The sequence below is a fragment of the Cyclopterus lumpus genome, chromosome 25, assembly GCF_009769545.1.
Source record: "Cyclopterus lumpus isolate fCycLum1 chromosome 25, fCycLum1.pri, whole genome shotgun sequence".
In the NCBI taxonomy this organism is placed as follows: domain Eukaryota; kingdom Metazoa; phylum Chordata; class Actinopteri; order Perciformes; family Cyclopteridae; genus Cyclopterus; species Cyclopterus lumpus.
Window position 1 is genome coordinate 10,094,147 of NC_046990.1, and position 71,263 is coordinate 10,165,409.

The 71,263-nt window shown below is 43.6% G+C and overlaps 3 protein-coding genes across 8 annotated transcripts in view; 2 read left to right on the forward strand and 1 right to left on the reverse strand.

Annotated features, from left to right (window-relative positions):
• The first annotated feature begins 1,357 nt into the window (after nt 1–1,357).
• On the forward strand, nt 1,358–28,699 carry LOC117728040 (myelin basic protein-like). 2 transcript variants are annotated; one of them, XM_034528718.1, is made up of 4 exons: nt 1,358–1,653; nt 9,266–9,322; nt 15,081–15,153; nt 28,376–28,699. In XM_034528718.1, the coding sequence occupies exons 1-4, from the start codon at nt 1,624–1,626 to the stop codon at nt 28,675–28,677; spliced, it is 462 nt and encodes a 153-aa protein (XP_034384609.1). In that variant the 5' UTR covers nt 1,358–1,623; the 3' UTR covers nt 28,678–28,699. The 2 variants fall into 2 exon arrangements, with proteins under 2 accessions (XP_034384609.1, XP_034384611.1); XM_034528720.1 differs by lacking the exon at nt 9,266–9,322.
• A 103-nt stretch (nt 28,700–28,802) lies between these two features.
• On the forward strand, nt 28,803–38,644 carry LOC117728041 (myelin basic protein-like). 2 transcript variants are annotated; one of them, XM_034528722.1, is made up of 6 exons: nt 28,803–28,944; nt 34,644–34,748; nt 34,898–34,924; nt 35,401–35,430; nt 36,439–36,522; nt 38,534–38,644. In XM_034528722.1, the coding sequence occupies exons 1-6, from the start codon at nt 28,825–28,827 to the stop codon at nt 38,564–38,566; spliced, it is 399 nt and encodes a 132-aa protein (XP_034384613.1). In that variant the 5' UTR covers nt 28,803–28,824; the 3' UTR covers nt 38,567–38,644. The 2 variants fall into 2 exon arrangements, with proteins under 2 accessions (XP_034384613.1, XP_034384612.1); XM_034528721.1 differs by lacking the exons at nt 34,898–34,924; nt 35,401–35,430.
• Nucleotides 38,645–45,335: 6,691 nt separating this feature from the next.
• The window catches only part of LOC117728003 (zinc finger protein 236-like), a 30,748-nt gene continuing 4,820 nt past the window's right edge, over nt 45,336–71,263 (reverse strand). For 3 of the 4 annotated variants that reach the window (XM_034528626.1, XM_034528624.1, XM_034528628.1), the window contains exons 6-32: nt 70,764–70,936; nt 68,149–68,271; nt 66,804–66,977; nt 65,593–65,764; nt 65,082–65,354; nt 64,179–64,382; nt 63,942–64,074; nt 62,834–63,094; nt 62,430–62,662; nt 61,413–61,514; nt 60,248–60,390; nt 59,567–59,670; nt 57,556–57,707; nt 56,791–56,967; nt 56,210–56,546; nt 55,548–55,651; nt 54,640–55,074; nt 53,751–53,896; nt 52,988–53,219; nt 52,710–52,901; nt 51,920–52,066; nt 49,054–49,211; nt 48,823–48,942; nt 48,228–48,422; nt 47,045–47,174; nt 45,838–46,011; nt 45,336–45,468 (exon numbers count right to left, since the gene is read on the reverse strand). In XM_034528626.1, the coding sequence (XP_034384517.1) occupies nt 45,359–45,468; nt 45,838–46,011; nt 47,045–47,174; nt 48,228–48,422; nt 48,823–48,942; nt 49,054–49,211; nt 51,920–52,066; nt 52,710–52,901; nt 52,988–53,219; nt 53,751–53,896; nt 54,640–55,074; nt 55,548–55,651; nt 56,210–56,546; nt 56,791–56,967; nt 57,556–57,707; nt 59,567–59,670; nt 60,248–60,390; nt 61,413–61,514; nt 62,430–62,662; nt 62,834–63,094; nt 63,942–64,074; nt 64,179–64,382; nt 65,082–65,354; nt 65,593–65,764; nt 66,804–66,977; nt 68,149–68,271; nt 70,764–70,936 (4,904 nt within the window). In that variant the 3' untranslated portion in view covers nt 45,336–45,358. The remainder of the gene's footprint in view (nt 45,469–45,837; nt 46,012–47,044; nt 47,175–48,227; nt 48,423–48,822; nt 48,943–49,053; nt 49,212–51,919; nt 52,067–52,709; nt 52,902–52,987; nt 53,220–53,750; nt 53,897–54,639; nt 55,075–55,547; nt 55,652–56,209; nt 56,547–56,790; nt 56,968–57,555; nt 57,708–59,566; nt 59,671–60,247; nt 60,391–61,412; nt 61,515–62,429; nt 62,663–62,833; nt 63,095–63,941; nt 64,075–64,178; nt 64,383–65,081; nt 65,355–65,592; nt 65,765–66,803; nt 66,978–68,148; nt 68,272–70,763; nt 70,937–71,263) is intronic. The other variant, XM_034528625.1, reaches the window with a different exon arrangement.

The window sequence follows — 71,263 nt, forward strand, 5'->3', positions numbered from 1 at the left end:
TTGATATAGCTGTCTAGGAATAATGGGAAGCTTCTCAATGTGTGATGCCTCTGAACACATCTGAAATGTGACATGAAGAACGTGACTTTTTGCCCATGTCTTTGTCAAAGCGCCTGAAAGCAGGACAATAATAGAAGGCCTTCGGAGTTTTGTCAGCGCTCTGATACAATCCTGTCTCTCACGCGCTTCAAGACGCTTCATCTGGAATCTGGTGTGTCACAAAAGCCCATGTGAGGAGCGACTTGGGCGTAGCCTGTCGTCCATGTTGATGTTGTCATCGGCAGTATTATTTCATCCGTAAACAGCACCAGAAAATGAGAAGGTGTGGAAATGATTTATGCATCACTTGAGGACATGTTTTCTCCGGAACAATAAAGCAAAGAAAAATGAAAGAATCAATACGTGAGATGTTTATTTGAAGTGTGAAAATCATAAAAGTACCTCTTGTTGTACAAAGTGCATTCCTTCTAGCACTTTTGTCCAATTGAATACAAAAATAATGCCTCAAGGACTAATACCAATTATTTATTTTTAAATAATCTTTTCCTAAATGTTCTCAAAAGGTAAAGTAAGATTCATATTTCAAAGCAGAGAATAGAGAATATTGATTTTGGTTGATTTTTTATTTTTCTAAATGAAAAGCAATAATGTTAAAACTTTGTATAGCGCAGGTGCAGTGCAGTGCATTCAGATCAGTCAACGATGTGAAAAAAAATAATAAAACACATATATATATATATATATATATATACATAAATATATATATAATATATACATATATATATATTTATTCATATATATATATTTATATATATATATATAATATATATATAATATATATTATAGATATATATATCTATATATCTATAATAGATATATTGTAGATATGTGGCTAAAGAAGCACGTTGGCGCACGTCTGTGCATGATTAGTGAGCTCGTGCTTCATGGCAGGGGAGGGTTAAATGACCGAGTCGTGATTTAGAAAAATAAAAATAAGATATCACATAGTCCGCCCATAAATATGTATATATATATATATATATTATATATATAATAAATATATTATATATATATAATATATAATATATATATATATATATATTATATATATCAATATATATATATATATATATATTATATATTAATACATATATATATGTATTAATATATATATTATATATATATATTAATAAATATATATATATATATTTATGGGCGGATGATGTGATATCTTATTTTTCTAAATCACGACTCGGTCATTTAACCCTCCCCTGCCATGAAGCACGAGCTCACTAATCATGCACAGACGTGCGCCAACGTGCTTCTTTAGCCACATATCTCTTGGCGGACTAAAGCGCTGCATTCCGCCCCACCCCTTACAAACATCACCACCGCCACAGTACCTAAATCAGGAAGCACCGTGACACGTTTGTTTTTTATTCCTTCTCCCTACTCCTTTTTCTTCTTCTTCTTTTTGTTGTTGTTGTATCCGATACGGAGACACTTGAGCGACTCCCACAACGCACAGGGGGGGAACGAGGCGTTATTGTTGACGTCGACGACCACCGCTTTCTGAAGGAAGACTGACAGTTGGTTGCATCCAGTCCGAGGCTCGAGCTGTGGATGCATTTGTCACAGAATAACCGGAGAAGGGTACGTGTGCACAGTCGACCTGGTATAACGTGAACAAATGAGTCCACGTAACGCGGACGTTACTATCGCCACAACGTTACTGCTTTTTGTTTCTTCTTCTCCCCCAAAAAGGCACCGCAATACGTGGCGTGACGAGCGTAACAACCGGCCATGGGGGGGGGTGGTGGGGGGGTAAATATGTTAGGAATGTCATTTAATCGACCTCGACGCGGCTGTTCGCAGTGAGTGTTTGTTTCGTGCGGACCACCGTCACCAGACGGTGCCCTCTTGCTTCGTCAGGTGCTTTTGACAGTGTCGCGCGCCCCCCCCCCCCCTCCCCCTCCCCCTCCCAAATACTACAGCCACCAGCACCCGCCCTGTTGCCTTCTCTCGCCGAACCAATCACAGCGAACACAGGCGGCGTACTTTCACCGCTTCTGTCGCCCGTAAACACGCCGCGCGCGCCGAGCGCATTTAAGCGCCTGACGTTTAAGCGGCCGACGGCGTTTCTTCAATCCGGCACGCATAACGCACGCGCGGCAGGACTTTAACCCAATGAAATCCTGACGTTTCTATTTTGCTGAGTGCTGTTTGCTACCCGGAAACCCGGTTTGCGGTGGGCCCTTGGACCAACATGTTATTTATTCATTTATTCTAGATTTAATTTAATTGCGGATATGCCGAATTGTAAACAATGCAAACTGTGTCTTGAATTTAAATGGAGTCTGACTGATTTCAACGAGAAGGGAACATGTCGGTGTTACTGGTTTCCATACATTGTTTTGGTCTTGGCCAGTGGATGGACAGGTCAACTGAAACATAGGCTATAATGTGACGCCTGGAGGAAATTAAGTATGACATCACTCTGCATCCTAAGCAAGGACTGGCCAACAAGCAAGCTGGACTTGTTGCTTGACTTTACATGCAAACAGGGAAGGCCTGTGTGGGGAAACTGGACATGTTGACTCCATGCACGGCCTATAAATAAAGTACATGAGTGGATCTGAACTGCATTGATTTATTAAAGCCTGCAGTCCTGGGTGTCCTCTAGCCAGGGAACAGTCTGCAAGGTAACCTCTGGCTCCATTTTTATACGAACTGCATGTAGGTTTAATCCTCACCTTGGCTTCTTTTTTCTCTCTTTTCTGCCCATCCTCCGTTTAATCTGATAAGGACGGAACACAAAGCAGATTGTGTTAGTTGTTCAAGATCGTGTTTGTTTATTTTTAAGGTGCAACACGTAGTTGGCCCAATCCCCACGTGGCGGATAACATTATTGAACGAGTGTTTCTCTTTCCACACAGACCGGCGCTGCGGTGATGGAAATCTCTTTCGTGGTGATCTTGTAGCTTTTCGTGGCATGTCAAGGATTACTAACTAAGCTTGTATCGACGTATACGTAGCGGGATGCCGGCACTTGTAGGTTAACCTTCGCGTAGCTTGAGGCGGAGCCTCTGTTGGCCTGCGACTACCTGAGGTGGGAAAGCAGCAGGAATGCATTCCTTTTGTGCGTTTCATTGGATTTGCCTCCGCTCAGCTGGGAAAGAACATGCCAAGAGGTTCGCTCAGCCGCCCCGCTGTGTCCCTCTGCATTGCTTTGCATACCAGCAGGCCGTGCGTAAGAAGTTAGGTGTTGTGTGAAAATCCCCCACACTGACTGATGTTTACCCACTCTGCCCAGTGTGTGCGTGTGCATGTGACTGCACTCTATAATGGTTACTTCCTAGAGGCGATACACTGATGTTAGTCAACTTCCGTCCTCCTCGCACACTCACAAACTTCCCCTCTTCTCTCACTTCCCCTCCTGTCTGCGCCTGTTCTTGGCAGACAGGTTGAGTCACATTACCTGCTATCGGATCACCTCCTCTGCACACAAAAAAACGCATTAGCTTTGCCTAAGGCGTGGTGCTGCCTGTCAACTCGGGGGGGGGGTGCTACACTGTCATCCGCAGTGGTGTCGCAGTGTGTCGGCTCCTCGCAGGGATCACAGCGGCAGATGGTTCGGCTGAATATTTTGCATATGGAACCAAATCAAGGGGTGGTAGCTCAGATTATTAGAAATCAAATCCCACCCCCTCCAGGTGGCAGCGGTTGTGAATCGCATTGAGCTTATGCTTCGGGGCCCGAGGCTTCATCTCGAGGACACCCCGGGGAGTGACGGGAGGTGCGTGTGCATAACAAATCAATGCTTGAATTAACAAGGCAATAGCTATACACCGCATTGGACCCCCAGGAGTGTTATAGTCCCCCTGAGCCATAAGCTTCTTCAAGAGGAAAGTCCCACGGCTGTTAGTCTGTGCAGAAGAACCGCCGTACATTTGTCTGTCCCATTGACTGTAAGATGTGGACAAAGTCATCGTGACGTCACCCGTTGGATTGTGGACTGCCGTTGTGAAGCCTCAAGTTCATTTTGACAGTCGCCACCTTGGTTTTTGGGGTTTTTTTTTGCAACCAGGGGTCTATTTCTCGTACGTGGCTCAACTAAGTTGATCAAATGTCCTGTTAAATTAAATTAACCCGATGATTGAAATCGGGCTATCTTGGTTTCTCAAAGGCTGATGCCCGTCCTACTTCAAAAGGGGGAAGCGTCGATCACAGAAACCATGATTTTCTAACAGCACATAGGCAAATAAACTCAAAGGAAGAGCCTCTTTTCCTCTTTAACTTTGTGACGTGAAGGCTGTATTTGTCTCAACCAAAGATAAATTAATTGCCACCGCGATGACTTGAACAAATTGTGATTGCAGTGTTTTGGCATCTGTCTTCACGTTACATTTCATTTAGCTGATGCTTTTATCCAAAGCGACTTCATACACCGTAGACACAGCTATGGAGAGCAATTCAGGGTTAAGTGTCTTGCTCAAGGGCACGTCAAGAGCTAGCAGAGGGGATTGAACCGCTGAACCTCTGATTGAAAGACGGACCTGCTAACCACTGACTCTTTTAAAAGCTAACAACAGCAAACTATGTTAGGGCAGGTAGATACACCATTTTATCCATTCCTTCCACTTTAAAAAAAAATGTTTTTGTTGTATTTGGCTTCGCTCGCTCTTTCACCTTCACCTTGTTTTTTTACAAACATGACATGTTTGTAAGGTTGCCCTGTTCTGGCAACCTGACAGAAAGAAAAGTAAATCGAGGCTGAAAGAGAGAGAGAGAGGAAGTAAGGCTTCCTGTAGCATGCACTCATCTCTATCTGCATAATAAAATGCAATCCCCGTCGGGGACAGATGTTGACCTTTGACCTCAAATATCTTAAGAGGGGAGTACTTTCACGGGTAGATGGGGCAGTGTGTAACCCTATCTTATCACTTGTTCCTGTGTTCCCTCTACACACACTCATAGGCTCGGCCTCATTACGTAATTGACTCTCAGTCGAGTGCAACACAGTGCAGTCACTGAACAAGAAGCTGTTCTCTTTCTTGCTTGCACAAGAGCAAACTTAAAGCGAAACAACGGAGCCAGGCAACGACAGACACACACACACACACACACAGATTTGTCAACATGTCGTGCGTGCCCGACCGGCTTCTTATCTATTCAAATATGCTGGCAGCGGTTACGGCAGAATGAATGCCCTGTAAGTGATTATTACATCTGTGCCTGTTATGGGAAAGTTGGACTGGAATGCTTGTATTGCATACTAGCGGGTGACATTTTGATTTACTAACAAGCTCCAAAGAGTGGCTTGAAGGAGTATCCTTCAGCCAGGGCAATCCCAGGTGGCGTGAAATCCATACGAGCAATGTTGCTTTGGCTTTGTTGGTGATTGTTTCTCCAAAATGGAACCACAAACATGCTTCCTGTAATAAAGCGCACCTCGATGTGCCGAACGTTATTGTTTCCAAACCTGAGAGTTTCCCTGCGGTGGTTATTGTAGAGTAATCCATTCTCCCTTTTGGACAATATTATAAACCGCTCATCTGATTTATGTTGCAGCAGGGTAATATCCCTCATCTTCACAGACCTACAGTCAGTGAAATATATAGCTGTATCCTCACTGAAAAACAGAAGGCGTGGCCTTTATTTATTGGTTGATTTAAGTGTTAAGCCAAAATTGCAGCAGCCGGCGGCCTCAAGAAGTTATTCATGACTGGTACTATTCCTTTAGCTGTTCTGCAATCTGTCTGTTGGACATTGCTGCTTTTGTACTCTTACTTTTTCTACAAAAATGGAAAAACACTTAAGAGCCTCTCTTTTTTTCCATTATCTCTGTTCCATTGTTAAGGTGGAAAACTGCAACCTTAAAGGGAACAGAAAATATGTCCAGTATGTGGGAGGTTTGTTTGAATGCCTACATGCAGGTTATTGTTGTTGTTTTATGTCTTCTTTTTTGTTGAAAAAGCCACATGTGACGGACAGCCGAGACAGATAATTGTGCTGCAGACCCTGCCGAGTGGTAATGGATTCGTCCAGGTGCTGGCCTGTATGCAGCCGCCCCATCGTAAGAGCTTTTCCCATCCTAATGGTGTATTTAAAGGACTCAAATACACCTGGCAATTAACAGCGAACGCCTGGGTTAATTTGTGAAGGAGCCATTACATTTATTTCGACCTATCTTTGGATTTCTGAAGAGAGAAGGTTGTTGCATGTAATTGCAGCCTTGTACCACACACTCCCCAACCACCGCCCCTCCTCTCTGCATCTCACACTCTATTATGCAACAGTCTTTTGCAAGTCCTTGCAGGATCTCTGCTCTGATTGTGTAACATTCGAGAGCGAAACTGTCTGCAAGGCCTCCTCCACGTTAAGGCGCGTACCACTAGAACGCTCTCCCCGTTTCCCCATGTGAACGCTCAGCCACTGACGATATAGTTGTGGCCCTTTTTTTTTTGTTTGATCAACAGGGAGTTTCAGCTTATTTTTTGTATCCTTAGTTTGTGCTTTCCAGGACTGTTACGGCTCAACCAGCAGCTGACAACCCATTCTCTTAGTTCACAAAGGCTTTTTCAAATTCATTTGTGAGGTTTTTCCACACCAATATTTCTCTATATTGTTCATAGAGCAACTCAATGTAAAGCCCTTATGTATTGGGAGAATGCTAAGTCGTTACTAAAAGTCACTATAATCTTCAAATGTTGTCTCATGGCTGTCTGTATCACGGAGGTCCAGTGGAGTGTCAGCTGTGTGCAGATGTGCACAAAAATAAGCCACAGTCCTTTTCTTCATTCGGCTGGCTAAGTGAGGTGTGTATCCACTAATCGGGAAGCTCCGTTTTCCTTTTGGAAGTTGTGCAATATTCTCTCAGGTTGTTTCTCTCCGTCCGTTTCATTCCTTTAAGCTGCTTAAAGCCTTACTAGAGCAATTGTTGGTGCAACGAGAACCTAAAGGAAAACTAGCTTAGGCCTATTCAAAGGGTCAGTATGCAACATTCAGAGCATTATTATAGCAGTAAAGCAAATATATACACCTCCCTGTGTGTTGTGTTATCCGAGCTACTCTTCGCTTTGTTGACGTGGCCGTGCCCTCACTGGCTAGCTTACGGTTGGCGCTCTGCACCGCTGTCGTATGGAGGTTACAGCCGATAGCGGCGTCCCGACGCACACCTGCTGTTCCCCCTTTCAGCTCCACACTGTTAGCAACACGGCTTGCCGTAGTCCGTACTGTTAGTGCTGTTGGCACCGTTAGCTTCAGGCGTCGACATGTTGAGAGCCGTTGAGAGGCAATCGAAATGCATCGTTTGCGTTGAACTGGACAGCTCTCACCCACCTTGTTTCCATCCCCCCAAAAATAGCTTGAGGGAAAAAAAACAAACCTTTTGTACGCTACCTGCCCAGCTCCATAGAGCTAACAACCCTCAGGGCTGTTAACTGTCCCCCCCAATAATGAGCTCATTTTCAGAGATGGCTGCTCCCCTCTCCGTAGAGAGGCATCAGGAGGCCACACTATAATCAGACCGCTTATCCAGAAGAGAAACTCGCTCTTGTTTCGCTCTTGTTTTCAGTTCCTGGGAGCCCTTTTTTTCTTTAATTGCTTCAGTGAATGTTGAAGCACTGCTAAAGCGGCTGCCAGTGGTAATCATTGCTCCCTGTTCAGAGGACAACGTGATGATGTAGCAGCATCTCTCACTGCTTTATGTTTATTCACTGTCATGATCAATACTCAGCACTGCAGTTTGATAAACAGAGTTTTACACTTTCAAGTATCTAAACGACAGTTCTTATTTGCTTCAGTTATTGCATTTTGAGAGTGAAAGCTCAGACACCTGAGATGATCTATCCAGAGCTCACGTACACTCATGTTCATGTTCACTTCCAGGACGTGTCGGTGCTTTTCACAGACTTGGCAGTGCACCTTTTTGTCATCGATTTGTTTTATTGGAGGTATTGCTGCAGCACTTTCGTTTGACATGCTGTTGTGTACTCTGGGAAAAAGTTGCAGTGACAGAGTAATCACCAACACAGCCTCACATGTGGCCCTCCCCTCTTAGTGCTGCTCAATTACCTATATTGTAATTAAAGTTGGCGATTATCATTAAATGCTGTAATTTAGCAGCATTTCTGTATGATTAAAATAGCAACAGTTTCCCTTTTTTTTGTCGTTTCCATGACCAACAAACATATATTCGGATGGCACAGCAGCAGATGATGGGGAGGATGAGACTAATGTTGCATCGTCGACTGTGAAGAACGGCATCAGATTCAAGGATGACGACCAGTGTTGAAGGAGCTGCATCACACACAGGTGGTGAAGGGAAAGTGAAGCCAAAGAGGAAGTGCCTTTTTTAAACCCGGTTGTTTCAAAAAGAAGGTTGAGAAAATGACCCTACTTTTTACTTTGATTTAACCCCCGTAAACATTGTGAGTTTATGCTCTCAATTTTCAGGTCCTTCTACATTACAATACAGCATGGTTTTCATTTCGTAAATCAGGGTCCCATTAAAGTTTGCAGTAAACTTAAACTTGCTTACGGGCATTGGCAACCTTGTGATCTTTGGCCAAAATGCAGAACCGGAGGCTTCAAAACGGCAGATCGAAACCACCGATGGGATCACGGTGAATGCAACCACTTGTCATGTACAGTCTATGGTTTCAAACTAGTGGTAGCTCCGCGGACCATCAGAAAAAGGAAAACAATTGTGCTTTTGCCCCTTTTACTTGGATTTGTTTGGGGCGACAGGACGGAGGCCGGTTTTGAAACATGTCGTGCATGTGTCCTACTCTGTGTAAGCGAAAGGCAGCGAAACCCTGTTATATTACAGTAGAAAGAGCAATTTCCAAAATGTCTTTCATCCAAAGCCCTTCGGCCCGTTTATCTTTCAGCCAGTTCAACGCGGTGACGGGAGGAGCTGGGGATTTGAACCGCTAACCTTGTGTGACTCTGTGATATGCGGACAACTGGCTCAATCTTCCCCTCGTGGCCGCCGCCTCACGGTTGGACCTGTTGATCGGACCTGGTGCAGCCTCGTGACATCGGCATAAATAAACATGCTTGGGAGCGGGCCCGAGAACCCTCCTTTTTTTTCTAGCCGTCGACGGCTTTCTCACCAGCCCAAAACGAAGCGGTGTTTGTTACAGTTTCACACTCGAGAGGCAGCCCTCCTCGCTTCGATAAGGAGGAGGACAGAATGGTCACATAATATGCTCTTCACAGTCTTCTCCTGGTGTAAACACAGTCTCTGTTTTGCTTCCAGCCTGACAGCAGCATGGGCCAGCATCTAGGAAAGAGGGAGTCCCCCACAGGCAGCCAGGTAAGAGTCCCCACGGCAGGTTATCTTTGTTTTTGTGCATGCGGAATAATAATATCTTGGAAGTGTGTGCAGAAGCTCTCTTTCAAAAAAACGACGGCCTGAGAGTGAAGCATGTGCTGGAGACTTTTTTTTCTTTCACCTTATCAGTGTGAACGCCGGCCTTTTAGCAGCAGGACTTTGGACTCCGTTCAGTCATTCTGATTTATCGCCTTCATCTCTTCAGCCCGGCCGTTAAACCGCTTCACAGTGCGCGAGTCCCGAATGTCTTTTTGAAAAAGAGCTTACGTAACACAGCACAATGGTTCAAACCTACTAAATTCTTCTTTTGTGTATTTATCTCAAAGGTCTCAGATATAGATCTGTCATTATTTTTTCTTTCTACAAGGTTTAAAAGAGATCTTACGTTCCTGAGCCGCCTACGTGTTATGTGGTTACAACTGACTCGCTCACCTGCGGCACTTGGATCATGAATCCATGAATTTTTACGGTGATCACGCTGCCATAGGCAACGCTTCGTACTCCTCTCTCAGATGTGTTGAGCTGTAGTGATAAATGGAATAATGCACCGGCTCATTGCTTCATCTGGAGGTTTTAGCTGTGCAGAGGAAAGGGATGAGGCGGAGACGACTTGTTGAGTGGATGTTTATCCATATCCATTCATGTCTCTGCATCATTTTTTTGTATGTTGGACTCCAAGGCCACTGCTCTGGAGTAAGCCCCTCCTGTAGTGCAGTGTCCGTCCGAGGGGTGCCTTTTTGGGAGCACGGTGGGTCTCCGTGGCTCTTGGGTGTCGCCCTATAATAACCCAAAACCACAAGCCTCGTCCCAACTGTGCTCCGCGAGGTAAACCCGTTTGAACTGGAGGAAATAAATAGGAGATTGTGTGCATCAAGGCTGACACTAAAACCTCTCCGGGTCCCCCAACCATTAGCTTTGGCCCGGTGGTCACCTGGGCAAAGTTCAGCTGTCTGACATTGATAATGTAGCACCAAATCATTTTTTCCCACAGCAGCAACAATTTCGCACCATCTAGAAACGACTGATTTTTATTTATTTATTTATTTCGTTCCAAACTGATAGGTGTGAGGTTGCTTCCTCTACGGTTGAGAAAACTAAAGCCTCTACATCCTTTGCCGAGGTTTAAACAGGAAGTATGAAATTAAGTGCGATTTTCTTCTTTAACAAAACAAAGTCGTAGGCATTTTCTAATTGGCCGGGAAGCTGTGCCCCAGGGTTAGCACTTGACAGAAAATGTTCGCCACTATTAGTGCTGTAATTAAATAGAGCAAATATGCTTGAGAGATTTGGGTTTGAATTTATTTTATTTTTTTTACTCTATGGATGGAGCATCCGGCTTAAATTGGGAAAGTAATTTTAATTTAATGGCATCGCGCAATTAACCCCAGCTTTGCTCAAGTCGTCTTTGTCACAGCTTTTTTTAAATTACAGCGGCCGTAATGGGTTCGGGACATTATGTCCGAGGCTGCGACGAGGTACGAATATAAGTTTTCTAGCTTGCTTTGAGCTTCCTCGCCGCACTGCGATCAACAGCATTAGCGGCGTAGCTCGCGGCCATCTACCTGCCTGGTGCCTGTAATGGGCGGAGTGATCGCGGCGGCGCACCTGGAGGGGAAAAGGGGAGCCACGAAACAGCGGGGAGGTTGATGGTTCAGCCCGCAGATGATTTGTTTCCTTAGTCTGCGGAGCACACTCTGGAGAGGAAGGAGCAGGAGCAAGAGAAGTGGATTAATTTGGCCCGTGGGAAGCCGCCGGGAGAGGCGTGCATGTCGCATCGTTTTATTCCGCTTTTATAATTGTATATCTCTCTCGTCTTTTTATTATTTGTTTTTCCCCCTCGCTTCGGACTTGATTATCATGACATCAAAGTCAATTTAAAGGTCTCGCAAAACAGCCAGTTGTCATAGTGACAGTTAAGCAGGAACAGGGCGTGACAGAGTAAAGCAGGCCGTGTTTAGGCACTTGTTGTCTGAGTCGTGATCCCTTTCCCAGTCAGGAAGGGTAAAATATACCCATGCCTCCTTTTTGTCACACCTCAATACCTCTGACTAAATAACTCACACATTTTCACACCGATGATATTTTAAGGCGGATAAATAACGCCGCGCTCGTTCTTGGCTGTTGAGAACAAAGGCACACAGGTTTGCTCCGACGTTCCGAAAACGCCAACATGGCTGCCCTGAATGGTGACACGAAAAAATAGACATTTATTTCATTTTGCATTGCATTCATCCCCATTGTGTTGTTTGTACAGATTACTGGCAGCACGAAACTATGTTACATATCATGTTGAGATATTTCCTGCCCAGCTACAGAGTGAGTGGAATAAATTTTTTTTCCCCCCCCGACACATCAGAATGTGGCTGCACGGTGGTGTAGTGGTTAGCACTGTCGCCTCACAGCAAGAGGGCCGTGGGTTCAATTCCCAGTCGGAGCGGTCCTTCTGTGTGGAGTTTGCATGTTCTCCCCGTGGCAGCGTGGGTTCTCTCCGGGCTCTCCGGCTTCCTCCCACAGTCCAAAGACATGCTGCAGGTTAATTGATCTCTAAATGTCCCATAGGTGTGAATGTGAGAGTGAATGGTTGTATGTCCCTACATGTGCCCTCGATGGACTGGCGGCCTGTCCAGGGTGTCCCCTGCCTTCGCCCTATGTCAGTTGGGATAGGCTCCAGCGCCCCCGCGACCCTAATGAGGATAAGCGGTATTGAAAATGGATGGATGGGATGGACATCAGAATGTGTCACGGCTGTAGAGTTGGAGTGAAAACATTGTTTTCTTCTCCTCCAGCCTCACCCGTTTTTACTGATGCTGAAAAGTCAGAGAGCAATCCATCGCAGGGAAGATGGACCCCCTCTTCTGCACTTTTCTCTCCTTGGAAAAAGAACATGGAAAAGTGGCTCTCGATACATGATTGCGCTTGCGATAACCATCACCAGTGCTCTCTCCGCCTGCAAGTGTAACCCACGAATTCGTATTCTCAGATGGTGCAAGTGATTTTTGGGAAATGTACGAAATCTCAAAACGGGTCAAGAATGAGGTTGTCGGGCTAATTATTGTGCACAATACAGAAACTACTTTTAAAAAAATCAATTCATGTTAGATCAGATAGAAAACCACTTTCCAATATGATGCTACTTGGTCTCTGTTGTGACACAGCCATCATACTGGGACTGCTGAGTTGAAGACTGCAGTCTCCAGATGAGGGAGCTTGAGGCTCAGCTAGCAGACCTCCCCGGCTTCAGCCTTACTCCTGTATCCAATTAGAGCGCTCTGCGTGTTGTTACCAGCCCAGCAGGCTTGTTCTGGTCTTCTGTGTGAGATCCGTCCTCATCTGAATCATAAGTACACTTTTCTCACCTCAAGTCTGTTCCGTACCCTGTTGTGTCTTTACCGAGGATACCCTTGCTTGGCTCAAAGTCTCATCTATTTGAACCACAACAAGTGAAGTGCTTATTTGGAGGAGATGGTATACGACTGGGCATTGTAAAAGTACAGACACAGTGTGTCCGGTGCTCTTTATATCTTAGTGATATCTAAACACTGAAGCCATCGCCGAACCTTCAGATGGTGAAGAGGATTCCTTGAAATTCTCAAATCGGCCGAGTCCCGAAAGGTGTTTTTTTTCGAATGGCCGCACTCCTCTTTCCCTCTACCTACTCAAACATAAGGAGTACTTAGGCACTTTGAACCCCGTGCACCACCCGTCATACCGCACGGAGATCAGAAGGCTGAGTGGAGCCGCGGCAGGAACCGCCACAGCTGAGTGTTCTCGTCGGAGACGCCCTTCAAAGAGCAAATATGCTCACAAACATTAGCGTTTATCTTTTAAGCAGAACAAACAGCCAAGACACTCGTGTGCGGTGATAAAAGTGGTCAATTTTCCACTCAAATTCACATTTATTTTTTAAACAAAGGGTCCTTGATTCGAGAAAAAGAAGAAGAAAAAAAACCTTTGAAATCATTAGGACCTAAAAGTAGCAAAATGCACTCCACACAATGCGGCATTATTATGGCGTTAATTTTGTAAACAAGACGTAAAGCAGCCATCTGTGGCTTGCTGGATACAGTGTGTACAGCTTAGAGAAATACACCAACAGTGTAGGCACTATTCCAACGGACTGGGCAAGGTGCACTTGACTGCAATCTGCTGGGTTCATGATGATAGAGACCTCAGTCTCTGCATGTAATAACCAGCAGGGATATAAATGAGGTGTTTTGAGGCAAGTGCCTGAAATAATCAGCAAATTCAAAATGCTGGGGCTAAAATCCAGTCTATATTTCATCAGTTTTACTTATGTCAAGATACAAATGGTTCTTTTCGTTTGACTACTTGTGGAATCAGTCCGATGAGTTGCCCCCCGCCTCCAACAATATCAGTTCAACAGCAGCTCAGCACCAGGAATGTGGATTTGTTATTTGCATTGCAAATATTTTTACACCTACAAAAGGTGCAAGGCCGACTTGAAATATAAGACAGCTGTATAATAATAATATGCTGCTATGCGTGTGGGTGTGCGTTGATAAAATCCAACAGAAGTTTAGTACTGAGTGTCTTTTTAATGATGGGAAGACACGTTGATGTGCTAGACAAACAGTGTTATGTGAGCTATAATAATGCACACAAAATTAAATATTGTGCGTCTCGCTCTTGTGTTGTCATTTATTGAGGGTATTTGGAATAACCCTGGACAATGTGTCTCATCTGTTAAAAGGAGAACATGTTGACATCCTGTAGATAAGATGGAGAAAAAGCACAAATGTAAAATAATTGAAATGCAAGTGTTGTTTACTGTTCTTTACATTAAAAAACTGTCTGTGGTTTGATCAGATTTGGTTTGAGTGGCGAAGCAACCTGCCTAACGTTTCCGGCTAAGCCCCGCCCACCTCAAAACGGGGAAAAGAGCACAAGGAATCCAGCATTGAGCCTGTTGATTAAATCTGAATGTCACTGTGTCAAAAACAAATTTGCATTATTTGTTTACATCATTGAGTGGACAAATACAATTTTCAAAAGCGTGGCACATTGTTGACCTTAACGTGATTTGCATCGGTAAGTGCTCGCTCACCACTCTCGTCTCGGCTCACAGGGATATGTCACAGTTGCGCTCCTGTCCACAGTTTTTGAACAGTGTTGATTCCCTATGTTGGCAAACCCACTCGGAGGAGGAGGAGGAGGAGGAGGAGGAGGAGGAGGAGGAGGAGGAGGAGGAGGAGGTGTTTAGTTCATATGGAACCACTCCAATAAGAACGAGTAACTTTACTCGTATAGCTCTGGAAAGAAATGAACATGTCATGGAGACTTAAATGATTTAATTTGTGCCCGTACAGCTAGGTCTAACAATCCAGCGTGCATCATCTTTAATTCATGATCAGCCCTCTTGCTTTACAGTGTGAATCCTGCCTTAACAATTCAAATGATGGACTACATTTGATTCAATTCAGTGTATTTTGTAAAGCCTAGAATCACAAATTACAAATTTGCCTCAAAGGGCTTTGATGAACTACAACGGATGAAATATTAGATATTCTAAAAATATTTTAAAAAGGAAGTGTAGAACCTTCTTTTGAATGTTATATGAATGGCTCTCCGAGCATAATTCTGCTGCAATTATAAAGCCCAACAGCCTAAATAGATGTAACGATCCCTGTTGTTCTCTCTCCGTCTGTTGGTTTCTTTTGCTCCGTTGCCATGGTACGTCAGTGCCTCACCTCTTCAATCTGTTTTTGTGTTCCTATTAAAGGCTCCGTCACCTGAACCTGAAGCCGTGCAGACGGCAGCGGCAGAAGAACCCGAATCACCGGATGAAGTCTTCGGTAAGGCGTCAAACCACATCTTGAAATTCAATTCACATGCATATTGACTTTAATGTTAAAGGACAACTACAATGAAGTGATATACATGTTTTTTATACTGGCAACCTCGGCATCTCCAGCACCATCAATAGAAAGTATTCAACATAAATGTGCCATAACACAAAGAGAGACTGAGAGATATTACAACTCAAGCTCATCATTCAATGAAATATAGATAATGTGGTAGTTTCCAGAAGCACAGTGGGAAACTTGTGTTATCAAGAAATCTGCAGAAGCTGGAACGACTTTAATGACCTTAAATCCACATTAACACGGTAGAACTCGGCTATCTTGACTCGATATCTCCACAATAATGAAAGGCGTCTGGCTCAGAGGCTGCTAATCCTGCAGCATGACATTTGTTTGGAGTGGGCAATCTGGCAGCTGAAAGGTTACCATGAGGTTGTGAAGACCTACTGGTCATCATAGTGAGAAACATCTGCTGCGTGCATCATAGATTAAGCTTTATCGAAAAAGAAAATGCAACAGAAAAGCCCAATCTACAGTTTTTAAGTGTACCTTTCCCATGAAACCGACATCCTCGATGTCTTTTTGTGCCACCTTGAATGAAACCATCAGTGTCACTGCGGCGTCCTGGAGCTCAGTGTGAAGCCTCCCAGGGTGAAGGAAATAAATAAAAAATAAAAATGTTTTCCTCCTTCTCCCTCACATAAAATGTGACGGCCAAAGCCAAACGTGTAACGACGAGAAGGCAAAGGTAGTTGTTCATTCTGCAAGACAATAAAACCCTCAAGACGGTGACCGCGTGTGTGTGTGTGTGTGTGTGTGTGTGTGTGTGTGTGTGTGTGTGTGTGTGTGTGTGTGTGTGTGTGTGTGTGTGTGTGTGTGTGTGTGTGTGTGTGTGTGTGTGTGTGTGTGTGTGTGTGTGTGTGTGTGTGTGTGTGTGTGTGTGTGTGTGTGTGTGTGTGTGTGTGTGTGTGTGTGTGTGTGTGTGTGTGTGTGTGTGTGTGTGTAGGAGGAGCATGGAGCGTTCAAGACATCGGGAAAGGAAAGACAAGCGCGGTCTGTTTTCACCCTTCTGTGTCAGCCTCGACTGTTTCCAGGGTGTGTGTGTGTGTGTGTGTTAAAGGTTTGGATATCCAATATCATTTGCCGTTATACACATTCTCTTTTAAGGAACCATTTTAAGGGTTAAAACGGTTCAAAACATTACGATTCCCTTCTTGTAGCTCTTCCACGGTGCAGAATCGCCTCGGGAACCATCGCCGGCGTGAATAAAATGTAATTGTAACCCCAGAGATCATACAAATATTAGATGGATTCATAGGCTGCGACTAGGATTAAATGATGGGGCTATAACTCCAAGAGAGATACTCTGACTTTCTTGCGTTCTCACTGATGCGTCATTATCAACAGGACAGTTACACCTGCCACACGGAGGCGTCGTCACGTTGATTTCCGAGCTATTCGTTAGCACTTAATTGACGCTCCTTGTGTTCAACACGTAATCAGCACGGAGCCGACTTGGAGGACGCGCCGCTGACACCATAGCGACACTTCAATGCTCCCGTGCAACACACAATTACTTTGAACCCTCGCGGGAACGACGCGGTTACCAGGCAGCGACATGGAGGCTTCTGACGCGTGCAGGCGTGCAGGCTTGCTCCTTGCTTCCGTTATTCAATGGCATGACCACATTGTTGTTGTTTTTTCTCACGCCAGTTGCCCCTGCGCACCTCCCCGTACTCACACAGGTGCTTTTTTTTTTTTTTTTTTTTTTTTTTTTTTTGCAGCTTGTCATGAGAACATGAATGATTTAGGATGCAGGTTCACGGTAAGCAGCTGACTAAAAAAAAAACAGGAACTGCCTCATTCAGGTTTTCAATGGCGTTTGAGCCAAAGGGAATATTAAACGCAGGTAAGGGGAAATCAGAGCTGTTTGATCGTTGCTGATCAAAAAGCCGCCCGCTTCAGAGTGGTGCAGTTTCCTTTTTGCTTAATGTTTAACTGGTTCTTTGCTCAGTCAGCACTGCTTTCTGATGGTGTGTAAAAATACCCTTTTCTTATCAGTTCCTAACTCCTACTGAGGGAACATTGCTGTTAGGAGGCATTTAAAGCCTTCCTCTTACCCGTGCATCAAGGCTGAAGTAATTTAGAGCGATTAGGTTGATTCAGGGCAAAATAAAATAAAAGGAATTGCCACCAAATTGGCACAATGTGAGTGGTTTATGACGGGCGGGTTAGCTGCGCTTTATTGGAGCCTGTTTTGGTGAAGTCGTCATCGGCAGGCGTCATGACTGGTCCGGGCCTGGTCCAGCGTCTGGGGATGTCTCCATGCGGCACTTCCTGTTTGCACTACTTTTCCACTGAAGGGCAAACACCACCATCAGCTGTGCGGCTGATAAAAGCCCATTACGGCCCCATTACCTGGGCCGGCCTGCAGCAGAACTGACCCCCTGTCTCTGTCGGCCTGTTCCGTCCTGACTCCGTCTGGGTCACTGTTCCTTCCTCGTCACAGGGTGAGGTGAGGAGAAATGATGGGGGGGGGGGTGTATATTTAAAGTTAAATGGACTGCACACATTTCCTACTTTAGCAAAAACATGAAAATAATTGTTAATGCTGGCCCAAGAGTGCACATATTGCCTGCGGAAGTGCTTAGATTGAAGTGCACCATATAATCTTCCGAGCTGCTCCTTTCATATAAACACAATATACATTTCAGTACCTGGAATATCATTTTATTTTCTCCGTTCAAATAACAGAAGGATGCAAGTGCAAAGAGGGTTTGGGCTCCTTCTTTTGATTAAAAAAAAAAAAAGATTGTCCTTTTTGTTGTTATGCTTCAGTCTCTCCCTCCTACACCCACGCTCATGAAAATGAGAAGAATCCATATGGGTTGTGCCTCCCTGAGCGCTAACATTACAAACATGCATCAGAGTTGGTTATAAGAAGAAGGAAATTTAATTCAAATATAGATTTCGGAGCACGAGGGCTCGTTTTCTTCTTTCTTCTTCTCCCTTTTATTGTTAAGCGTTGCGCGTTTCCATCTTGTTGAGCCTCATATCACGTGTGTGTGCAAAGAATCTGCACCTTGTCTGTGAAGCAATAACACCGTGTGTGTGTGTGTGTGTGTGTGTGTCTGAGAAAGCTGATACAGTAAGGCCCTCTGGCTGTAACAGCGGAATGAATGAATGAAGGGCTTATTATTCAAGCACAAAAGTAAATACGGTGTTCATACTGGACAGCAAAAGTGCAGAGATCGCATATTGACATCGACGTGCGAGTAGACCCCAGAGTTTTGTTTGAAAGGACTCGTCAGCTGTTGGATGCCGACGAGTCAGCAGCAGACGCACTTTGTGCAATTACTGAGGAAGAGGAACCGATGTTAAAACCTTTAAAATAATACGGTAGTACTAATCTTATATGATCCTCTGCAGTGAGTGAAACACACACACGCACACACACAGCTTTTGTCCTCTGCATCCCATTCAGTACACTATGAATATATCGTTCCCTGTGAGACCTCAATTCAGTCCTGCTTGGTATGGGCGGACAATGGAAAGTATCGTACAGAGAGAGACAATTACAGAATGCAAATGCATTGACTGGCTATTGCTGAACAACATCCATTCACAGATATTATTCAAAATGGACTTTTTAATTGTAACTCTTAATCCCCGTACTATCCAAATCTGATTTTGCCACCTTGCACAATTGATGCATTACATTGTAAAAATAATGGAAATTGCTAACGGAGCATTTTATAAACAATTGCATCACCCAATAGCACTAGCTGATTCTAATGTTTCATCAGAGTTCTTAAAACTGCACATGTATCTATCTATAATAATAATAATAATAGTGATTAGATTATCTTCCTGATCTTCTTGAATCAATATCAATATTTCAAAACATAACAGTATTTTGTGTACAAAGCAAGCGGCTATAGGGACTTCTAACATGTCCATGGCTTTCCTGTCCAAGTTTGTTTGTCCGATCGTTTTGTCGTCTCGGTTCGTCCTCAAAGCGTTCCTCGAGGGAACCGAACGGCGTCGTCGTCACTCGTTTCCCACAATACGGTTCCCCCTCCCGGCTCCCCTTGGAATCTTAAGGGAGGAACGGGCTGCTTCACCGGGCTCGGAAACAAATCCATGCACCGAGCCCGGTGGGGTTAGTCAGAGTGCTCCTCCCTACGGGGGCCGCTCGTTACTAACTCGGTACGGAAGCTTCTGAAAACGCAGATGAAGACGGAATCGGAGCGTTTGCCCCTTTTTTAGAAATGAGAGTTCTCCCTATGAAGTCTTGTGACTATGTATTACCTGGTTTAGTTTCTACGGATGAAGAGAGAGAGATGATGGATTTAATGCAGCATTGACTTTTTATGGATTGAGCTTTCATCAGACTCAAATATCCAAAGGCTCCAGGCGTGGCCTATAACCTCATTTCTTTTTTTTTAAACGGGTTGAATATACATTCATGCAACCCAAATAATGATTCTTTGGGAGGCTCATTCACACACTGTAGATTCTCCACAAGGAGGCGCCGTTCAGACAAGGCACGTTTATCTGTGGAACACATTTTGTACTCCAAGTGCTTTACATCCCGCATTGAAACATTGAGAAGGAAATAAAGCGTGGAACATAAAAATGTTCCAACATGAAACATTGTTACCAAGTGATCCTCAGTTTTTTTTTTTGGAGTCATTCTACAGAGATACAGAGCAACGTTAGCATTTATTTGTAGTCTCCCTTCCGCCGACCTGTTGAATGCACTGGTTGTGTGTTTTTGTCTCCACCAGCTCCTGAGGGAAACATCTGGCTCTTTAGCTGCTAAACGCTCCACCGTGTTCACCAGCTAGTCCCTCACTTTAAGGTTCTACTCTCATGTGATGGACAGGCGGTAGAACATTCTGGGCTTTTAACTGAAACCGGCTGCCTGCCGCTTTTGAACACCTGTGTGGAGAGTGGCTAGAACAATCAGCTGAAAGTCTAACGGCTCCGTGGAGCTGACGGTTGGTATATACAGGTGTATATGCATGTTTCAAATGCGCCCATTTTACAAAAGTTACAGTAATATAGAGAAGGCGTCTACAACCGATCGATTATAGAGATAGTTGGCAGTGAGCGGTGGATCAATACGCTTATTAGCTGAAATAAAGTAATAAAGTCAAAAGTCGTGAACCTTTTTTCACCACTTAAACGTTAACAATTCAAGTGTGTCCCACTTTATATGACCCGAGCTTTAAAAATAATAAACTTTTATTTATGGAGCACTTTTCATCCAGGAGATGAAGCTCAAAGTGCTTTGCAAAAAAAAAAAAAAACTCATTTAAACAAAGGCAAGGGAAATTGAAAATATGAGAATAAATAGAAATAGTTCAGAATAATAGAAAATTTATTTATTGATGTTACATAGCCCTTTTATTGTCAGTGCATGGCTGCATCCCCAATGTGTAGTAGAAGTGCATCCTACCAGAACACAAGAAATATGTGTTTATTCTTTTAATAATACACTAAAAAAAGAAATGCACCTTAATGAATGAGAATGACGTAATATTTGAAAGACATTATCGTAGAGTTGCAGCCCTATTATTGAGCATATAGTTCACACGTGTCCAAATCAGACGAGAAGTAATCACCTGCTTTCCACCCTCTTTTCCACCCTTTGTTTATCTTTCACAACACATTCAAAATCCATTAGTCATTACAGACCCTAGACACTGAAATGGCAACAATATGCATCAATGTGTATGCGCTGTATATTCTCCCGGAGATTATGTTGGCACTGCTGACTCACTGCATTACACATTATTGAGAATATGTATTGGCGTGTTCCTCTGCTGCTGTGCATATATATATATATATATATATAGCGCAGTGGCTCAGTCATTTGTCTCTGTGGCCGAGGGTGACACGAGCTGCTCCGGGCCCCTGGCACTGCCAACACGAACCCCCCCCCCCCCCCCCCCCCCTTCCCCCCTCTCCTTCCCCCTCAAAAGCTCTGATTGTTAAAAGGGCAGCATCCCATCAGTGGACCAGTGTTTGACACCATTGTTCATATTCTCCCTTTCTGTCCCCTCTCACCACGCTTACTCGCCTCTGATCTCTTTCCCTTTTCTTTCAGTTTAACCTCCAAGATGCAAAAGCTACAATGTGCACACGCGTGCACATGTTTCCCTTTGATCTGTCAAATGCATTGCTTATTACCCCCCCCCCCCCCTCCCCCTCCCGTCGGCAGCTTTTCCCGATCACGCACACCATGTATATCTGTGCGTTCTGCGCATGTTTGTTTGTGCGCCATGTCGGAGGAGATTGTGTGCGTCCATGAGTTCAGGAGGCCACGTCATCGGGCCTCGACCATCTGTGTGTGTGTGTGTGTGTGTGTGTGTGAGCAGCTGGTTCTGTGGCTACCAGAGTCCAAGGGGAGGGCATGATGGGTAACCAAGAGAGTACAAAAGTACTACCCTGGCTACTGAATCCCATATGTCGGACAAGATGAAGTGGAGTTTTAAATTAAATGGTTATCTTTGGCCGGTTAAGACATCTTATGTTTCTTTTAATCCGTGGGACCCCTCTGACAGATCAGAAAGAATCTGCATTCATGGTCACCTAGCACAGCTGGCGGAGACCACTGCGTCTCTTTGGTAACGCGCCTCGGGTCCAAACTAATATCCCTTGTCTGAGTTTTTTTTGGCATCAGAAAATCAACGGCACTTACATCTGTGGAAATGCATTTCATGCACCACCAAGTGGGCCTTCAGCGCAATTAAAGACGCATTGCCATTCAAACTTCGCTACACACGCCTTGCTGGCGTGCGGCCTCGCCAACTCCCAAATGTTTCGTTTGCAGTGAGATCTCAATTTCGTCTTTTTATTTTTTTGCCTTTACTTGCAAAAAAACAACAACAAAAAAACAAAGTGTGAAGGTGGGCTCTTCACGGTTCGCATTTTAGTGATTGGAAAAACCAATCAAATGTATGATCAGACACAAAAAGTGTACTTTTTTTTATCTGGGTATGTGATACCTGACAGGTGTTAATGGGATCAGTGCGCCCCGCAACTGTTTCGTCTGCTCGTGATCAGATCGCTCAAGATTAGAGACGACGCCAACGTGAACAGGTCTGCAGTATCAGAATCCAGCAGCAAATGAAGTGTGATATTAAACATAAATCTCCCGGTGGGTGAAAATACTGAATCGTTCCTATAACTAAGTGAGAGCACTGGTCACAGCTATGCATGCTTAATACCACCCTGTTTAAGCCCATGGCAGTGCCGGCCGGAGGCGTTATGTTTTAGGATGCCTGTCACTCTGTTCCTGCCCTTATCGTGAACACGGTATCTCGGAAAACGCCTCGAGCTTGTTGTTGTTGTTGTTTTTTCCCCACGTGGAAGCTAAAGGAGGAACGGATTAGTGTGTGTTGGCCTTTCATGTCATGCCAACTAAACCCTCATCTTCCACAGAGATATAGAGCTGTATCAACACACTAGGCTGAACTGAAATGAAGTTTCGTAAGTGAGCTTGTAGGATAATTAACCTTAGATCATTATATTACATTATCACAGTATAATGTATGACATCACTTAATCCAGAAGACACAGTGAAGTCCCAGCAAGTTGTAACCATATATATGTATATGTATGTATATATACATATATATATATATATATATATATATATATGTGTATGTGTGTATGTGTATATATATATATATATATATATATATATATATGTATATGTGTGTGTATATATATATGTATATGTGTGTGTATATATATATGTATATGTGTGTGTATATATATATGTATATGTGTGTGTATATATATATGTATATGTGTATATATATATATGTATGTATATGTGTATATATATATATGTATGTGTATGTGTATATATATATATGTATGTGTATGTGTATATATGTATGTGTGTATATATATATGTATGTGTATATATATATATATATATATATATATATATATATATGTATGTGTGTATATATATATATATGTATGTGTGTATATATATATATATATATGTATGTGTGTGTGTGTGTGTATATATATATATATATATATATGTATGTGTGTGTATATATATATATATATATATATGTATGTGTATATATGTATATGTCCATAACGAACAGATAATACATAATACAAGTAGGTACAAATAGTCTGGATATGTTCTATCATAGAGAATGTACAACAAAGCCAATTTGGCACATCAAATAGCGCACACACACACTTTATTGAGGGAGAACTTGCAAAATGTATAATCAACTATTCTCAAGAAAACAAGAGTGACACTGAGAGAGCTGTAAAAAACAAGCAGATTTAACAGCGATGGAAAATAGCTGTTTTGTTTGTCGGTAAACAAATTGATGCGAGGAGCTGCTGGTGATGATTCATTATATTCGGCCGCTTGGATGAATTCAGACGCTTGTGTACATCATGGAGCTCGCAACACTCACAGCACACAAGCCAAGCCCAATGGGGCGCGTACATTTACACGCAAAGGGTAGTTCGGTTTCAACTTGACATGCCAAAAACAGATAGATATCCATCCATCCATCCATCCATCCATTATCACCTCTTATCCGGGGTCGGGTCGCGGTGGCAGCAGGTTCAGCAGGCCGACCCAGGCTTCCCTCTCACCCGCAACACTTTCCAGCTCATTCTGGGGGATCCCGAGGCATTCCAAGGCACAGATAGATATATATATATATGAATATATATGAAGTTTAAAGGTCATGAACACAGCCTGTGTTATAAGAAAGGAGTGGTTCTGCTGAGGCTCTTATCTCGCCCAGAGAAATCTCCGAAGGACTAACGTCCCGAATGCCAAATGGGGTTTCAGAGACAGAGAGGGTCTTTTTTCCTCCAGGCTTGTGGGTGCTTCAGATCTACCATGAATGCAGCGGCAGAAGGATTCTCGCCCTTGTTGGTGGGAGGTTTGGTCCGGGGCCACATAGCGATGGATGTTTTTTTTCAGAGGAATGCTTCCCGTGCCGCGGTCCCACCACAGTCCTTGTTGTTGTCCCCGATGGCTCGGCTACACATCCTCTTCACACTGAGGAAGAGGAGGAAAAATGAGGCGATTGAGACCCACTCCCCGCATACCTCGTCCCTCTTCCCGAGATGCCAATCTGTCCCAACTGCTTGCGGGGATGCGGAATACCTCCGCTGGGCAGATCAGATCTTTTTGGTGCCTTCACTCTTTAAACTAGATCGTGGAGGAGACGGAGGTGGTCATGGAAAATGGAGTTCTGGGCACAATGATCTGAGGGTGCTAGATCACAATAATTATGAGGCCATCTTGCCCATTTAGTTGTCAAAAGGACATCTTGGAATGAATCACGATGAAGTAAAAGGCTATTTTCTGGCCACCTTAAGACTTGCTAAGGACCCCTCCGCTAAACCGATCAATGGATAGACTTTCTCCTGCGATTTCAACACGTGAATAAATCCAATATTCATGGCAGGAAGCTGAAAGAGAATATAACAGAGCCCTGCTTCTCTCTGCGGTGTTGTGAGTCAGACGGACACATAATTGGCCCTTTAGCGTTGTTTACACGTTGTGCGACTTTTGCATAACCTAATGTGGTGAAGGGGGGGTGGTGAAGAAACACGCTGCATCATATTTGGCTGTTTTTATTCCCCTTGGTCTCCTTCACTTGTCTCTAGCAGCATCTTGGCGAACGGTGGGGAAAAAGAAGAAAGAAATTGAAGTACGATATGAAAAGCATATCCCATTCTCTTATGAATATTCTCGGATGTTTCCAATTACTTCCAATCCCACTGAACACATTTACCAAATAGCAATTATTGAACCATGGGTTAGGTGTTCTGAAGGTGTTATTGGGCTCTGATGGGGGCTGATTGATTGGCTGACCCACGGCAGTTGTTATTAAACCAAAAAGGGAACATTTAGTCGGGGAGCAAACAAGTTATTGACTGTAATTTCAATCGGTAAGATGAATACAAGGTAATTGATTATTATTAACAGATGACATGTGATGATAAAGTCTTGACAGAGTCTTTGGCGCGTGGACTCGAGGGGCGTCAGCAAGACGGCGGAGATGTCGTGATTGACAGCCCCGAACCCGTGGCGACAAGGAAATCATGCGCGAGGAGTGAACGGCAGATGTACGAGAAATTCAAAGCCCAAAGCACGCGAGGGTATCGTCTCCCCGGGCTTCAGTTAGACGTTGAGGCTCGGCCCAATTAATAAGAATCAGCCGACTGAGGAGCGCCGGCTGTCGCACGGCTGTCAGTGACCCAGCCACTGAAACTAGGTGGCTTCAAAGGATCCACCTGAGATGTGTCGGGTTCGCCTGACAGTAAGCGCTCAGCTTAATATAATATGGACATATAGCAGGGGTTTTCATCCCATGTGTGGTTGCGGTGAGTGGTGCCGGCGTGTGGGATGATCCGGTCCTCCCAGCTTCACGATGCAGGGTGCCAGGCTTGTCGCGTTCCGTTGATTGCAGTTCAATTTGGCTGCCGTCCGATTGTCTGCCTCTCCCCCACATAACACAGACTGGATGGATGCACATTTGAGGGACTGTGAACTGCGAAACGTACACAATGGAATAGCTTCTTTTTTCTTTTCTTTTTTTCTGCTCACGTGGCTCAAACGCGTAACTAAAGCCACCTGAAAAAAGTCGGCAAGTCCCCGGAAACTACAATACCACCACGTAATGTAAGCGTGGGGCTTGAAAGCAGTTTGGTTTGAGTAACCTGGCGATTATGGAGGCAGTTAGAACGTGTGGGGGAGGAATTTAATTGTTCAACATTAGCCGGAAAGATAAGCACCTGGCTCTAATAACTGAGTCATAAGCGTCAACAGCGCTGTCCATCCCGCACATAGGTATTATGCGTTTGTACACTCTTTTAATAAGAGCGTGCAGGGAGTCAGATGATTAATAAGTCACTCATCAGCACATAACCTTTTTGTTTTATGGCCACACATGATGGTCTGTATTGTCTGCAGTGTTATGGACGGTGAAGGGCTGTTAAAGTTCAACCATGTCAGGGTGCTTTTTCTCTCCGATATTTTGTATTTTATTGCTTCTCCACTGGCAGATGGTAGCATGAGCTGAGAAACATGAGCAACAGTGGACGGATGCTGCAAATGATTTATGACGACTCACGGGGGCCGGCCTCTGAAGACCAGAGGAGCACACCAAAAAAAAAAAAAAAAAGGCAACAGTGGAATATAACAATAATACTAATAATTCATGAGTTATATTTACAATTATTTACCCTGTGCAGGTTTTACATGTAGCTATGCATTGACATGCTTTTAGGAGGCTGTGCTGCTGCAGGTGAGGACAAAGCTCCTTACACGAAATGTCGTGAAAACACAACAGTCAGGTTTTTTTTTTTTTTTAAACCACCATCAACATAAAATGCCTGCAACATGCTGACCGTGCACTCAAATATTGATAAACCACTGCATCCAGCTTATAAATATGGATCATACACCAATCTGACTTTTTCAGTCCCGATGCCAATACATCATGCTGAGGTTGTATACCAATATTTAAAGCTGTATGCCTCCATGTGTGGACGTGACTGTCGGGAAACATCCGGCTCGACTGAAACATTGCTTACCTTACTTTGTGAAACCGAATGTGACAAATAAATAAATAGATATGAATCGTTGCGTATTTCTTAAGATAATCCTTTTTTTTTTTTTTTTACACCAGCAACTGGTTAAAAATCTTCAAAATTAACAGGAATTACAATTAATTACATTAAAGTGTGACACAAATACCGGAAATAAAATGTCAGTATTTAATGTGTGTGTATATATATATATATATATATATAACTCAGAGGAGAGCATGTGGATCTTTTACTGCAGGAACAGGAAGAGTGACGTGCAATGCAGGGCGTAATAGTCCCTTTCTTCATATCTGACTCACATGGAGACAAATTGCCTGAAAGCGACGCATAAATTGCACCAATTTGTTCAGATTGTTTCATTTTTTCGTGAAAATATAATACGTGCATGTTTGTTTTTTCCCCCCCACAAAGTGGCTTCAATATAAGCTTCTTCATCTCTGACTAAAACCTGTCTTGACATCATATTTTTGCTCATTTTTTTAAAAGTCTTTGAATGGAATTGGGCATCAGCCTCAAAGCGGCTATAACTCTGCTTTTTGTGTCTCAAAATGTCCTATGAAATGGAATAATTTGAAAATGAAACCCACAGAGAGAGACAACTTTCACGTCGTACTTTTTTTACAGCCGTACGGCGTAGAGGCAGCAAGCACTTAGGTAGCAGGTGCAGCAGGTATCCAACTGGCGGGAGACGGTTACACATCATCACCCCCTCAGTCTCGCACATTCTTTTTTTTAATCCCATCTAAAATTGTGAGAAATCATAGTATAAAGTTGTGCCTGGCAGCTCCGCGGCCAGAGACGCCGGCCTCATTGCTTCTCGGGGCCCCGAATCAGATAAGTGTCAACGTGCTTAGGGTGGAAAATCCATACTTATAGGAGTTATTTTAGGGACACCGGGCCCATTGTTTTCCTGTAATAACTATGCGGCTCTGACAACAGGCCACTGTTTCAGACAATATTAGCATGCAGATTCTCTGGTGTAGCGCTACACCACTTCTTCCAGCACAGACGGCGTATTGTTCGGCAGACCGGAATGCACTCGACGTCCTCGTCTGTGGGAGCTGGCGAACCTAATGGATGGCTGTGGACGTGGACGTTGGAGAAGCCGGCTGTACTTCCACACGTCACTGGGAGTGATACGCCGGAGCGATGCTTTTATGCTTTTACACGGGCGAACTGACACACGAGCCGTGATAATGTAGGGAAGGGGTGGGGGGGGGGGAGACAAGATGTGCACTACACTGGGATGCGGCAAACAATTCGGGGAGACTTCTGTTTATTTCACTGTCATCTTGAAGAAACTTCTCCTTGTAAAGTTGAGTGAGCCCAGTGCCCCTGAGGACACAGGATGCGGTGGATGTGCCCTCAGAGGTCAACCGCCCTTGTCTTTAATCTCACATTTTGACTTTTATTTTCCTTTCGGCAGGTACGGTTTGTCCAATAAAAGAATGTAAGCTCTGCTAGCAGGAAGGTCACCCCCCCCCCCCCCCCCCCCCCCCCTACTGCCCGTCAAAAGGGCCCATTGTGCTGCTGTGGTTTTGTTGTGTGCCATGCAGGCCCATAGATGACCCTTGTTGTTTCTGCGCAGGCCTGGGTGAGGCAGATGCCAACCAGAACAATGGCTGCGTCTCGGAGAAGCCGGCGGTGACTGACTCCACGGGCGCTGAGGGCCCCCGCCAGCCCTGGCCCGCCGCCAGCACAGCTGACCCCGACCCTGACGAAGCCACGCCACGCCCCCACCTGGCCCGCCTCTTCTCCCGAGATGCCCCGGGCCGAGAGGACAACACCTTCAAAGAGCGACCCTCCGAATCGGACGAGCTACAGACCATCCAGGAACACAGCGGAGCTTCAGAGTGCGGGTCGGACAGCCCCGAACAGGAACTAGACTAGCTTTTTTTTTCCTGCTCCCTCCCTCTCTCTCTCTCTCTCTCTCTCTTCCCTCCTCTGTTTTTTTTTCGATCTCTCATTTAAGAGAGAGTCCAGAGCCTCAAATTCTAATTTTTACCAAACACAAACGTACCACCAACTACTCCAACCATGGCATCTGCAAGCAGCTCCGCACAGGCCGCCTTCGGGCTGGGCCGGAGGAAGAAGAGCCCCGGCCTCCTGGATCAGATTGGAACTTTCTTTGGAGGGGACAAGAAGAGGAAGAGCAAGGTGAGGAAGCGGGGAGAGTCGATGTGAACGCTCGACCCTCCTCATGTGTCCGTTCACACTCCCACAACCACGTTTTACTTCTGATTCTTTAACAGATCCTGCAACATATTTGTCATAATAGATTTGTGTTGCTTTTACTGTTGTTTTTATGGTGAACCGAAGTCAGACTTTGTCCTATGATTCACATTAACCGGCTAACGGGTTGATGGGGTCGACGCTGGATAATGACTTTGGGTGGGATTCGTTTTTTTTATTTTTTAAGAGCCGTGATTTTGAATCCTGATAATAGGATACCCTTTCTATAGTGTTCCGTTTCGCTTTTTGTTTGAATGGTACTGACATTGGTAGCATTTTTCTCCTCCAGTTGAATATAATATATCTGTTGAAGTGATTTGGTGGAATATTTTTTCTACCTTTTTTTTAATTTTATTTTTGCAGTGTGTTTATTGGAACATCAAACCAGAGTACTCTCCTTAATGATAATGATGAGAGTGTAAGAGAAAGGGGAAATTCATGTCCGCATTATTATGTGATAGTGGTACAATATATTAATATTTTGCAGAGGCATTGGGTACTCGGCACTGTGGAGGGTGTCTTTGATGTCTCTCTCTGGGGTCATTCTCAACATCTGTGATAACGCACGGTACAGCATTCAGCTTTCAAAGTTATTGATGATCGCATTATACTATAAAAGATCAAAGAGATACAATATGTGTATTAGCATATAACGATGTATTGGATTATGGGCATATTATAGACCGCCTGCCTTCTATAAAATAACAACAGGCATGTCTTATCTTGCAGGCAAGTGGTTATTATTATGAGGCGTTGGAGCCCACTTTTTTTATTACCTTTGTACTTTAGTGTTGTCGAGATACCATAATTTTGAACATTAGTAAATATGAAGAAAAAAAACACATTCTGATCAGATCTCCTTTTTGTAAAAAATAAAATGTGTACTCCTGGCACCAGTGAAGACAGACTGGGGTCCACTTCCAGACGTGATGGGCTGCTTGACCCATTCAGAACCAGACCCCCGTTTCAGCCCTCTGGAAGGTTTTAATCATTTTAATGGATAATCTTGATTATGTCGACAACACTACTGAAACACGCTAAACCCCCAAAGCCTCTCGTACGTCCCGCCGTCTTAAAGCACGGACATTGCTGATAACGTTTTTTTTTTTTAAATAACGAGCTGTAGCTCAGCGAACTGAAAACCCTGTGGACAAAAAATATACTCTTTTGATTTCAAGCTTTTCTTTCTGTCTATCCAGCGTTTTCTTGCCCTGCAGAGCGCTACTTAGCAGGTCTGGCCAGGTAATTGCAAAGATACCGCTCAGCAGCATGCACATATGCATTATGAGCCCCCCCCCACACACACACACACACACACGTCTTATGCCAGCTATGAATACGTGTTCATTGTAGGATTCAGGATAATACACAAATAAATGAATACATATTTTATATATACTGCATTATTATAGCCCGTTCTGCTGATATTGATTTGCGTTTTGTAAAATGTTACTCATGAAACGTTCAGGGAAAATGTCAACGGAACCAAATTCTGGATCTTTCATTCAACGTTATTCTCGATTTTTCCTTTATCTTTATGCCACATTTGCTTTCCACATCGATGACGGGTCGACGCAAACAAAGTTGTACAAATGAAATATTTATGTATTCACCAAGGGTTTGCCTTCAAATGACGAGCGTTCACGTGTCCAGTGAATGACAGACAGGTTCGCCGCGCCTCCGTTGCCTCTAGCTGAAGATCAACCCGCACTAACTTTCTGCTGCGAAAACAAATTAAGTCGTGAAGATAAATATTTTCCAGCTGTAATTTCTGATCCGCCTGATTCTCCCACAGACGTTCCTTAACGCGCGCTTTTGACATCAAGGCCGCAGTGTCTTTGGGAAAGTTTGTGTCGGTGTTTTCTGTCTGAACTTCAATAACATTGCATATTATGCGTGCTCGTTGGAGTTATGCTTGAGTAATTGTTACGGCGGGTGTGGAAATCTTTGCAAACTGATCCCTTGTGCTTTTCATGTCCTTTTTGTTTGCAGAGTCTGTTTTTTGGTTGTTTTTTTTTTTTAAATCGTTAGGAAGCTCAAACTTCAGTCTCAGGACATGAAAACAACTGCAGGAAAATCTGCGTTTGAATGATGAAACCGGGTGTTTGATCATTTGGAAATTACAGGGATAATGATTCGCTAATTGGAGGGGCAAATTACACTTTGCATGAGCATTAGCGATTCAAAGAGAAATGTAGACTCTTAAAGGACCGATAATATGTTCAATTTGCATATTAATTTGTTGAATGGCAGGCCGAATCCGCCGTATAATGCAACGCGGGAGTGATTACTGTGTATATATATATATATATATATATATATATATATATATATATATATATATATATATATATATATATATATATATGAATCAGGCTTCAGCAGAACAGCTCACAGACGAATACAGATACTGTTCCCTAACTCCAGTGTCTTGGATGAAGGGAGGGGGGCGTCGGCAATGCCCCGCCCCCCCATCCCCCCTCACAAAGCTCACCTCAGGTTCACGCGTCTCTGACCCAGTCCGACAGTTTGTTTGAAGCAGCAGTGGATCGGTGCCGATTCCGTTTTTTTTGGTAACGCCTCCGACTCTGCAGACGATGCTTGTGACCGTTTGTATCTGTGGTGAACTGTTCTTAACCCCATCCTGTTCTAAACTCTTTTTTTTGGATTTCCTGCTTGATTAAACTCGTTAACAAACACACCTCAGACACTCCTCGTTTTGTTTTAATGCTCGATGCTTCTCTCCATCGTACAAGTATAACAAATTCTACGTATAACAAATCAATGTGGGTTTTTTCTTCTTCTATTGCCTTTTCCAAAGTAAGTGAGGTACGACAGGAATTACTATAGGCTGAAAGGTCATTATAGAAATAATGAGTTGAAAATAAGTTTTCTTTTTAAGGCGAGGTCTTTTCGTCACCCCATTACTAAGAAACATGGCGACGGCCTCCAGACTTGAGGTGATGCAAGCCTTGGCCTAAGCCTTTTCTAAGCTCCATTCACCCCCTTTCTAAAAACATCTTTGCTCCTTTTTAATTGGCATTTGATCTTGCGAGGCATTAGACCCGATTGCCCTCCGAGGGGAGCAGCTGCCATGTTTGTGTATTTCCAGACCGACGGGCTGTATATGTCAGCCCGATCGATTGGCCCCGCGACTCCCAAGAGTTCAACCTAATTATGGTCGCTTATGTTCTGGTTGAGGAGGGATGCGCAGTCCGACATGCGCGGCAGGAAAATCCAAGTTCAGTGTGAAGTGAGTGGAGCTATAGTTGGAAATACAGTATATACTTTATTTTTCACCCCCACTCTGCTACCGATGAATTATTAAGCGTCATCCATATTGACGCAGATTACTGCCAGACTGTGACCTCTGACCTCAGAGGAGGCCGTTGTGAACATTAACCTGCCCTTTGTGATAAGCTACAAGGGCACAATTACCTTAAATCTTTGAATCCTGAATTCAAGATCCAAGGTCTTGAATCCTGGATTTCTCACTTGACTCATTTCACCCCGATAAAATAAAAGTTCAACATTTCGAGAAACAAGCTTTGGACTTCACTGCCAAGTAATAGTTGAGAACTATTAAAGCTCATCTGATGATTATGAAGCCGCAGCGAGGTGATCGCTATCTTTAGATTAGCACCAAGGCTGGAAATGGAGAAGCGGCAAGGCGGGCTCGCTAATTAATGAGTGATGGATGAATCAAACAAACGAGATATAACATATTAAAGCTACTTAGAGGGACCTTGTGTTGATTCCCCTCGGGACAAAAGCTGCCTTGTTCCCCCGTCACCATGAAGCCCTTCAGAAGCTCTCCACCTCCCACGGGAGCCGAGGCCGCGGTGAAGCCAGATCCGGGTGCGTCCATGGTTAGCGTCGTTATGAGCCTGTTGCCATGCTCGCATTAATATTGAGCTCAAAGAAGTAGTTAGTCTTTTGGAAAAGAGCGGGGTTGTCCTGGTTCAATAGCTTCATATTAAATGGAGTCACATTGATGTCAAACTACTCCGACAAAGACATTTTCATGTCATTTTATCCAGCGAGCGTCCTAAAATACATCTAATTTAATTCAACCTTTAGCCCCTTTTAGGAAATCAAGAATTTATGTTTCTTGTTGAAATGATAAAAGAGCTAGATTTTTACAGCATGAGCAGCGATTGTAGCGATTTTGTAGAAAAGGTGTCACTTAACTGGACCATATATATATATATATATATATATATATATATATATATATATATATATATATATATATATATATATATATATATATATAGGTCCTGTGTGCGTGGTACAGGCAGACGCTCTCTGATTCTGTCTCTCTTCTTTTTCACTCTCAAATGCTCCAGACATCAAAACAACTTTTAATAATTTAGCCAGCAGAAAGGTGCATCACCACTAACAGCAGACACGGAGGTCTTTTTTTTTTTTTGCCATTCCATACGGATAAAAGTGTTTTCAAGCAGGAGAGAAGACATGAGAAGAGAAAGGAAACAAATGCGGAGGAGACCTCGTTCACATCAAAGGGACGACGGGACGGAAAATTGAGACCGTATACCAGCAGGATGCAAACGGCATTATTTGCCCTCCTATTTCCTTCCACTTCTTCCTTTTCTTGCCTCCTTTCCCCAAACAAAGGCACGATAGCGGGACACAAAGGCCGACTCTATGCCCCCCCCCCCCTCTCATTTCTGATCATTTACATAAACAGACATGCAGTAACACACACACACACACACACACACACACACACACACGAGGACATCATTAATGCGTCACTCCAGCTACGTTACCTAACGCTTCTTTGATGTGAGATAATGGATGTGAATCACCAACGGCTCCCTCTCACAAAATAAAAGCGTGCACGTGGCCCTGTTGCATTAACGGGGTCAGGGAGAGGGATGAATGAGGAGGCATTCACTGAGAAGATACTGAGTGGGTGGATGAAGGGGTTTCTCACTCCCCACGAGCTGCAAGGCAGTCGATGGCGTTCGGTATTAGAGGAATTATACTTTTCACCTTTATTGTGTCGGGGCCATAATATCGGATTCTTGTAATGCACCGGTGTTTCTACCGGGGCCAGAAGAGGGCGGAGGATGACGACTTTAGTCTGACTTTAAAGGAAGTTGCTGATGGGATGGATCTCTACGGTTGGATGGAAGTCATCGGGAGGCTCGAATCGTGAAAACACATTCATATTCAGGGTTTCTGCATCTCAGCAATCTGATTCTAATAATAATAATAATAATAATAATATTCCAGGTAAGGAACTCTGGTTTTTGAATGCACTTTCTCCCATCAGCCATTACCTTTCGGTGTCACGGCAACATGGAAATGAACTGTGTTGTTATGACGTCGATTCTTCCAAGTTGAAACAGGACAACCTGCAGATTTCTCGTCATTGTTTTAGGTATTCATTTATATAACCCCCAGCGCTTTCACCGTTTTCATTTTCAAGTACATTTATTATTGAAACCTTTTGAGGAAATCCCCGTGGATTATGTATTTTAACATCGAAACTCTCGGGAGCTTAAGGTCAAGTCATCTTATGCACAGGCATCCAGTTATTTAACACGCAGGTCTATTGTTCCCTTCCTTTCCTTTCCTCTTTTTTTCCTCCCTAGGGATCTTTCCGAGGGGCTCTCTCTCCAGGCCCCCAGAAGGCCTCCACAACTTCCCCACGTAAGCGTGGCGCCGAGAACGCCGTGGTGCATTTCTTCCGCACGATCGTGAGTAAAGCTTTTCACGCGCTCGCAGTATTTTAGCGTCTCCGAGCTGCTTCCCCTCCCCCGTGTGTCACTATGCCCGCCTCTGTGTTACCTCACGTGCTCTCTCAAATGCCAAATGTCCTTACGTGCTGTGATTAACTCCTCCTCAGGTGTCCCCCGCCCCTCCCAAGTCGAGGGTGAGTCTGCTTCATGTTGCTTCTATTCGCTCACACGTGAAGAAGAAAAAAAGACCAATATGTTCAGTCGTGACCGTGAATAGATCAGGGATTGTACCCCGTAGTGTAATCTGTAGGATGTGATACGGAGACCAATTTAAACATTCTATGGAGCAACTTTCAGATCTCCAAAAAGCTCCCTTTTGTATCCCAGAGGACGTTAAACGTTGTCCACATTCTGTGAGTCTTTGCCGCTGCTGCATGTCACTAAACCTGTGCTCTTTCCAATGAGGGCCTTGCTCCTCTCTCCTCCCCCTCATCTCCTTGCCCCCTTGTGACCCTGTGACCCCCCCCCCCCCCCAACCCCCTGTGGACGGACCCTCCTATCTGCCTCCTCTCCTCCCCGTCCTGCCTCCGCTGAGTAAGACACACATTTCTTTATGCCCCCTCTCCCTTTCACCTCTTGTCCTTGTTTCTTTGTGTCTCTATGCGTCCAGTGGAGCGGACTAGCAGCCACCATGGGCCTGGTAGGTGGTTTAAAAAAAAATCAAAAAACACTTAATAAACGCAGAGGTATCATGCCTAATTAAACCGAGGGGGGGAAAGAGAGGTCGTCCTCTCAAACGGCCGTTAGTCTCCATCAACCACTTAAGCTGTTGTAATCTGTCCATACATCAGCGATAACGCCCTCATTTCCTCGCGACTTAAGTCCATTTCCAAATACATCATACCCATTCTGTAGCTTCTTGCTGCATTACTTATCCATATCATGTACGCACGTTGTATATTCAGCCATACTGCACCAGGCTGGCTTCTGCTTCATTTTGCGACGTTATCAGCACTTAGCTCGGGGGCCCTCGTGTGTGTGTGTGTGTGTGTGTGTGTGTGTGCGCGTGTGTGTGTGTGTGTGCTCAGAAGACTGAGACTGAGAGGGGACTGTATGTACATTATTTGGGCGGGTAGGGGGTCAAAAAAGGGGGCCAGATATTCATTTTTCTTCTCCGTCTCTCTACATCTGGGTTTCTGGTCACGTGTGCACTGGCTCATTATGATTTAAATTGGGGAACAAAAATGTCACACCAACTTCTATTATTTGTAGGGGAGAGAACAAAATAAATTTAATGATGTTGGGGAACCTTTGGGTGAAACATAAGGTTCAAACCCCCGTCACCACTCGTAATAATAATTGTAGGGAATGAACCTTAAATCCAGTTCATGCAGTATTTGTGTTCCATTCATTTCTGATGGGACAGCAGCATCTCCACTTAAAAAAAGGATGAAGCTTCACAGCCGTACAAGGTTTTTCATCCAAGAATCCAGCAGCAATCTTTTGGCATGTCTCCGAAACAAAACAAAACACCACAATCTGTTCCTCGCCACCTGCTGGAGGAGGGGAATAAATCAGTTTATTAATAAATCAATCGAGCTCACTCATCCATCACTCCTGAAACCTCAATCTGGAAGAAGGTCAACCAAAGGAAGTATTAATCCTCCTCTAACACTGACTCCTTCTCCTTTCCTCTCCTCCCTCGCAGGGCGACCAGAAGTCACAGTCTGCTAAAGCCAAGAAGGCCAGTGCAGGGGACGGCAAAGGCACCCTCACTAGGATCTTCAAAATGGTAAACAACAACAACAACAACAACTGCTTGTCAAACACTTTATTTCCCAGTGTCTTCTCTCTCTCTCTCCTCAAAGTGAGATTGCATAGAGAAATGAATATTTCCCTAATCACTTTCTTGCCCCTCTTTCCTTTTCCTTTCCGCCTCAGTGATGATATCAGCCGCATTGTGAGTAACCGATTGGTGATGGAGGGATACTTCCTTAGTTTGACTCACTCAACATTGATACGCTTAGAAGACATCCTAATCGCATCGCTACTGCAGCAGCGGAATAATGAGAGGCTTTTTATTATTTTTTATTAGAGGCAAGATTGATCATCATGCATGCTCCCAGCTTCATGCCCGCGCTGATATAATCATGCTGACGATGGCAGGTCCAGTTCTCATCAGTGCCCGGGGCTCTGGCGAACATACTGTAACGGCTCCACGGGGATGCAGAACCTATATCATGCTATTATTATTATGATGCAATATCTTCACTTACTTTCAGAAGCACGACGGGCTCCTTTATGTGTTATACGGAGGACACGGATGCAGGCAGAATATACAACTGATCATTAGTCACACAGTACCAGGACAACATAATAATAAAATAAACAGTTATGTATAATATCAAATATGAATATCTAAATAAATGGTATTGTTGTTATTGCTTCGCACAATTCTAGCGTTTAATACATCACTCGCTAAGTGTTTGTACACATATAAAAACAAAATAACTTGAAAGCAGAGTGTTATGGTATTTAAGGCTGCTGTAATCAATAGTTTTATAAGAAAAAACGTTATATGATGTCACCGATATGTTTCCTTTTATCCGGTACTTATAACCACATAGGGCTACACGTGTAAAGTGTGCTATGAAGCATGTATTAACTGTTTATAGACGACTTATAAGTGTCTGCTTCCTCATCTGCTCGTCCCCGGGGGTAAAAAGGAAAAGCTTTTGATATTATAGATTATCTTCCTAAGAAATCCATGAAGATTTATCTCATTTGTGTACTCTTCCTCTTTGGGGTTTTATCTGCATGGACGAGTCTCAGAGAGGCTTTGTGATACAGGAAGGAAGTCTTATCTGAAACTTTGGAGATAACAAAATGAATTGAAAACATTGTCAGCATCTGTGAAATAATATGTAAATACCTGTGAAAACCTGATGTCCTCTCCAAATGTCTTTTTCCTTCTCTTTGCTTTAAAGACGGGCCAAGTGAGAACTTCTTCTAACTGTAAAAAAAAAAAATTGTGAACAAAATAAATATTTAAGACCTGCGCAACATAAGCAATGCATGGAAGCACATTTTTGCCAAGAAAATGAAATGTGAATTAAAGTACTGACGGTAGATCAAAATGCAAAAAAAGATTATTATCATATTAAGTCAAAATTATGAAATACTGGGAAACTATTATTGGATCAAGTTTGACTCAATTTTGACATAATTTGACTATCATAAATAAATCCTATCATCTTTGTAGTTTCTCGTAAGTTTGACTTTCTTATTTCAACTTTATTTCCCATCATGTTCACTGTGATACGATTTGTATCCATTCCATATGGTAATCTAGACTTTTTTTTTGTTGCCTTTGTCATTCCTGATATTTCATTGATTTGTTTACTATCGGTTTCCATAACTACGCATCATTGCAGGCCTGACAAATGCCCACGGACATACTAACCTGCTGGTTTCTCCCATTGAAGGGCTGCTCTGACGTTTAAAGATCTAAAAAGATGGAACGTTAGTTCATTTAATGTCGCGTGGCTACAACTTTCAGGCTTGATGAAAATAACTATTAATGCCTCGTTCTTCGTTCTTGCCCAAAAGGCCTCATCGTTTATTTTTGTAACAATCTATGACAAGTTAACCCGACGGCTGTCACCCGATGACTCATAATGGCCGTTGTGGATGCTGAAGAACTTTTCCTCCAACCAAGAAACCAAACGCCGGGGTAGTCCTTCAATGTGGGACCAGATCATCTGCTCCTCATGCTCACCACAGATGTGTTGTGTGCTTCACAGGGAAGCAGGAGCTCTTCTCCGGGCAAACGCTGAAGTCCCTCGCTGCTCCGACCCCTTCCAACAGCACGAGGGGGCAGATGTTCAAGATCACAAATGAGGGGGGGGGATGAAAAGGAACCCCCCCCCCCCCCCCCCCCCCCCCCCCCCCCCCACAACCCACAACCCTCTAAAATGACCTTCCCCTCCTCCTCTGATAACACTCTAACTTATGCTAAATCCCTCATCCTCCCCTATTACCCCCCTCCCCTCCCCCCTCCCCTATTGGCTGGTAGATAGCGACACAATCTGTTGCAATGGCTCTCTGTACTTGTGCTTGGTTTTCTTTGGACGTCTTCGATGGTCCCGACTGACTTGCACCGCCATTGCCCCTCGCCACTTGCATGAAGAAGGGCCGGTGTGTTTCTGTTTTATGATTATATATATATATATATTTTTCAAACTGAGCGGTTTTTTTCTGTCTCGTCACACTGTCTTTGTCCACCCCCACGAACCTCGTCTGTGAACCCGACCATGAACCCCGTGTTTGATAACAGATTTTGCATTCTCACGAGAGCCATTTGGTCCCGGTGTGTGTTCATTAGTCTCTCCCCCCCCCCCCCCCCCCTCCCCCAACATGTCTTAGCTGTACAATAAGTGTCCCGTCGTGAATGTGGTCGTTGCTCTTTGTTTGTCATTAGGGCCTCCAGCCTGCTGTGGGGTTGTTGTTTTTTTGTGGTAAAAATGTAATTTCTAAACCTTCTAAGTTTCCCATTTTCTGCAATAGTCACTGAAAAAGCAACAAACCAATGGAGTCATTTCTAATGTCTCGTTTCTTTTTTTTGAGATAATGGTGTAAGCACTAATGATGCTAGATTCAGAGCTTCCCTCTTTGCTTTAGTGTCGTCTGGGTCTCTCTGTAAATTAAATTCACCAAAAAAAAAAACATGGCTCAACCACAAGTGCCTTTTTTCTGCAATTTTTCTGAGAAAAAAAATAAAAAAGGAGAAGAAAAGAGAAGCTCAGCACTCCCACTGTTCAGAACCTCCATCTTCTTGTCAAAAATCAGGCGTGTGCGCTCTGTAAGTGTTCATCTCTGACGTGTGTGTGTGTGTGTGTTTTTCTTTCTCTGAATGGAACCTGTGGATGAATGTAAAGATCCTCTTCATGACTGTATGTGTAATAAAACATGGCCAGCCACTTAACTGAGAATAAAACAAATAAAAACTATAAAACCAACTCTATTTCCTGCGTTGTGCAATATTTTTTAAATCAGAGGCAGGTGACTAATTTAAAAATGGAAGTGGTGTTACAGGTCGCAGCAGATGTACTTTGAGCAAGAATTCATGACAACTTCTGTGTGGTGACTATTCATACAGAGCTTTAGGAGCACCACTATCAGTGTAGTGATGGATAAGCCGTGATTCCGGGGGGGGGGGGGGGGGGGGGGGAGACACGTCAATGCTAAACAAAAATCATCACATTACATTAAAATCACGGCTGGTTTAAGTAAAAGGTTTTTTTTGTCTTGACGTTCAATGTGTCGCCTGAAAGTGATGCATTGCGATTTGATGTGCTGAATCTGTCTTTATGTTCATAACCTCCTTGACTGAAAGTGAGAGTTTACTACAAAAAAAAAAAGATAATTACAATTACTCACCAAACTAGTGTGGATCCATAAAAAGGCTGCTGGGGGATGTTTTAGGATACACTGAGCACCTATCTCCTCTTCTCTCTCTACTTATGGATGAATTTACATATCTCCATTGCACCTTACTACACTGAAAAAAATGAAACAACTGAGTCATTCATGTAAAGTGCATTTTTTTAATCAAACATCATGGTTTCCGGTTTAAACATGTTTTTTTTTAATTACTTTGCCTAAAAGCAAATAGCACTCCCCATAGCCAAATTAAAAGCCATACTTTCAGTAAAAGTCGTATTTTCACTTTAGACCAGAGGTTTACATGTCACGTGACCACCACGTGACCATATAACGTAGGGCTCCGTGTGGGTTCTGATGTCCGCCATGACCTCGCTTCGCCTGAACTTCTGAAGTGAAAACCGTCTGTTCTTCAAGACAACTCATTTAAACAAGGTAATAATTCTAAATGGTGTTGTTTTAAAGGGAACACGTGTTTACCATGCACATTCATTGTTAGTGGCAGAATGTACAACTGTCTGTATATGTGTTAGCTAATGTAAGTTAGCCAGCTTACGTTAGCTAACTTACATACTCTACGACAAAAGAAAAGCGAGCGACAGCTAAATATCATTTGCGAGAATGTTAACTTTTAAGGAGGAGGAAACAAAAGTAGCTAACGCTATGTTAGCCACGTTAGATACTTTTGTTTCCTGCACCGTATGTCATTACACGCGCTAACGCTGCGTTAGCTACTTTTGTTTCATGCACCGTATGTCATTACATGTGCTAACGCTACGTTAGCTACTTTTGTTTCATGCACCGTATGTCATTACACGCGCTAACGCTGCGTTAGCTACTTTTGTTTCATGCACCGTATGTCATTACATGTGCTAACGCTACGTTAGCTACTTTTGTTTCATGCACCGTATGTCATTACACGTGCTAACGCTACGTTAGCTAACTAACGCTGCGTTAGCTACTGTTGTTTCATGCACCGTATGTCATTACACGTGCTAACGCTGCGTTAGCTACTTTTGTTTCATGCACCGTATGTCATTACACGTGCTAACGCTACGTTAGCTAACTAACGCTGCGTTAGCTACTGTTGTTTCATGCACCGTATGTCACATTACACGTGCTAACGCTACGTTAGCTAGCTAACGCTGCGTTAGCTACTTTGGTTTCATGCACCGTATGTCATTACACGTGCTAACGCTACGTTAGCTACTTTTGATTCATGCACCGAATGTCATTACACACGCTAACGCTACGTTAGCTAGCCTGTTAACGTAATTACGCTGTTAACGCCTGTTAATGTATTGCGCTAACGTTAGCTAGCTAGCGTAGCGTTAGCGCGTGTAATGACATCCGGTGCAGGAAACAAAAGATACCGTCATTCTGCATACTAATTAGCCATGTGCTTTTCGCAGCTTACCGCAACTTAATTTCTTGAAATACCACACATTATACAACTACATGAAGCTTAGAGCCTGTGGTTTTTAGTTGATAATTAAAATAACGATGTTTTACCTTGGAACAAAATTATACTTAATTATTTCAGCTGTCAGTATTTAGCAGTCTAGTACAATACCTCCAGTATGTCTAAAAGCCTAATTAATAAATGTGTGACAATTATGGATAGTGCCGTCACAAAAAAGTTATTTATCTTTTTCCTTTGTTTTCAGGTTTGCTGCTGTTTCCTGTAACGGTCTGAAATTGGAGCCATATTGCTGAATTTGGTAAGTCCCAATATGACAACTGTGAACATTTTCATGTATTTTTAAACGGGAATGACAAACCCAAAATATAATTGCAGCACTTCAGAGAATACCTTGAATTTACCACAAATGTATACTCATGAATGTAGTCTGTAATTGCAATAACTTAAATTGTAATGTAGTGGACATTTTAATGGCAGGTTAATTTTACGTTTCTATTTTTGCAATATTTATTTATCATATTTGTAGAATTTTAAAACACATAACTTGCTTTTAAAACAAATATCAAGAAGTTACCCACCCAATGTAATGTGACTAGATTTTACCAAACGATAAACGAAATTCAATGTTAAGTTATTTTAGTTTTATATATCCTTCAAAAGATATTTAAAATACTAAAGTTAAAAGATAATCATTGCATGACTGAATTGTAGATACTCATGCCATAGAGGAAATCATTTTCTTTGTGTTTCAAACTGTATAAACCTCTTTGCCTATTCCAACTTTTGAATTATTGAAGAGTATGTGAAGATGTTCAGGATGGTGTGATCAGACTAATAACAATAACTCAAATTTACTCTATGAACTAAAAAAGGAAATGTATGTTTACTCGATTTAAAATCAACAAAGATAACTTTCTACAAATTAGGTGCAAATACCATGCTGCATTTTAAAAAATTGCATTAAACGGGTCCCTTTTTTTTCCCCCTAGTCTTCCGATGAATGTTGGTACTTCTGTTTCACGAAGATCAGAGCTTCTTAAACAATATAAGCTAGAACACAGACATTCCTATCTGTGCATCCATTTGAACTGTCAATGATTACTGTGAACTTTCTAATTTAAAAGACTATTTTCAACATATAGCACAGCGTCCAAAAAACAGTGAAACAGTTGTTTGTGTTTTTCAGGGGTGTTCATACAAAACAAATATTTATGGTTCATTTTGTACTCTCAGAAGCAGAAATCATGAGGAACAACTGTGCCACTTCAACCGCGCTTCCTTGGACAAGCACTACGGCAGACTGATGGAGATCATCAACCCGGAATATACTGGAAGTTCTGGATCACGTATGTTGCACTACGTTAATCTTTTTAGTTTCAACGGTCTTTAAAATGGTTTGCTCATAGCGTGTGTACATTAGGGCCTTGTCAAAAAAGTGCAATATTGCTATTGACCATTTGACCGAATCTCATGTTTTTTTTCATTATCGAAAAATTATCAAAGTCCGCATCTCATTTCCATTCTGTGTTCTGCATTTAACAATAATTAAGTATTTAATAACAAGTAAAACTCATCTTTGTCATTTCAAAGCCAACAGTATTGTACCTAATACTAGCCTTAGAAAATGGCTTATTTACTGGCACTTAAATCCGGTCATTTGAAACAAATAATAATAATTCTGCATTTTCATTAGGAGTCAATAATCAGGGGAAATTCCTTAATCACAACAGCCCTAAATCACTTACTGTAACTCCAAGTGTGCATTTGTGCATTGTATAGTGTTTGCAATTGGCAAAAATGGACAGCATCATTTTGCATTTGTATAATTTTGTGTGCGTTTGTGCTTTTACCTAGAGCCAAAAAAGAATGTCTGCTTAAGTGCCCGATTGTTCCTTGGGGAAGATGTGGACAGCCTTATCAAGGACTATGTGGTAAGTCGTTTTGCTTTAATTACATATGCTTTAGACAAAAGAAAACATTAAATAAGGGCCGGGCGGTATACCGTTTTTAAAAATTTCCCGTAACTGCTGTCACTCTTTAACAGGCAGCAAAATATATTGTATGCCACTGAGGACAGAGCGGTCTTCAGTGTATTGCGAGGGAACTCTAGTCATGTTTATAACTTTTTGCATTACTAGAGCTCCAATTGATTTGTTTGAGATTTGATTTAGAGAATTGTTTTTTTTTAAAATATATATATTGGTACATTAGAATAACCTTTTTTTAATAAGTGTCTTGTCTTTTATCAGGTCGTTCAAAAGGATGATGCTTGGTCCGAGCTCGAGAGGTACAACATGGCAGTTGTCGTCTTCAGGTAGGAGGAGGATCGCCCCCAATTATCGATGGTGTGTAGCGATGCATGTGCTACACACGTATCGTATATGTAACATACCGATACGTAACAATGTTATTTGGGCTCATTTATGTTCTAAACTTGAGCTACCCAAGTGACCTCAAATACACTTTTGATGCTCTGCAAAAAAATATGACATGTTCATGTTAAGATATTTTTGTTAGTGTAAACTAAATTACAGTGATGTAACATGTTACTCTAGCAAATAAGTTTCAATGTAAAAACAAACATGGTTTATGGTCTTTATAATTACTAATTTTACTTTGTAATTTGTTGATTTATTTAATCAAAATGTTAGGTTTCAACCAAATCAAAAATATAATTTGAGAAAAACATTTACTTGTAACAAATTAGTGTGTGTTTATATAACTCTGTTCATCTGTACACATGACATCTATTGCTTCTGTTGCTCTCCTGAAGGTTTCTTCCCTTTTTCCCCAGATCCGATGTGAGGTCAAAGGTCGTAAGCCCTGAAGCCAATTTGTGATATTGAGCTATACGAAATAAACTGAATTATCTAAATCTAAAGAAAGTGATCCGGTTTTCCTTTCATGAGGGGAAAATCAAAGACACAGTAAAAACAAATGTTTTTTTTTAAAAAAAGTTTAAATTTGTACAAAAATGACTTTAATCTTAAATTATTGACAATAGAAAATACAACAGCAAAAAAAAAAAAGAAGCTCTTCTGTACATTGTCTTTGCTTCATTACAAATAGAACATTATGTTCAAATTACATATTTCCAACCAAGTGGCGGCGATTCATCAGACAATAGATGCAATCTAACTCCACCATTTACAGAATGAACTCAGTAATACATGTCGGTGCTTTGAGGTCTTAATATGAAAGAAAACGTAACTGTCAAAAACCTCGTACGGCATAAAATCCAGGGAACCATTGACCTCAACAGTTCATTAACATGTTTGGAACACCACTTTGGCCAGTTTTCTAATACAAAAAAAGCATGTAACTAACTTAATTATATATAAAGGAGACATATTTCCTGTAGGCCCATGAACAAAAACGTTCTGGTATTGAAGTGTTGCCAGCAGAACAGCTGATTGCAGCACGCTCGTCTCCGAGGAGCCTTTTTCGCAGAGTGCAATTTCCTCTCTTTCCAACAGGGTCAGCATGAGAGGGACCCTGCATCTCCGAGACAATTCCCTGGGAATGCCTGTGTTTATTGAGCCAAACCTCTCCGGAGGTTATCCAAATTGATGGCAAGCAAAACAGATTAATCACAAAGCCAATCACAGGGAAGCAGACTCTGCTTACGTCACCGTTGATTTGGATAAACGGCTCCTGGAAGAGCAGCGGACCGTCGTTCGAACCCATTAAGCCTTTTGGGAGCAGGAGGCGTGTTCGGCAAAGCGTCGCTGTTTAGTTGTAGAGCTCAGCCGGTACAACGGGGTCAGGGGAAGACGTTGTGCCAGTCTCCGGATGGTTCAGGGACCAGGTCCAGTTCGGCAGGGACCTGGTGCCCTGATTCTTCTTGGCTCAGGCACACGTCTTGGATCTGACCTGGAAAGAGGAATGAGAAGGACTTTGCATGAGTACGAGTGCAGTTAAACGCTCCTTTGGGATCAGTAACAACTGCTTTTGTAACCCAGAGGGGAAAAAACATTTACAGAGCTGCACCAGCAATACCTCACATTCTGTTTTGCTCTTTTGAAACACTTTTTTTTACATTCAATAAGTAATTAGTAATGAGTAATTTAATTATCTCCCTCTGTTATCAATATCTCAAACACACACATTCATTAAGCTGCAAGCGCAGCAGTGTGCACCTTGAATCTCAGTGTACACCTTGAATCCTTCAAGGGGGGGGTGAGGTGCTATGGGACACATTTTAATGTTGCTGTGTGTGTGTGTGTGTGTGCAGCTGCTTACCGTAGCCGTGGGATCTCTTCATGTGGTGCTTCATGTTGCTCTTCTGGGTGAACCTGATGCTGCACACCTCGCACTTGAAGGGCTTCTTCCCTGTGTGTTTGACCATGTGGACCTGCAGAGCACTCTTCTGGTTGAAGGCCTTGTCGCACTGGCTGCACTTGAAGGGCCGCTCGCCTGCAACGAAACACAGAGCCAACGGGGTCATTCAGAGGTCAGATCAACTGTCACGCTGGAGTTGAGAGTATTGGACTCAATGATGCAATGTGGCAGAAGAAATTAACAGCAATCTCTGTTCAAGCATAACGAACCCCCAAAACTGCTCCAAGGAATATCTTACTTTTTATTTATTCCATTGAGCAAATACAAGTACCTCCGTGGTACCATTTAAATATCCATATAAAATAATAATCTGTATGGGTCATAAATGAACCGACCTTTTTAAGCTTCTTTGTGTGTACTTGCTTACTTAATTAAAACGATGAAGGCCAAATCATCCATGGCGACATCAGGAGATTAATATATTATCCATAAAGAGAGAAAAAGGCAGCAAGGACAACAAGCCGCAGTGGTTTCTCTTCAATATTTTCATTATAAAATCTATAGAACTAGGGTTACAATGTCGTAACCGTCACAATCCAACATGCTTACATGGAAGACAGACATATTTTTTTAAGCTGAAACCATCCTTGTAGATAAATATTCAGTCCGATTTCAGACTTCTCCATTAATTTCAGCTTTTCTTCAAAAGCTGTCCACCTTTTATTGTTGTTGTTGTTTTTAATACTATTATGTTTTATTCATAAACGTATCTGGAAAAGCATTCCGATGCCTCGTGTTTTCTTTCACCCCATGGCTAAACATTATTATGAGTATTATTCATTGATATCCAAGGGTTAGATTTCCTGGTTTTATGAAGAATATCAATTTGATGCCCTCAGCAATTTACTGAGAATTATTTTAGGAGTCACTGATGTATATCTTGGTCATTTCAGGCCTGTTAAGCAGTTGGATGTTATTGTGACATATTGTTGATATACTCTCATAGAAATGAAAGCTTAAATCCTTAAGTACTCCTCCTCGAGGGTACTGAGGTTTGAAATGATTCTGGAACTCGCCAAGGCAACACTTTATCGTGAGTTAAAGTAGTAATTCACGGTGTCCTTTTGGACACACAGGTGACGGATGGGTAACAAAAGGCCTCGTGTACCTGTGTGTGTCCGGTTGTGTCTCTCCAGCTGGCTGCGCTTGGCGAAGGCCTTCACACAGGAGGAGCAGTTGAAGACTCGAGGTTTCTGGGAGCTGGGCGACGGGCCCGGCTGGTGCACTCGTTCGTGTTCCTGTAGACGGATCCACAAAAAAAAAAACAATATGCATTCGTCGTCAAGAGTCCAGGGTGATGGAGCATGTACACGTGACAGTTGACGCGTTGCAGGGTGATCGAAAGACAAAAGCTGCATGTGCACCCACAGTCCACGCTGTTCAATAGAGGGCTGGAAGCCCCAAATCCCCTTCACTCATCTTGCTGTCAAGCAACATCATCATCCTTAACTGCTTTCCCGATGATCCCTAATTAGAAATCCATGTTTTTTTGGTTGTCTAGCTACGATCGGATGTCATAAATACATCAGGAAAGAAACAACAGCACCACCGATTCGTCTCTCGAAACCACTGAGGCTTTTTAAAGTAAAATCCAAAAAAAAAAAACAGCATCCGAGTTGCTTAATGAACCTGGACAGGATGAAGCTCGGTCACTCTCACTGTGACACCCGCCTAATCTCTCCGTCATTACTTTTGTGAAAGACAATAATTACTGCTCAGGATAGTGGGACACATTTACAGAAATGAAAAGCTCTGGCACAATGGTCTTAAAAAAAAACACCACATGGTGGGGAAAGCGTTCGTGTATAATAAAGCGAAGTCCTCCCCTCTCGTCTCCCGAGCTCGAGTGTCTCAACAACATGAAGAGGCTAGTCACAAAACCGAAGCAAACATGCTCCTCTTCCTAATTTGGCTCTCGGTTTAAGTGTTTTGTTGTCGAGCGACCGTTTAGAGGTCCGTCCGAAAGGCTGCTTGATGAAATACTCGTATTTTTCGCTTCAATTAGTCAGACGGCACTGGTTTTCCCAGCCTGGGGTGGAGGCACCGATCAACTAAAAACAAGAGGCGTGTCGTGAGAGCAGATTTATTGGATTCATAACAGCGTGTTGGATTTTTTTGGGGGGGGGCTAATCGTTACCTTAGTATAAGCCGTTTATACTGCCATGTTTCTACGGTAGCCCAGAATGGACAAACCAAACCCCAGCGATGGATGCCACAACAATCCTTAAATATGAGCCACCAGAAGCATAAATCTAAAAGTTGTTTATGATCCACGTCGACCGGGCTCTTACCTTCAGGTGTGTTGCCCTCTTGAAGGCCTTGTTACAGAGGCTGCAGACGTGGCAGCGGTCCTTGCCGTGCGCTTGCCGACAGTGGCGCCGCAGAGTGTTGGCGTTCTGGCACACCAGGTTACAGTAGTAGCACTGGTTACGGTTGTCGGCCTCCGTCTGGCCATCTTTTCCCCCTTTATGGACAACGTCAGCGATCTGGATCAAACACAATGACGAGCGACGATTAATTATACAAGTGCTCACCGGCACAAGATTTGTAATCGTAGAGTACGTGTGCTTAAACTCACGTTTCAGTTCATAAACCTGGCCTAGTCGCAAAAATGTGTTAAACTCTGCATATTACCATAAAATCCAGCCGTGTCTTTTTTCGAATTTGATGAATGTGTTTTTACATCTTCCAGGCAGTTCATGGTAATAATAACAATCAACTGGGGGATACTTATTGAGACAGGTAATCCATCACAGTGGATTATCGCGTGGCTGCTATTTTAGGCAGTTGCTCAATTCATCACTTTCTTTCACATTTGGTCGACAGTTCCTCCCCCGAACGTCTTAAAAAGCACACTGCACATTCAATACACACACACACGCTCACATTGTATCCATTGTCAGACGCTCCGTTTGTGGATTGCGAATGGTGGCTGACCAGTATGACCTGCTGGCCTGAGCTGGCTGGCTGTCCTGGGTCATTCAGCACTGCGGGGAACGTCTGACCCTGAAGATGCAAAAGATTGTTGTTTTATGTATTTGACGGTGTTGACAAATACCAAATGATGACCTCATTTAAACGTGTCTCTGTGTGCATTGCTGTCTTTTCTTTTTCTACCTGCGTGTTGAGGCTGAGAGTGACACCGTCCAGCATCCCCTGGGCATCTGCCAGCGTCAGAGTGACGCTGTCCTCGCCGGCCACACCCCCCGGTGACATCACCAGGCTCTGGGACACAGCGGTGTGCGATAGGGTGGTGCTGGGGGGCAGGCTGGAGACTGACAGGGGGGAGACACAGACCACGAGTTTAGAGTTCCATCACTTTTTAACGCAGCAGGTCCTAAACTGCTTTAAGACTCCATTTCCAACAGCAGTCATAATCCCTTTGAGGCATGGCCATGCTTATTTGTATGGCACATTTCAACAACAAGTACTTTGCATAAAACCATTAAAACACAATACAAAAGAAAACAAGATTTAAAAACAATTAAGAACATTTAAAACGGTCAGAAAGCAAGAAATAGAATAAAAGAAATTGATTGTTATCCTTGAATGTGGTTCAATTCAAAAGGCAACAGCAGATTTAAAAGGAGCTGAGGGTCTCTGAGGGTCTCAGCAGACCTGCAGCTTTCAGGGACTTTGTTCCAGACCTGAACAGTTTAGTTCTGACTCTTGGACCAGGAAGTAGACCAGTCCCAGACGACCTGAGGGGTCGGGACGGTTCATAAGGTCGCAGCAGATCGCACATGTATTTAGGCCCTATACCATTCTGTGCTTTATAAACCAGCAGCAGGATTTTAAAGTCTTTGTTGGACAGGAAGCGGGTGCAAAGACCTCAGACCTGGAGTGATGTGATCCACTTTCCTGGTCTTAGTGAGTAGAATGTTTACAAGCTGTATTTGAATGGGGACTTTTATGGTCTTTTGCCACGATATATCATTCAGAGACATTCATATCGGCCTCACCGTCTATCGGAGCCACATCAGAGCGACACTAAGTTACACAACACTTTATACTGCAGCTGCTTCGCATTAAAAGCATTCAACTGGCAAGAAGCCACAGTTGTTTTCATTTCCGACGGCCCATTCAGCTGTAAATATCGCAGCGGGTTATGAAAGAAGCAGGAGCAGCCACAGTCAGGTGAACAGTTATCCATCCCATATCAGATCACAACTGATCACATGGTCTTTCTACCTCAATTTAGACAGTTGTTTCACACTTTGATGCTTCCCCCTCCCGCAGAAGTGAAAAAAAAAGGGGTTGATATGGGCCCTGAGCAGTTTATCAGTCAAAGTGCACGTTGAGGCCACATTAACATACAGAGTGACGGGAATGCTTCAGTCTAACAGAAGCAGAGACGCTCTCGTGTCTCCGTGAGGCAGAAGGAACGTTTTCCACTCGAGTTGAGACGGGAGGGTAATGAAGGGAGTGGTGGACATTCGATTAAGCTTCTGGGTGAAAAGCAAACACGGTAAACAGCGAGCCCATCTGACAAAAACAAATCACCTTTGCTCACTTCCCAGTTTACTTTCTCACCCCGGTCAGATCAAAACCGACCGATTAAAACCAAGGGAGTCATTTCCAGGCTTCTGCTCAGTGCTGTGAATGTATCGGTATAAAAGAAAACAACAGACTTTGTAAAGGTCATCTATATCTCAAAAGTAAACGGCAGCAAACTGTAAGGAAAAGATAAACAGTGCATTTGGCTTCTCTAAAGTCCACTGCAGGCCGGACAGTTCAGAGTAATAACCGAGAGTCTCTTCCAAAGACGTGGAGCTTCACCCTCGGACTGTATTTATGTCATGGAGGCCGATGGAGCCAGCGCATGTCCAGTATATTTGAGACACTATGACAAGGTCGTTAGAGAAAATGAAACCCTAGTAAATCGTCAGCGAGAGACGCAAGTTGTACCTTACTCACATTTATCTAGCCAGAACTGTATGGGGAGTAACTTCAGGCAGATGGTCGCCGGCTAGAAAAAAACCCCATTCTTTAAAAAAAATGATTATAGCTTTCAAGAGGATCACCATGTGATTGGACATTCTGTAAGAAGCGTGAACCGGGACACGCCTTAATCGACTTTAAAAGTCTACCTGGCAGCTATTTCAGTCTCCCAAATATCCTTTGAGGACTCCATAGGTGAGGGAGGGGGTGGGGTGGGGGGGGGGCTGTTTGAGCCTCTCCGTCAGTGCTTTAGTTTCATCCTGGCGATACATCACTGGTGGTGGAGGCAAACGGCAGCTCTCCCTTTGAACCATTACAAGTTTGGAACCATTCAAAAGAAAAGAAACGGTGTTCAAGCTGAAGTTTCTCTCATGTGGCGAGTCATGCTCCTCTTGGGAACTACAAACACGCCTTCCTTTGTCATAATAACCCCGTGCATTGGAGGACCTCCCACGTGGCGTGCGTATGCCATTCAATCAGTTCCGCTCGAGTGGGTGGCTACAGCCGGCTGGGTATCTGCTACTTTGTTGCCGTGCTGTTGGCCTAAAGTGGTGTCCCCCCCCCCCCACACCCCCCTAGAGTCAAGTGGTGTCATGAGTGAGTGGAGCGGGTCACTAATGACGGCTTGATGCAGGTCAAAGATCCGGCTTTTATAAAACTCAGAGTGAAGTCGCGTGGAACTGAAAGAGAGGGGCTGGTCTCCGTGTGACCACGAATGTCTGGGAGGAAAAGGCCTGCAGACAGATTAATTTCAATAAATCACCAACTGATCCCCTCTCATTCACTCATCATTGAGTCCGATCTAATCGAAGACTAACTGACGTCTGGCGAACTTGAGAGACAAGGCGGGGACAGCTTCTCCTCGAGGAAGTCGGCATTGCATCCTCGTGTGTATGCAAGCGCCTCGTGAAAGACGGACCGTACCAGACGGGAGCCACGCTGCGTTGAATTGAACATGTTGTGAATACTCTGGGCGACTCTGGGCGAAGGTGAACTCGTCGTAACCTGGATAGAAAACACAGACACCCATACGAGTCCTCACCTGACATTCCCGTGTTTGCGGGGCAATGAGGTAGAAGGTGATCGTTGGTGATGGTCAGGGTCGCGCTGGTGGGCTGCGACGCCAGCCTGATGCTGCCAGTCATCTCGGCCCCATTATGGTGGCCGTGCTGGGGGAGCAGATCCTGACCTGCAAAAAGTGTGGAGAAAAGCAATTTACAGTCTGGAATGGAAGAAAGTTTTCACATTTCAAGTTATTTTAGTTGTTTTCTTATATTTATATTGGATAGGATGTAGAATATTGTGGTCCACTTGCTGTACATCTCCAGGGGAGGCAAGAGATACAATAACATGTTGGATGAACTGAGAGAGACTGAAAGTGTCCAAAAAGGATCCTTCATTGGACTGTGATCCATCTTCGCTTCTTTTCCACTGCCTGTAGTTTTTAAAAAAAGTATCTGGATGTCTTGCTCCGGCTTCCAAAGAAAGATAACGAAAGATATATATACACACACACACACACACATATCTTTGTGTGAATAGGGCATATCAATCATAACCTCTAATACTGCGGCTTTTAATCTTTATTTGTGAAGCGGCTTCAAAATGAATCTACGGGCTCCGACTTAATATTGCATCGGTGTTTCTCCTCTGCTTGCAAACACGCTCCTGAGGGAGGAAATCAATAACGGTGTTACCGATCCTTGAGGGGTTTTTCATGTCTTCGGTTGTTTGGTTTATTGTTAGTTCGCTTCTGCACTTGAGAAGAGACAAGGCAACGGTATACAGTCAACAGCAATGCATTTGGACCTGCATTATCGAGTGCTCCATACCTGATATGGTGAGGGTGATCTCCTGAGGGTTTCCTGCTGCGCTGTTGACACCGGCAGCTGAGGCGTGGGCCTGAACCTGGGCAAGGGCTTGAGTCAGGCTGGAATTGTTGATGGTCAAGGTGATCTCTTGTCCACTGGGGCCTCCAGTGACCAGTCCAGAGCTGCCTATGACATGGCTTAGGTCCTGAGAACCTGCAGAATCCACGGAACAGCATAGATCAGTTATTCAGCTCACACCAGAGTTCTTCCTCGCTCCCACTGAGGCCACCACACATTACCTGCCACGTCCTGCTCAGAGAGGCCGGCCATTGTGACCTGAGTGGGCGTGATGGCGGAGGGCTGCAGGGCCAGGCTGCTCAGCGGGTGGATAACGACGTTGGCGGACACTGAGGGGTCAGTGGCGGACAAGAGCTGGTTGCTAGAGTGGGCGATGAGGCCGGCGTCGACGGTCAGGGGCTGAGAGAGGAGACCGCCCTGTTGTAAGGTCTGCTGGAGGAGGGCATGGTCGATCTGGAAGAGAAAGAGGAAGGGCGACGTTGAGAAGGAAACGGGGGGGGAGAGAGAGACTCATTGAAATGTACGACCACGGCCTGGGGATACGTGATTGCCTTTGGAAAAAACATCAGGGTCAGTGGCGGGACATTCGTGCTCTCACATTTGAAGGTTTGACTGAGACTTCAGTCATTTAGGAAATAAAACACATAACAAACGGCATTTCTTCTCCTAATTGCTCCTCTAAGTGCTGCTTAAAGGTATTTGATTACCCACAATAAAAAGGAAACCCTACAGAGCACAGGCTCATTTTCTCATAAAACACAGCAATAAAAGGCAATCACTGTTCACTAAAAACGTGATTCATGACCAACACAAGAGGCACATAATTCCAATTTTTCTGAAGTGGCGTTATATGAGCTACTTATTGTTTAGTGTGTTGGCTCTGGTAGACGGCGGTCGTCGCACCACAGTTTGGAGTAACAGACAGGAGGGGTAACAGACAGGGGTAACAGACAGGAACAATGGCCAGTAGTCGGTGTGCGTCACCTGTAGCGTGATGTTGTTGATGTTGCTGGTATCGATGCCAGAGATCTGGACGTTGGGGCAAACCAGACTGGCAGGCGTCAGCTGCAGGTGGATGCCATCCAGCGTGGTCAGGCCCTCTGGGAGAGACACCGTCAGGTCTCCTGCAGCTGCACACACACACACATTTAGATATTTCACATTTTATCTATTAATGCTCAACTTGTGCGACTGTTGAACCTTAATTAACCTTCCAGGCAGCAGAGGGACAGAAAGTACCTTAGAATACAACTCACTGCGGTGGATAGGAGGGTTATGAGAATGAGGTTTTATCAATAAAGTGCAATGCCTGAAAATGTTGATTTACACGGACAAATAAGGAGGTACTTTAAATGGTACCTGACGAGAATTACACTGGAGGCACGAACATTAAATCAGCTCATGTTCAGATGTGACATAAAGTCCATTATATGCACTGAGCTATGAAAATGACCTGGTGGTTTTCTCCCTGAAGTGAGGGTACCGAATGTCTCGTGACTAAGCAGCAAAACAAAAGATGGAGAGACAACAAACACATTCATTCTGTCGTTTCCCCAGATGATGAAAGGATGGAGGTTTTTGGGGAGAGGTGTTCGTGCAGTGCACACTAAGCACTTCCACTTCTCTCAAAACAATGCAGAGGAATTCGATGCTCCGGTTGCAAACCGCCTTCAGTAAAGACATTTTTACTTTCCGCCATTTCAATTATGCGTCCACACAATTGCAACTCGTTACAAAAGCATCCCGTTAAAGGGTTAGTCGTGAATAGGGACCATAATCTAGAATTCCGCCAAATTCCCGTGAGAGCCTAAAATAATGTTCTTCTAATTACAAGCTATCGTTTTCCCCGTGTGACCTCATCCATGATCCCTACCTGACATGGAGGCGGGCAGGATGGCTTGGCCCACCAGTCCGGGCGGCAGCAGATTCTGGTCAAACTGCCCCGTCAGGACCTGGTTGGCTGGGAGGTAAATGTTGGGGTCGGAGTTGGACGTTTGCAGCAGACCCACAGGTTGAAGAACCTCTGAAGGTGCTTGCTGCTGCCCCTGGCCCAGTCCCATGGCCTGCCCGGCCTCTGGGTCTTGACCGTGACCTGTAGACAAGGCGAGCCGCTTGGACCTGCGGCTGTCGAGGCTCGGCCGGAAGTGGCACTGGATGTGGGTCTTGCGGTGGCCGGAGGTTCTGAAGCGAAGCTCACAAAAGGGACATTTGAAGGGCTTGGAGCCGGTGTGGAGGCGCATGTGCACCTTTAAGCTGCCCTTTGTGGAGAAGGAGGTGTTGCACATGTGACAGCTGAAGAGTTTCTGACCTGCAACGATAGAGGAAGGAGAGTGAATAAGACTTGTGGCTCACAACTCCAGGCTTTACTTTGTCCTCTCCGTTCTTTGTGCAATATGGATCTGGCAAGAAAACTGTGATGTAACCGACACGAGAGTTAAAAAGTCTGCAATCAGGTCAGGAGGCTTTTATTTTCTCTCTCTCTGCAGTATTTAACAAGGTTTCAATACAGTTGGGCTGGAAACCATGGAAACTGTTGTGGAGCACATTCAGATGAAGACATAGTTTTTTTTTGGGGGGGGGGGGGGGCTTTGCGTTCTTTGCTGAGAGTTTGTTGAGAAGATCGCTACCACAAATATGACTATTCCCAAATTGTGAAACTCTTCTACTTCCAAATACCACAATGTTCCACAGAAATGCCGCAACCAGGAGGAACCCAAACAAGTAAAACAACGTCAACCTCAATTTGAATAAAGCAACCAAATCTAGTGATAAAACTCCAACCTGTATGCGTCTTCACGTGGCAGTCCAGGGTAGATTTCACTGTAAAACTCTTCCCACATTCATCACACTTGTACGGTCTTTCTCCTGTATGGATGCGAATGTGCCTAGACAGTAAAGCAGATCGTCAACATTGTTAGATGAGCGTGCGAGAACATTGCAAAAACATGGGAAACTTCAATAAGAAATGTGGCTCACTGGTGAGCATCTGGCTTGTTAGGGAGTCAAGAGTTCACTTCAAAAGATGATAGGCCCAATAGCATGGATTTCAAATATATATTGTTTAAATTATGTACTTATTTAAAAAAAGATATTCTACTATTCTGCTATTTTCTGAATTTCAGGAAATGACAGCGTACTGTCATTTTCCCACTTTTCATCTTTAATAACAGCCTCTGTAAATTGCATGGGGAGTTTGGGTTACCGACTAACATTTACTTTAATAGGTTCATTATTTCATCTATAAGGGTACAGTATTGTAATAATTCTAGCCATGTTGGTGTTGGGAAAAGCTTAACCGAGATAAATGAAATGTGAATTTTCTTTACGTAAAGTTTGGAAACCATGCAGTGTCATGACCCATATCAACTGCAATTGTGAGAATAAGCTCGAATGTAAATACTATAATGTCCTTAAAGTGATCGTAGAGCAGACGGGATATTCACCTGACGAGGTCGCTGGGCTTCTTGAAGCTCTTGGGGCAGTAGTTGCAGCAGTTGGCAAACTTGGGCTCCGTTTCCAGCTCCACGGCCTTGTCTTTGATCTCGCTGATCCGATCCCTCTCCGCCGCCGACTGGGCGAGGATCCGCTCCGACACCGAGGCCTCCTCGCCGGGATCCTTCGCCAGCTCTGCCGTCTGCTCCTCTGTGAACGTGATGATTTCCAAACCCCTCCTCTTTGACTTCTGCTCCCCGTCCTCGTCCTCGTCGTCTTCCTCTTCCTCCTCCTCCTCATCATCATCATCCTCCTCCTCCTCAACGTCTTGACTATCCAGACCTATAACTGTGACAATCGGGAGTCTATTATCAGTTTGAGAGTAAACAATGTACACTTATACCAACATCAGGAAATCATTTTCACACACATACGTTAGTTGAAACATGCGATTATTTTTAAACTGTAGTGTAAATCAATCTGTTGCATGCTGATGGAACGTAGCATTTCCTCGTTCTCTTCCTAACTGCGGAGAATGAACCGGTGTATCCGGATGTGATGAAACGTCCAAATATTGTCTCGGCACCCTTACTTTGATCCTCCACCGCATGCTCCTTTTTCATATGCTTTTTACACAGCAGGCTGGTCCTGAAGCTCTCGTCGCACACGGAGCATTTGAAGGACTTGATGTGGATAATCATGTGGCGGTTCAGGCTGCCGTTGGTGGTGAATGAGGCGTCGCAGACGTTACACTTAAAAGGCTTCACTCCTGTCGGCGAGAGACGAGAGAGGGGTTTCACACAGTGTCTGCAGGTTTCAGGGAGTTCGATTTAAACGCTTTTTAGGGCGATTTACTGGAAAGAAAATGGAGTTATGAACCACTTAAAAAAGCCAAATTATAAAACTTATCTCTTTAATGTTAATGGAGCATCGTCTGTATCTCCCTTTAGTTCTGTTAGGTGCGCACATGAATTGCATTTTGTACAAATTCTAATCCCTTTCTCATTTTATCTATAAAACTAACGCCGACAACTGATTTTTAGACATTTAGGCACTTTGTAAAACCTTCTTTTCATGACCTTAATATTATTGTTGGACCATGGGTATTTTCCTTTTTCCAATTGATCACATATCTTGGATTTATACAAAACACAGTAGCAATTGTGGGTAGAAATAGTCATATTCATATAATTCAAAACGTTTCCGTTTGTGATCGTGGTGCGAATGAAAAGCACGGCCAGGCTTTGAGACGTTGAATCAGTGTGCCACTTGGATTTTAATCAAAATTAAATAAAACAATTTTAAACGTGTAAAAACTCATTCATTTAGGGAGAGGTTTGGAGAGTTCCCAGCTCACCTGTATGCGTGTTGAGGTGGGACTTCAGCACTCCAGCTGATACAAAGGCTCGTCCACAGAGATGACATCTGTATGGTTTCTCCCCGGTGTGAGAGCGCACATGCTGCTTCAGATGGCTGGACTTTTTGAAGCCCTTATTACACCAATTGCACCTGAAAAAAGGGGAAAAAAGCCATTGTTGCTATTATTTGATGATAATCTGACAGACTCAGGTTTCTGTCTTTCACAAAGTTGTGGAAAAGTTCCTGCTAGGTCTGATATAGATGGAACAGTGATTACAACATGTTGAGGCTATGCCTTCGTTACCTGGGCAACCATGAAAGTATGTCTCTAAATGCTATTGCTTTATGGGAGATTGTGCCTATCGTGAATCCGCTTCAAAAGATATGATTGGCAATGTAACACATACACTGGGCTTAGATGACAGAGTTTCTACAGGTAGTATCTGGTATTGAATAATCAAAACGATGTGAAAACATCAGCAAAAGGTTCTTGAAGTACTTATTATACCGGCCCAACTCTCAGTATTTATATGTAATTGACCTTGAACAAGGATCACAGAGTCACTCTCACTAGCCTTTTGTATGCCAATCATCTGGCAAAAGGGGTTGTTTGGTCAAGTAGGAGACTAAGACAAAAGACAACGAGGAGGTTCATGCCCGGAGATTGGCAATCCCGTCGGATAGAAACACGTCTCTGCAGCACCGCGGCTCAACGAGCTGCGATGCAATCAGGCATAAAAAGGTTGAATGGACGCCACTCCCGGGGAACCTGGAGTTTGCCAAATGGCCCTGGAAACACTCGGAGAGCGGGGTTGAACAAAATATGCCCCTCGTTTGATTTGACACAATTGAACTCTTTTGGCCTGGATGCCAATTGCTTTGGTGAAAACCAGTTACTTTCCATGGAACGGTTAACGCCGTGTCTGGTGTGAAAAGTGTGTATGGCGGCAGCATCAAGTTAGAAGAGGCTTAAACCTGAAAAAAGGGGAAAAAAGCCATTGTTGCTATTATTTGATGATAATCTGACAGACTCAGGTTTCTGTCTTTCACAAAGTTGTGGAAAAGTTCCTGCTAGGTCTGATATAGATGGAACAGTGATTACAACATGTTGAGGCTATGCCTTCGTTACCTGGGCAACCATGAAAGTATGTCTCTAAATGCTATTGCTTTATGGGAGATTGTGCCTATCGTGAATCCGCTTCAAAAGATATGATTGGCAATGTAACACATACACTGGGCTTAGATGACAGAGTTTCTACAGGTAGTATCTGGTATTGAATAATCAAAACGATGTGAAAACATCAGCAAAAGGTTCTTGAAGTACTTATTATACCGGCCCAACTCTCAGTATTTATATGTAATTGACCTTGAACAAGGATCACAGAGTCACTCTCACTAGCCTTTTGTATGCCAATCATCTGGCAAAAGGGGTTGTTTGGTCAAGTAGGAGACTAAGACAAAAGACAACGAGGAGGTTCATGCCCGGAGATTGGCAATCCCGTCGGATAGAAACACGTCTCTGCAGCACCGCGGCTCAACGAGCTGCGATGCAATCAGGCATAAAAAGGTTGAATGGACGCCACTCCCGGGGAACCTGGAGTTTGCCAAATGGCCCTGGAAACACTCGGAGAGCGGGGTTGAACAAAATATGCCCCTCGTTTGATTTGACACAATTGAACTCTTTTGGCCTGGATGCCAATTGCTTTGGTGAAAACCAGTTACTTTCCATGGAACGGTTAACGCCGTGTCTGGTGTGAAAAGTGTGTATGGCGGCAGCATCAAGTTAGAAGAGGCTTAAACATTGGTGAGATTTGAGGGGACAATGATCAGCTTGAACCACATCAGAATGGGCTGAGTTTCACTTTTCTATACAACTGAACGAGAGGACTAATTACAACTATTGTTGCTTTTACAAAGAGTTGGAATTTGAAAGCTGAAGAGGTGGACGTACTTTCTAAACACACACACACACACACACACACACACACACAACTGATTTAGCAGTCAACCTGTAGGCTCTCTTGCTGTTGTCCTCGCTGTCATCCTGGTAGTCTTGTGTTTCAGAGGCCAGCTGAAGCTCATCCTGACTGCTCTGCTGAAGAAGCCCATTTGTCTAGATTATAAAAGACAAATCAACAAACGTAAACACACTTTAATGAAGAATGACATCCATTTACAAAAGACATTATTGCTTTCAAGATTCAGATGAGTCTTCAAAAAAGGATAAGTTCAACATTTTGAGAAATAGTTAATAGTCATTAATCTTAACAGTTTTATTTTCCCCTTCACATTAATGTTTTTTTGTGTATATATTTTTGTATCTTTCTCGCAATTTGTATTAGTGGAGTTACAAGTTAATGTTCTCGTTCAATGATGTTCAAAAATCTATGTACCAACATTCAGACTACATCAAACCCATAATTAATGGGGTGGACTGTTGCCGTGTCCATGTAAAGCACTCACACACACACACACACACACACACACCTTAGCTTTTACCCTCATTTTAACCACACGCATGTCAACATGTGGATGTTCACTTGGTAAAATATACTGAGTATACAGTTTTTGTTGAAACTGTTTTTAGAGAGGAGTTGATTACATTTTCTGGACATTTTTGTACTTGTTCCAATAAAATAAAAATAAAAATGAATTATAGCTAATGGCACATGTGGAGGCCCAGGACTCACCACCTCGGCACTGGCAACGTGGAGCAGATTCGGGGGGTGGTAGCTGGAGGACAGGGCCTGAGACTCCAGGGTGCTGGAATCCTGCAGCTGCTGGACGGTGGAGAACTGGGACTGGCTGTAGCTCGAATCGGTGATGGTGAAGCCTGAAGGAAGCGAAAGGAGAATCATCAGCCTCTTTAAATATTGATTAGACGTCCACTTCTTTAGGTACAGAGAAGCACTGCCAAAGACCTGACGGCTGCAAAGGATCCACAACTCGGCACAAATGCGGTTGATGGGTCAATAAAGCACAAACATTTCTCTCAGCATAAATAATAATAGCAGACTATGAAATCTCGGGGCCAACGTATACAACTTGTATACAACAGGCAGAAACGTGTCCCGTCAGCAGGGAGAATGGCTTCCATTGATTTGAAATGATCTGACTGCAGCAGAAGAATGCTCCATGTTGTACAGCCTGGAGTTATGTCTGCTAATCAGTGTGTTATTGAAGAAAAGAAATTAATTTAATGTGGCCAAAATAGCTATTGAAGTTTCATTTATAAATGGATGAAAAGAGAGCGTTTAACTCCTGTTCCTGGAACCGAACATTGTGTTCATATTTCCCCACCAATATGTTAATACATATTCAATTATGATCGCTACAAGTAGAAGTAGATCTGCCTGACAGATGTTTGCTCTCAGTGCACGCCGTTCCGATTCCACGGATCCCAGATCTGCCAGAAACAGACAGTTATGCCAACTGGCTGGGACGTGCGGTCGGAGCCGAGCGAATCAGCTGGTTGGAATAAGGCAGCAACATTAAGAGCGTTGGGATGCCGAATGTACCGTCTGAAAAAGTGTTTCGTGTCTCACCAAACGCACGGTATCGAGTGAGACTTTTAACCAATCGAGTGAAAAGATTTATTCTATCATTAATGTTTGATTTCGGTTTAATGAAAGATGTCATTACTATGGTGATTTCTTGAGGCCAACATTTGCAATGAATTGCTGCAGCTCGAGATCTATTCACTTTTCACATCAAAGAACAATATGTTTTGCACAATAAGAGATGACAGTAAACATGTCATACATAAACAGGAGGGGGTGGGGCGGGGACAGAATGGAAAGGCCTGCATGGGTGAAATTGGTGAGACAGAATCTGTGTGTGTGTGTGTGTGTGTACCTTGTGTTAGAGCCTGCTGGTCGAAGGCGGGCTGGTTAAGTGTTTGCGTCTCAAACTGACCGATATTCTCAGGCAAAGAATGCTGAGTGGTCACATACGAGTCTGTGGACACAAAGAAAGAGACGCAGCAGGTCAGTCGGGTAGAGAGAACATCCCCACGGTTCTACGTCGGTGGACTTAAGGCGTGCTATTGTTCTGATCTCTGTGTTTATTTAAGTCTCCATCCTTGGTGGTGTTCCCCCCACTGCACTTGCACAGCCATGGAAACTATGCAAACTAACAAGAGATTCATAATAAAAAAACATAACAACAAGTATCGTGGGGAAAGAAGGGTTAGAGTAGGTCGAGCTAATAACAGTAGGTTCTACTTTGGAGAACAATATGAAGATACTATATTCTAGAGGTGTTTCTTCTTAGCATGAAGGGTAGATATACACTATTAAAATGCCATCAAATATAGATAGCTGAGGTCAAGAGTTCTGAACCCGACCACAAAAACTTAGGGAATTTTTGAATAGCCAATTCTAAACTCGCAACTTTTTAGAGATCCAAGGTTGACCTGCCGAATGTTATTTATATTTATATATATATATATATATATATATATATATATACACATACATACATACATACATACACACACACACTGATCAAACAGTTAATGGATGAGTTGATCATGCTATAGGAGTAGCCAACCAATTTCTTGTCTTAACAAGATAATTTCTTAAAGTTCAGTCTTAAACACTCTTTAAAAATGTCAAAAAGGTCAAATTTCAAGATATGCATATCTCTTAATTGTCACGTTGCATCTCTCTGTGCTCCTTTTGCATTTGTTTGTGGCTCTTTGTAGTCGAGCTGCGTCACATAACAGTCACTTTGCACCCTTTCGTGTCTCTTTGTAGACATTCGGTTGACTTTACAACAACAAATGTTACCAATGACGTCACATGTGCCCAGTAGGCCTGTTCAGTAATCCATCTACGATGTGCCACATCTGGCCGCGCCACTCCTGCTTACCTTCTCCCTGCACAAGGGCTTGGTCAGCCAGTGGTGCCTCCATTGTCACTTGTTGACCTCCATTCACATCCTCTGTCTGTCCCAGTCCCAGCATGCCTTGCTGCTCTGCTGAGGTAGCAGGTGGCTGCTGGAGGGAATCTCCCTCTATTTCCACCTGCATATCATGGTCTACTGTGCCCCCTCCTAAGGGGTCATCCGTTGACTGGGGCTGCAGCTGTTGGGCCAGTTCATACCTGGTTAACAACAAAAGCACACCTTTAGAGTTTATATACTAGTGTTTTATGACATTTTTACCGGTTCGTTTATGACTTTATTGTCTCTGCATATCGGATGCTCCTTAACTATTCGGCAAAACAAGAATACAAAGAACACAACGACTCGCAAACACACGGCGAAGCCCAAACCTGTGTGTCTTCATGTGCTTCCTGCAGTTGGGGGATGACTTGAAGGTCTTCTGGCAATAGGGGCACATGTAAGGTCGTAGGTCACTGTGGGTGGTCATGTGGCGCCGCAAGCTGCCGCTGGTGGTGAACGTGGTGTCGCACATCAGGCACTTGTACGCCTTTAGGCCCGAGTGGGTCCTGATGTGAGCCTTGAGGACTCCCGAGGAGGCAAAACCCCGACTGCACTGCACACACGTGTAGGGCCTTTCTCCTGTATGAGACCTGGGAGAGTAAAAGGAAGGAGGCGCCAAGCTAATCAGGCAAGAAACTACAGTTTCAGAATTTAGTTTGCATTGGGACATAATGTATTCAGCAGTAGCGTGTCATAACAAAATGTTCTCGCTTATGCTGATATTTTCAATTGCAGTGATATACAATTATAGTAATATTATGTACGCCCAACATTGATGGCACTTTATCACTTGGCCAGAGTAAATTTAAATTCCATGGCGTTTAATTAAAGTGGCCATCAGTGAATCATGGGAGATGTCACTTAAAAACACTGCGAGGTGCCATTATTTAGAACAAGCTCTCAATATCATGAAACAAAAGGCTGGACGGTTATTAGGCAATTCATCATTCTTTCACGATTTTTGTTTTATGCATGAATGCCAGGGGTATTTTAGAAAAAGTCATTGAAGTGTTCATTTATGTCAGGTATATTACAAGAGCCAGTGATGGAAAGGTAGATGTCTCAAAAAGGAGTCACTGCTGCTTCTCCCGGCATAAATATGATCCAATTTCTGGAATAGAAGCTGACAGGAGGGTCTACAATATGCATTTGAAGGTTATACGTCAACACGGATTCACCGGGTGGGACTTCATTCGCAGTTACAATCAATACACAGCAAGGTCAGCATGGGTATATACTGTATCTAGAAGATAGTCTGGAACGATTGCATGAGAGTCTATGGAGCGGAGCCATATAGGTGGAGCTGGTCACTCTGAACCCGCCGAGCTCAACACTATTCTCTGTAGTTCTCTGACTATTATCTGATCTCTCCCAAGACCTTCCACAAAGTCTCATCATACAACGACACATGCAGTACCACCGGACATGCAACGTTACCTCACGTGCTGTTTCAGGTGGCTCGACTTCTTGTAGGCCTTACTACAGAACTGGCACTTGTACGGCCGGTCACTGCCCACCACCTCAAGGTATTGCTGGAAAGCCAGACGGTGGTTCTGGGATGGGATGAGGCCTGTTAAGCAGCACATGCGTTCCGTTAGAAAAGACAGTTTGTTTCGTGCGGCGCCACAAAGCACCCCGCGAAAAAAGAAAAAGAAAGCAGCTACTACTTCTTACCGAAGTCAGTGATGAGGATGGGTTCCTGCAGGGGGATATCGGGCAGAGACAGGTTACTCTTGGACACTTTGGCTTTGTTGGTTTTGCGGGGAAACTTGTGCTTCTTCTGCTGCAAGCTTTTGAAGTGAGACGCAACGTGGGTTTTCCTGTGGCCCGATGTACGGAAGATCTTGTCACAGTGAGGGCAGGGGAAAGGACGCACACCTAGGGGAAAGGACGGGGGGGAACGGCACTTTTTAAAAAAAATCTGTATTTAGAGAATTTGACTGATTCTGACATCAGATTTACAACAATAAGCCACCAAATATCCAAATTCCCTATCCCCAAGCCAATCTAAATAAACTCACACATAAACCAAAAAGGCAAGCAAGCTCATATGATTTTTATTTAATCTTTGTCTACAAAAGTTGTCAGGAGACAATATGTATTTATAAGAAAGAAAGTACAGCACAAGGAAAAGTGACAAAGACATGAAACTGCATTTGCACAAAGCCTTCGTGAGAAATACAGCTGAAAGCCTTTAGCTCAGCTAACAACCAAAGCTAAAGTAAACAACCTACCATTGACCGTGCCTTTAAATACGCACATGATAATTAAACTGTTACAGTTGTGTTTATTCACACTAGTGCTGACATTTCATGTCCAGGGGATGATTCTTTAAAGGTAATCCCTCTAAAAAAAGAAAATACAGAAATGATTGCAAACACTGGAGTGGCACAAAAGGTCATCGCTTTTGTCATTTATATTAAATAAAATATGAAATACCAGGCTGCCGGGAAACCGAAAACATTATGCCGAGAGCTCGCTCGTCGGCGAGGGATGAGCCAATAAAGTGCATTCAAAATGTGGATCTCAGTTTGGCTTTAACCATGACCCTTTGCATGAAGTGGACCTGCTTCTCACCTGTATGCAGACGCATGTGCACCTTCATGCTGCCAGAAGTGGAGAAGCACTTGAGGCAGCACTGACACTCAAAGGCCTTGATGCCCGTGTGCGTCTTCATGTGTGCCGTGAGGGTGCTCTTGACGGCAAAAGCTCGGAAGCACTGTTTGCACTTGAAAGGCTTCTCGTGGGTGTGGATGCGGATGTGGCGAACGAGGTCGCTGGGCTTCTTGAACTCCTTGGAGCAGTATGGGCAGCCGTGCCAGCGGACGCCATTCTCCTCCCGGATGGAGCCTGGGAAAGGAAGACGGGGTGAAGCAGCTGTAAGGCAGATATTGAATTACAGCTGTTGCCATTTACATTGAACAGCATCCAGTAAACAGACTAATACATTAAAAACTAATTGTTTTAAATGTATTGCTCAGGCTGCATATGTTTAGTATAAGAGAAGGCACGTTTATAAAAACACACAAACCTCCGCGAGGATTTAACGTGTCATTTGATGACTGTCGTGATAAAGATTCCCATCTACCTGGCATTTGAATAGGCTTCTTGAAAATGCTCCTCTTCTTCTCCCGGGCCGGCTTGTCGGGACCTTGTGCTTTCTTGCCTTCTCCGGCGCCGTCGTTCTGGTCGTGGGACTCTCTGGCTGTGCCGTCGCTCTGTGGCTGGACCACACTCAGCCCACTGTTCTCCAGGGCTTGCTAAAGGAACGGAACAAAACACCTGCTCCAGTACCGCGGCTTTAAAATGTATTCGTCTACCTAACGACTGATTCGGTAGTCGGACAATCAATTGAATCCATCATTTGGATCAATAAGTACCACACACACACACACACACACACACACACACACACACACACACACACACACACACACACACACACACACACACACACACACACACACACACACACACACACACACACACACACACACACACACACACACACACACACACACACACACACACACACACACACACACACACACACACACACACACACACACACACACACACACACACACACACACACACACACACGGGATTAAAATCAATGAATCAATACAGACAAACATTGTTGATTGCTTCTCATGGAGCCAACACCAGTGCAAGTAATCAATAATTAAACTAATTGGCAACTAACCTCGTCGTACATTTGTGCGTCACGCCCCATATCATATACAACAAACTACAATTATGTCATTGCTTTTACAACAATACTAAACCTAATCAAATAACTAATTATTATTATAGATTCAACTATTTAAAAAGGTACGGCTTGATATTATGTGACAAATATGAACAAAAGATTCAGACCAAATCTCAGCGAGAACCACATCTTTTGTGTGCTGAAGAGCAGAGGCTCTATGCAACTCTCCAGCAGGACTCATTTAGAAGGCTTACTGATAAACATCTATTATTGAACCGTCTCCTTTCCCCTGGACAGATCGTGTTTCCACAAGCACCAACGTATTGCCATTCAGTCTCCAAAGGAGAGACAGTGAGAATATAATTTAGTTTCCACAAAATCAATTCCAGAGACTTTTACTGAGTACTTTTCTTCTCCTCCTGCGTTCAAATATATTCCCAAAGTGGGTCCTCCTATCTCCAGGCGAATCATTGCCGCATAAATGATTCTAAATGTGTGCCCCTCCTCATATCTTCAAGAGCGCATGTCACATTGATGGAGTTCTTGTCGTCTCTTTTATTTAGTGTGGGTGAATGTCCTTTGCCCACCTGCAGGATGTCCTGGTTGATGGCAGTTTCCATGGCGATAGCTGGCTCTGGAGGTTGGGTCTGGTCCGTCTCCCCGCTGACCTGCTCAGAAAGCTCGAGAAGTTGCTGGATGACGTCTGTCACCCCCTCGCCGCCCTCGGGCCCCCCAGGCGCCTGACCCGTCACCTCCATCTCCTGCGGGGGGGAGGGGGGGGAGGGAGGAGAGGAGAGGAGAGGAGAGGAGAGGAGAGGAGAGGAGAGGAGAGGAGAGGAGAGGAGAGGAGAGGAGAGGAGAAAGAAGACGAGGGACCGTTTGACAAAGGGCCATTCACAAGATCGGGACAGGCTGTAATTTGAAAGAGACTAATTTTCTCTCAGACATGAATTAACAGAGCGTTGGGCATTATTGAACCAAAGGTTAATTTGTGTCTCCGTCTGTGTGAATCACTGACACTGACTCCTCAACAAAGACAACGAAATGAATACAAGCAGTGGCTAGTTACTCATGCATGTCAGGCATGTAACATTTAAACACTGGTGTGCACCCATATTTGAAAGAAAGAAACCCACAAACGTGCCCTCTAGGATGTCCTTATGGTAGATTACACAGGATAAAGTGCCTTCTGTGGTGTCCTTCCAGTGGAGAGAATGTAATGCAGTACCCTCGAGGTTGTAGTCCTCTAGGTCCGAGACAATGTGCCATCATGGGATGTGTCTACGGGGTGAAAATGCCCTCCTGGTGCCCCTGTTGTTGATTGTTTCGTTACAGTGGTGCCCTCCCAAGCAGCTGGTGCCCATAACGTCACTAAACTGCGAATAGTAATTAATTAATCCCCTACTAATTACCATATGCTGTTGACCTATTACAGAGGCCATCACTGAAAAGCTTGGTGGGGTCTACGCTGCATTTCGGACTGAAGGACGGTCCCAATTTGCTTATTATTAGTTCATGGGGAAATGAAAAAGTGCACTTTTAATGCAAATGAAGGTGAAACTTTTAGAGTTCATGGCGAAAAGGGAAATGGTGGACATACTGAAACGTGATGGGAAGAAATAACCAGCATCATTATCTGCTGATACGGAACCAGATGATGACATATTTGGCAAAGCAGCAATGGTTTATAAAGGATCTCACTGGTTTTGAAAAAAGAAAAAAAAGAAACAACTAACAAATACTCGGAAATTGTGATTTTTTTTTTTTCCCCTCACAATTTTTAAATAAATATAGTTACATATGTAAACTAGATACCCTCCTCATCTGCTGTCGAGTATACCTGTCCCTGTGTATTTTGCATTATTAACTGGACGCTGTGCCGATTAACCTTTTAACCATCTGTTGCGAAATGCTGCATTTTGGTTGGCTTACCGGAGTGCTTGAGGGCAGCTCAATTACAGAGATGTGCATCTTGCTGATGTGGGCGTTCAGACTGCCCAACTTCTTGAATACACAGCTGCAGTCCATGCATGGAAACAGTGGCACGCCTTTAGCCTGTCAGAGAACATAAAACACAGACACGACATTATCCCCGGCTGCTGTTCTGCTGCTGGAGCTACCAACCAGTGACTCATTATAGTCACTGAAAAGCTTGTATATCAGAAACGCATAATCATATCATCTGCCCCGATCACCGCACCGAGCAAGATGACGTTGTGGTATTCGACTGTCCGTGTATCTGGATAGTGGTGCAGATTTTAGTTTGAAGAATTCAGCTGATATTGCTGCTTCGCCCGCTAAATTAATTATTTATCTACAAGGCCTGGGGAATTTATAGACCGCTACGAGAGTACGAGCAAAAAAAAAAAACGAGATTGAAGTTGGAGAAGTGAGGAAATCAGAGAGAGAGAGCGATGGGGAAGGATGACAGAAATCATAAACATAGATAGGCGGTGGGAGATTTGTGATTGATTGTGCAAGAGAGGCTGAAACATATTTGGTGGTTTATGCAGCGAGGGAGATGTGGGGATGCGGGATATTAAAGAAGGCGGTGAAGTTCACTGTTTACAAGGGTGGAGCTAAGTACAACCAAGCACTGGAACAGACTAAAAAGGGTTAAAGTCGGAAGACCAAAACGCAATCAACTCCCAGACCGGATAACGCCACGGCAGCGACCTGACAATCACAAGGTAGCCCCGCCCTAAAAGCATGCCCAGCGTCGCCGTCTATTTGACTCTAAACGGGACCATCGTTTGAAGAAGACTTGAGACCATAAACTCTACCGAGGTAGTAAATAAACGAGTCGCCGCCCCACTGCTGCAAAAATCAGATATATAGGAGACGTAGTTGACGCTCAAGCACTTTAAAGCAGCTGAAGTATCAGTTGAAGTGTAATAATTGAGAGCTGAAGACATCGGTGAAGGTAGATTTATATTCTACAACGGATTGATGCCCTTCATGTGCAGGCAGCGTTACTCTCTCAACATGCCTACACCACCAGCCCACATGACCAGAACACTTGATTTTAGTGCCCCGGCTCCTGAGCATGCATCTGCTCATGAAATCTATTCTGAAAAACGCCCAACCATAATTTATTCATAAAGTCAGTCAGTCATGAGGGCAAACTCTATGTGGAACAGGAAGGCTGAAGGACACTCGTGATAATTAGATGCATTATTTAAATAGTCCTGCCGTTTGGCTTTGCAGGAGTAATTCAAATCAACTGGCCCCATCGTGGGCTTTTTAGCACACAAATAAAATTCAGGCTGCAATGAGTTTTGACCTATTTTGTTAAAAAAGACAAAGAGGACGTGGATGGAAGGCCATTTGACCAATTGGAAGCCTGGAAAGAAAATCACTATGCAATTAAATTACACACACAAATACTTTTTTTCTTTTTTTTCAGGTGGCCTCTGCAACACAATGGACGGGGGCAAAAACAGGCAAAATGTGTGCTCGGAAGCATTAATTCAACCCGACTGCTCATCATAGCAAACTTAGTGAGGCTTTTTCATTCAGACTTTAGATTTAAAAGAAACGGCATTAAAAACGTTTGTATGGCGACACCAATTTCCTGTCTTTATCTGTCCAGTACATATTTCCAGATAAGATATCATAACTCCCACCCACTAATGGTCTTCACAAAAAAAAACAAATCTCCACACCGGAGGATGTGGGGCCCTAAGGAGGACTTTGATGTGGGACAAGTCTTTCAATTCTTGAAAGGGAGGATGCGACCTTAATAACCGAGCGTCGCAGGAGACCTAAGTCCAGGCTAAATTAAGATGGATAAATCAAGGGACAAAAAGGAGAAGAACCAAATGAGGAATGAAAAAAGGTGCAATTTGACCTCATTCCCTTCCCAGACTCCAACAGACAAACAACATGGCAGCGTACCCTGTTGCATTGAATGGAACAAGCTTTGAGCAGGAAGGCTGGCAATTTGTTGAGCGAGTGAAGGAGGTGTACAAACAGACCCTTGGACAGCAACCAGACATAGACCATTTTGTTTTTTGTTTTTGTTTCTAACCAAACAACAAACACTGGAATATCGGCCATTTTCATTTAAATTTAAAAGCACTAGTTCCTTTTGACTGAAGGCCGTTTCATTCCCTCTCTAAACACACAAATCTATGAATAGCCACAGACTTCTCTCTCTTTTGTTTTGTTTACTTGTAGTCTCGGCTGTGTTGTCTACCTCATTAGAATCCCATTATGTGAATAGAAGCCTGATGTTGCGTGAAATGCAGCCACAGGAGGATTTAAGGAGGGATTCATGTAGCCTTTCCATATCAGACCATATTGAAAAAAATGGTGTGCAATTCATTCACTCTAAAAATCACATAAATATATATTCTCTATTTTTAGTCCTTCACTTTAATTAAAACGTGCACACAATTTGGATGGGATGACTAGCTATGGATGTACATGAAAACTCTTAAACACTGTTATAAAAGCAACAAGTTGCTGTTTGATTAGGTAGTACGGTATTACAGAGATGTTCCCCCAGACAGTACCTGTGCTCCCCTTTCGTACAGAACTCTTACCTCGGAGTGAACTCTCTGTACGTGCGAGTGCAGGTTCCCTTTCTGGGAGAAGGAAGCCGGGCAGAACATGCAGAGGTGAGGTTTCTCTCCCGTGTGCCTCACCATGTGGGTCTGCAGCACCACCTTCTGGTTGAAAGCCTTCCCGCAACGCGAGCACTTGTAAGGCCGCTCACCTGGAGGGAAGCGCACACAGGTCGGGTGAAGGTGGGGTACAGATTGGATGGCAGATACTGTCAATCTTAAATTTGACATCTATTAGATTTCTATCATCACGTTTGGTTGCATTTCAAAGCATATTAAAATACATGTTAACCAAAAGAAATGCACAGGACAACCTGGTCCATCTTCAGCATTCATAATACTCCACTGAGTCTGTTTTTGCAGTGGTCATGCAATATGATGGAAATTTGAAAATGTCAAATTTCTACACCACCAACATACGATCATATCGGGTATTGGCCTAAATAAAGACGACTCACATACAAGCTTGTGCTTTTATC

What these genes read in the sequence shown, in the direction of transcription:
- LOC117728040 (XM_034528718.1), top strand. Translation starts at nt 1,624, where the DNA reads ATGCATTTGTCACAGAATAACCGGAGAAGG. An exon ending in CACAGAATAACCGGAGAAGG is followed by an intron (nt 1,654 to 9,265) that starts GTACGTGTGCAC and finishes TTTTGCTTCCAG; the next exon opens with CCTGACAGCAGCATGGGCCA. An exon ending in AGTCCCCCACAGGCAGCCAG is followed by an intron (nt 9,323 to 15,080) that starts GTAAGAGTCCCC and finishes TTCCTATTAAAG; the next exon opens with GCTCCGTCACCTGAACCTGA.
- LOC117728041 (XM_034528722.1), top strand. Translation starts at nt 28,825, where the DNA reads ATGGCATCTGCAAGCAGCTCCGCACAGGCCGCCTTCGGGCTGGGCCGG. An exon ending in ACAAGAAGAGGAAGAGCAAG is followed by an intron (nt 28,945 to 34,643) that starts GTGAGGAAGCGG and finishes TTTCCTCCCTAG; the next exon opens with GGATCTTTCCGAGGGGCTCT. An exon ending in CCGCCCCTCCCAAGTCGAGG is followed by an intron (nt 34,925 to 35,400) that starts GTGAGTCTGCTT and finishes CTATGCGTCCAG; the next exon opens with TGGAGCGGACTAGCAGCCAC.